General features: G+C 43.3%; 9 protein-coding genes across 9 annotated transcripts; 6 read left to right on the top strand and 3 right to left on the bottom strand.

Moving 5' to 3' along the window:
* The first annotated feature begins 17,659 nt into the window (after positions 1-17,659).
* LOC132999528 (von Willebrand factor A domain-containing protein 1-like) lies at positions 17,660-21,058 on the top strand. Its single transcript, XM_061069219.1, has 5 exons — positions 17,660-17,684; positions 18,624-19,163; positions 19,543-19,821; positions 20,269-20,544; positions 20,781-21,058. The coding sequence occupies exons 1-5, from the start codon at positions 17,660-17,662 to the stop codon at positions 21,056-21,058; spliced, it is 1,398 nt and encodes a 465-aa protein (XP_060925202.1).
* A 3,555-nt stretch (positions 21,059-24,613) lies between these two features.
* Positions 24,614-26,585, top strand: LOC132999527 (olfactory receptor class A-like protein 4). The gene is made up of 4 exons (XM_061069218.1): positions 24,614-24,889; positions 25,115-25,378; positions 25,926-26,171; positions 26,373-26,585. Exons 1-4 carry the CDS (start codon positions 24,614-24,616, stop codon positions 26,583-26,585), a joined length of 999 nt encoding a protein of 332 aa, XP_060925201.1.
* Positions 26,586-27,623: 1,038 nt separating this feature from the next.
* LOC132999526 (olfactory receptor class A-like protein 4) lies at positions 27,624-28,788 on the bottom strand. Its single transcript, XM_061069217.1, has 2 exons — positions 28,699-28,788; positions 27,624-28,613 (listed from the first exon to the last, which is right to left on the bottom strand). The coding sequence occupies exons 1-2, from the start codon at positions 28,783-28,785 to the stop codon at positions 27,624-27,626; spliced, it is 1,077 nt and encodes a 358-aa protein (XP_060925200.1). The 5' UTR covers positions 28,786-28,788.
* A 2,668-nt stretch (positions 28,789-31,456) lies between these two features.
* fndc10 (fibronectin type III domain containing 10) lies at positions 31,457-32,353 on the top strand. The gene is made up of 2 exons (XM_061069216.1): positions 31,457-31,848; positions 31,969-32,353. Exons 1-2 carry the CDS (start codon positions 31,457-31,459, stop codon positions 32,351-32,353), a joined length of 777 nt encoding a protein of 258 aa, XP_060925199.1.
* Positions 32,354-35,057: 2,704 nt separating this feature from the next.
* ssu72 (SSU72 homolog, RNA polymerase II CTD phosphatase) lies at positions 35,058-39,904 on the top strand. The gene is made up of 5 exons (XM_061069939.1): positions 35,058-35,333; positions 36,188-36,331; positions 38,004-38,143; positions 38,290-38,408; positions 38,758-39,904. Exons 1-5 carry the CDS (start codon positions 35,254-35,256, stop codon positions 38,857-38,859), a joined length of 585 nt encoding a protein of 194 aa, XP_060925922.1. The 5' UTR covers positions 35,058-35,253; the 3' UTR covers positions 38,860-39,904.
* A 1,762-nt stretch (positions 39,905-41,666) lies between these two features.
* Positions 41,667-49,040, bottom strand: atad3 (ATPase family AAA domain containing 3). The gene is made up of 16 exons (XM_061069459.1): positions 48,748-49,040; positions 48,130-48,206; positions 47,151-47,252; positions 46,990-47,049; positions 46,835-46,904; positions 46,580-46,745; positions 46,050-46,119; positions 45,450-45,605; positions 45,301-45,357; positions 45,088-45,213; positions 44,881-45,005; positions 44,742-44,793; positions 44,545-44,615; positions 44,267-44,434; positions 43,804-43,912; positions 41,667-43,693 (listed from the first exon to the last, which is right to left on the bottom strand). The coding sequence occupies exons 1-16, from the start codon at positions 48,926-48,928 to the stop codon at positions 41,975-41,977; spliced, it is 3,309 nt and encodes a 1,102-aa protein (XP_060925442.1). The 5' UTR covers positions 48,929-49,040; the 3' UTR covers positions 41,667-41,974.
* A 1,726-nt stretch (positions 49,041-50,766) lies between these two features.
* On the bottom strand, positions 50,767-56,341 carry mrpl20 (mitochondrial ribosomal protein L20). Its single transcript, XM_061069781.1, has 4 exons — positions 56,083-56,341; positions 55,461-55,571; positions 52,057-52,134; positions 50,767-51,945 (listed from the first exon to the last, which is right to left on the bottom strand). The coding sequence occupies exons 1-4, from the start codon at positions 56,167-56,169 to the stop codon at positions 51,772-51,774; spliced, it is 450 nt and encodes a 149-aa protein (XP_060925764.1). The 5' UTR covers positions 56,170-56,341; the 3' UTR covers positions 50,767-51,771.
* A 110-nt stretch (positions 56,342-56,451) lies between these two features.
* sdhb (succinate dehydrogenase complex, subunit B, iron sulfur (Ip)) lies at positions 56,452-61,332 on the top strand. Its single transcript, XM_061069462.1, has 8 exons — positions 56,452-56,562; positions 57,536-57,669; positions 58,485-58,570; positions 59,088-59,224; positions 59,635-59,751; positions 59,849-59,950; positions 60,059-60,181; positions 60,812-61,332. Exons 1-8 carry the CDS (start codon positions 56,491-56,493, stop codon positions 60,890-60,892), a joined length of 852 nt encoding a protein of 283 aa, XP_060925445.1. The 5' UTR covers positions 56,452-56,490; the 3' UTR covers positions 60,893-61,332.
* Positions 61,333-64,687: 3,355 nt separating this feature from the next.
* On the top strand, positions 64,688-68,504 carry mfap2 (microfibril associated protein 2). Its single transcript, XM_061070615.1, has 8 exons — positions 64,688-64,732; positions 66,215-66,262; positions 66,718-66,744; positions 66,855-66,935; positions 67,046-67,087; positions 67,173-67,260; positions 68,237-68,310; positions 68,401-68,504. The coding sequence occupies exons 1-8, from the start codon at positions 64,702-64,704 to the stop codon at positions 68,502-68,504; spliced, it is 495 nt and encodes a 164-aa protein (XP_060926598.1). The 5' UTR covers positions 64,688-64,701.
* Positions 68,505-68,898: the final 394 nt, after the last annotated feature.

Here is a 68,898-nt window from a genome sequence, read left to right as displayed (position 1 = left end):
AGAGGGGCCCCCATCAGCTTCAGACAGAGAGCCACCAGCCTCGGGGAGCAGCACCACTCAGACTGGAGCAGCCGGTCATGCTTGCGACTCAGGAAGAGAGGGGCCCCCAGCAGCTTCAGACACAGAGCCACATGCCTCTGGGAGCAGCACCACTCAGACTGGAGCAGACGGTCATGCTTGCGACACAGGAAGAGTGTGGCCCCCATCAGCTTCAGACAGAGAGCCACATGCCTCTGGGAGCATCACCACTCAGACTGGAGAAGCCGATCATGCCTGCACCTGGATTTCTTACTGCAAATACCAACCCTTCTTTTCTTCAATATTATAATGACCAAGCTAAGGAAAAAGTTGTCCCACAGCAGCCGTGGACACAGAGCCACATGCCTCTGGGAGCAGCACCACTCAGACTGGAGAAGCCGATCATGCCTGCACCTGGATTTCTTACTGCAAATACCAACCCTTCTTTTCTTCAATATTATAATGCCCAAGCTAAGGAAAAAGTTGTCCCCCAGCAGCGTTGGACACAGTGCTACATGCCTCTGGGAGCAGCACCGCTCAGCATGCAGCAGCCAGTCAGGCCTGCGACTCAGGAAGAGAGGGGCCCCCTGCAGCATCAGACCGAGAGCCACATGCCTCTGGGAGCAGCACCACTCAGACTGGAGCAGCAAGTTGTGCTTGAGCCTGGATTTCTTACTGCAAAAACCAATGCTTTTCTTCAATATTACAATGCCCAAGCTAGGGAAAAAGTTGTCCCCCCGCTGCCTTGGACAGGGCGCTACATGCCTCTGGGAGCAGCACCGCTCAGCCTAGAGCAGCCTGTCATGCCTACACCTGAGGAAGAGTGTGGCCCCCAGCAGCATCAGACAGAGAGCCACATTCCTCTGGGATCAGCACCTCTCAGACTGGAGCAGCCTGTCATGCCTGTGCCTCAGGAAGAGTGTGGCCCCCAGCAGCATCAGACAGAGAGCCAAATGCCTCTGGGAGCAGCACCACGCCGACTGGAGCAGCCAGTCATTCCTGCAACTGAGGAAGAGTGTGGCCCCCAGCAGCATCAGACAGAGAGCCAGATGCCTCTGAGAGCAGCACCACGCAGACTGGAGCAGCTAGTCATGCCTGCAACTGAGGAAGAGTGTGGCCCCCAGCAGCATCAGACAGAGAGCCACATGCCTCTGAGAGCAGCACCACGCCGACTGGAGCAGCCATTCATGGCTGCAACTGAGGAAGAGTGTGGCCCCCAGCAGCATCAGACAGAGAGCCAGATGCCTCTGAGAGCTGCACCACGCCGACTGGAGCAGCCATTCATGCCTGCAACTGAGGAAGAGTGTGGCCCCCAGCAGCATCAGACAGAGAGCCACATGCCTCTGGGAGCAGCACCACTCAGCATGCAGCAGCTAGTCATGCATGCAACTAAGGAAGAGTGTGGCCCCCAGCAGCATCAGACAGAGAGCCACATGCCTTTGGGAGCTGCACCACTCAGCATGCAGCAGCTAGTCATGCATGCAACTAAGGAAGAGTGTGGCCCCCAGCAGCCTCAGACAGAGAGCCACATGCCTCTGGGAGCAGCACCAAGCAGCATGGAGCAGCCAGTCATGCCGGCGACTGGATTTCTTACTGCAAATATTAACCCTTATTATCTTCAATCTTATGGTGCCCCAGTTAAGGAAAAATTTGTCCCCCATCATCCTTGGACAATGCACAATATGCCGCTAGGAGCAGCATCACTCAGACTGGAGCAGCCAGTCATGCCTGCGTCTGGATTTCTTAATTCAAAAAATAACCATTCTTTTCTTCAATCTCATGATGCCCCAGCTAAGGAAAAATGTGTCCCCCAGCAGCCTTGGCCAGAGCGCTACATGCCTCAAGGAGCATCATCTCTCAGCCTGCAGCAGCCAGTCATGCCTACACCTGGATTTCATTGTGCACAAACCGGCATTCCTATTCTTCCTCCCTATCATGTCAAAGCTGAGGAAAGGTTTTGTCCCCAGCAGTCCCAGACAGGGCACTACATGTCTCAAGGAGGAGCACCATTTAGCCTGCAGCCGCCAGTCATGCCTGCACCTGGACCTGCTCTTCCCAGGTACCAGTCACCAAGTGCCTATCCACCAAACTACTGCCAAGCAGCTTCTTTCAGCCACGGCCAGGTAAGGTTAGATATTGATACTTGTGCATACCTTAAGCGTGGCACCAGTAAAGGGTGTGCCTTTGGACCAGTGGTTCTCAAACTTTTTCTGTCATGCCCCACTTTGGGTCTAAAATATTTTTCATGTCCCACCCGCTCCCCAGCCCCAACAAAATGGGCCAAGTTTAACATGTGTATTTACTAGGGCTGTCAATAGATTAAAAAAAATTAACTAATTAATCTCACATTTTGAAATTCATTAATCGCGATTAATCGTGATTAAAAGTTTGTTTTTCTTCTAAAGACTAAATCTAATGAATTAACGTGTAATCACTTCAGACAGCCTGTATTTTACACAATGCTGTGTTTTCAAAGAGACTCAGGACTATAACCCCTACCTATAAAGTGGCAGCCAGGTCGTTAAATATCATGTATGATAAATTGTGTAAAAAAAATATTTAAAAACAACAGCTGAAAATATTCCCAATGTCCTTGGAAACAATAACACTGCTTCTTTCTTCAGTGAAACATCCAGATTAGTAAAAGGTAAAAAAAAAAAGGTGTATTTGAGACACCATTACGAATACGTATTCTCCACATCGGTTTGAGTGAAGAATACGTAATTTACCCTCCACACCCGACATTGAACGGAGCGAACAGCGGAGAAGTTCTTGAAGATGGATGACATTAAATTAATAATTGAAGTGGAGAAGTTAAGTGAGCTGTATGATCCTCAGCACATATGAGGCAAAAATACAAACGTTGGGACGCTGTTGCAGTTAATGTTGGAGCAACAAGTAAGTATATGCTTGAAAAAAATGATTAAATGCGGTTTTTACTGCAGGCTGATAACAGCAAAAGTATGTGATATTATTGGCGCTGCGCGGCGCTTCAGCAGCGCAGAGTAGGACTACACACACGAACATGCGCACAAATACACACATAGTTCGAGGAAGATTAAAAAAATGCACATGAGAGGACGGAAAGGGTGGAGTTGCCTGTGTGACGGTCTCTGTTTGCACTGCTGCTTTCTTCACTCACTTCACTTGACTCAGGCTTAGTGAAACAGTTTAACTTTATTTTCTGTAACATATAACGGGACACAGTCACAGTTATCTACAAAAGAAAAGTTGCATATTACTAAACAAGTTTCATACACTAAAATAACCATTAGAAACTAACTAAAACACTAACAGACAGAGCGACACAACTCACTCAGACCGGGGGAATCTGCTTCTGAGATAATAAAGGGTGCGCTGCTTAACTAATCCCTAGAAGTTCCTGCTGTAGGCCTTCAAAATAAGACAGACACGGCAAAATAAAAGAAATACAGTTCAGCCAGCGCTGAGCCAGGGTGGCAGCGAGCGGACCCTTGTTTCGCTGGATCCGTTTGATAACCTCCAAGGCAGAATTCCACGGGTGGCAACATCTTGAACTAGCAACTCTTCCTGCTGTCCTTGTGCAGTTTGCTGTGCTTTCAGACGGGACTAATCATTTGACGGGCTGTGTTTGAAGGGCGACGCTGGCAGCTTGCTCGAGGAGCTGAATTTTCTTCCGCACACCGGATGTAAACAAAGCTGCGTTAACTGCGTTAAAATATTTTATCGCATTAATCTAGGTCACAATAATCTCATAGATTAACGCTTTAACTTTGACAGCCCTAGTATTTACATAACATACACATGAACATTAAATCCACATTACTTTCAGGAATTTCTGACAAAAAGTTGTTTGAAAAATCATTTTTCTATCTACATTTTGTGACATTTGTCGCTTATTTAAAAAAATAGTGCCATAACTTTGCTTAAATTCAATATAATTGAAGTACTTTTGGTGACATTTATCACTACATTCTTCCATCAGTCTGTACTTTTTCAATAATAGAGAAACAATTAATATCACTTTGTTACAAAGATTAAGATACATTTATTTGTCCCAAACACATGCACAGACATGCACAAGCACACTCATGCAAGGAGGGAAATTTAACCTCTGCTTTTAACCCATCTGGTGCAGGACACACAGAGCAGTGAGCAGCCATGTACGGCGCCACAGGAGCAGATGTTGGGGGAGTAAGGTGCCTTGCTCAGGGGCACTAGACAGGGTAGGGAGAATTCTCTTGGATTTTTGGGCAGATCAATCCAGGTTCGTCTTTTTGTTGTTTCTCCGTGGAGTCGAACCAGAGACGAACCAGAGACCTCTTCTGCCCATAGTCCAAGTTTCTGCCACTAGTCCACCCCCTCTCCCGATGATAAAGCTCAACCAAAAAGAACACATGCATGTGACTGGGGTGTAATGTTTCTCAGTGTCTTCTTAATTTGCTTGGTTTCATAGAATTTTCAGACATTAAATACAGACACACTGATATACACTGGTCTCTCATGTCCTACCACATTGACTGTGAACCCAAGAGCAAGACAGCTTTCATCGTACTTTCTTTTCAACTTGGTTTTTGAACACTGTCTCTTGTGTGTCCCTGACCGCCTGCTTCACGTGAACAAGCTCTGATCTCCTGTGTGTGTCTCTGAGCGAGTGAGCGGGGCGGGAGCCGGAGCCCCGGGGCCTATGTGTGCGCTGCCAGGGAGCCACTGCAGAAGGGCTGAAGAGCCGCCCGCGGCTTCAGAGCCTCGGGTTGCCAACTCCTGGCTCCGGCGAAAGAGCGATTTGTTTACTGCTCCGCCGTTAGAGAGTTGCAGACGTCAAAACATTAGTTTGGCTATAATATTAGTTCCGCCTCACATTTCCTCCTACCGATCGCGCGCCCCACCTGTTATGCCTCCGTTCCCCACAGGTGGGGCGCGCCACACAGTTTGAGAATCACTGCTTTGGACATTCAATAAATTTGTTTATCAGAAAAAAATATTGAATATTAATATAAAAAATTGTAATATTAAATAATAACTTTACTTGATTAAAGTTACATGGGGCACCACCTTCAAAGGAAGGGAAAGATAGCCAATTTATTGATTGTCTCATGAAAGTACTAAGTACAAATTTGGATCTCTGATCAATAATTAAATGCAAAATTACCATATAACCAAAATTACCATATAAATAGTTGGCAAAGTTGAAGGATGTGGAGTTCCTCGAGTATTTGTGTGTGTGTGTGTGTGTATGAGAGTGAGGGAGTGTGCTTTCAAAATACGGCAACACAAAGTTTCCCTGGCTGGGTGAGCTGGAGAGCCACACTTCTCCTCACAGAGAGTTGAATAGAAAAGAGCAGGAGGAGAGGGGGAACTGGGGGCCCAGAGTTACCAAAGTGGTTGAAAGTTGTGTTCAGGTTGAAGCACCCTGGGAGACTGAGCTCTAGAGGCTCTCCTTTTTCTCCAGAACAAAGAAACATGTAGTCTGCATTTGACTAAACATGTAGGCCAAACTGTTGTTCACAAATACCAGGTCCCAACATTAATCACTTATTAACTAATTATTCGGCGTGTAACGATTCATTTTAACAGCGATTCGATTCGAATCACGATTCATGGTTGCTGATTCGATTCAAGGACGATTTTGGTTAATTTAGAACGATTCGATTCGATTCAGTGACTTGAAATCGATTCAGTAACTTTACTGGACAGTGCAGGCAAAGTCTCCGAGATCCCTGTTGTTTCTTGTAAGGAAATCTTGTTTAAATTAATTATGGATATTATAAACAAACAAACAACAATTAATGGCAAATGTATTAACCTTTTATTTGAATCAAGTGCAACCATTTTCAATGTAAACATTACACAATAAAGTGCAACCACCTGCTACTTCTGCTGTTGTTTTCAACATAAAAATACACAGTATCAACAATAAAGTGCAACATAAAGAGTACAATAGTAATATCAAAAATAAAGTGCAACCAACATTCTTCAGGTTCTATTAACAGTAGGTTTACCTGCTACTTCTGCTGTTGTTTTCAACATAAAGAGTACAATAGTTATACCAAAAATAAAGTGCAACCAACATTCTTCAGGTTGAATTAACAGTGGGTTTACCTGCTACTTCTGCTGTTGCAGAGGTTTTCAACATAAAAATAGTACAATAATAAAGTGCAACCAACTTCTTTTCAGGTTAAATGAGCAGTGGTTGAACCTGCTACTACTCTGATTTTAATAAACAAACAGCCGTGCACTAATATTTAACAAAAGATCAGGTGTAACCAACTACTCTTCAATGACTACAGATTTTTTTTTTTAAATATCAGCTGATCCACATGATCTGGTCGCAGAACACTTCTCTGTGCATTTAATATATCCCCAGCAGTACTAAAAACTCGCTCTGCTGGCACACTGGTGCCTGGGATACAGAGGTACCGTTTAGCAAGTGTTGAAAGTAGTGGTAGCTCAAAGGCAATGCATCTTTTGCTCGGTACCTTATCACTTCTGCTCTGGCTGTCTCACTTGTGGATTTTCTTTCTGTTTGGGTGAAGGAATTGCCAAACAGTGCATCTAAGGCCTTCTTCTTACATGGAGGCGACTCATTTGAAGCTGCAATATGATAAGAAATATATTTCAAAATATAGTCATGTTTTTCATTCTCATTAAACAACAACAATATTTTGTTGGTATTACATGAAACACACATGTGGTCTCTTCCTGGGATCCTGACAGCTTTGGGCTTGAGCCTCCCTCACCTTCCTCCTCATTTCCCATTGCTGGTATCTATGGAAGTAAGAATGTGTGAACGGTTAAAATTTCTGCTCTGTAAGATTGCACACAGAAATTTAGAGAGAGGTTAAAGAACAGATGAGAGTTGAGAGATGACAAATGAAAGGGGAGAAGTGAACAAACCTGTTGTGCCTCAAGAACCAGTTTTGCATAGACCTGTTCTCTGTCCTCTTTTTCCAGGTAGGGCAGTTCTTTGAATCGCGGGTCCAACGCTGATGCTGTTTAAAGAACAGGAGTATTGCATTGCATTATTAAATTAAGTTGACCTGACATTGCAAGACCACCTGCTCATACACAAAATAATCAAGAGATTAAACTTTAGTATGTTTTAAAAAAAAAGAAATGGCACAGCAATGAGGTAAAGCCACCATGAACTAAGAATTGTATTGCAGATATCTTGTTTACCTTTCCATATGAAAAAAAATCAACTCAACTTAAAACTCAAAGGTTTGGCATTTTACAAATTAATACAGTCTAATAACCAAGGTTGATTTTAATTAAGAATCCAAATTAATTACCTATGTTGAGAGCATCTCGGGTGCCTTTGTAGCGTGTGGAGAGGTCGTTGGCCATCACCCTCTTAATCTCTGCAACCAGGGTTGAGTCGTCTTCGCATGGCTGTAGGTGTTTCAGCAGTTTTGCTCGAAGCGGAGCAATTACAGAGAGAGTTGGCTGTTCTTCTTCACACATCACAGTGGTTGCCATTTTGACAGGACCCATCAACTGAACAATGTCCTCCATGTTGGCAATATCACTCTCACTCAGCGTGCCTACATCTGTGCCCCCTTTTCGCAGATCCTTGGACATCAGAGTTGCTATTATAGCGGTCTGTTGTTCCAAAAATCGTTCAAGCATATCTAATGAACTGTTCCATCTGGTTATGATGTCTTGAGTCAGATTATGGTGGGGTTATTCCATCGGCTTTTGTTTTTCCCGTAGGACGTGACATGCAATAGGGCTGCGGTGAAAATATCCAACTATTTTTCGCACTTTCCCCAACAACCTGGAAGCACGGTCCACCCCCAAACCCTTCTGTGAAGCCAGGTTGAGCGTATGTGGAAAGCAGGTAATGTGCAGACTGAACTGGGCATCTGCACCGGCCACAATCATGTTCCTGGCGTTATCAGTGACGATGGCAGGATTATTGTCTGAGATTTTCCACTCTGTACAGGCTTCACGCAGTAACGCGCCGATATTTTTACCAGTATGGGCTTCGTTTAAAACTCTGGTTTGCAGAACAAATGTCTTCATATTCGACTCCGGATCAATGTGATGAGAGGTTATTGTCACATACCCTTGATTTGAGCATGACGTCCAGCCATCCGTCGTCATCGCCACACGTTCAGCTTGAGAAAGCGATACTTCACATCATTCTTAGTACTTTCGTACAGTTCAGGGATGATCTTTTCGGAGAAGTGTGGTCGGCTCGGTATCTGGTACCGTGGCTCCAATGTTTGGATCAATTCACAGAACCCCGGATTTTCAACAACACTGTAGGGTCGCATGTCTTTACAGATAAACTTGGCAATTGTGACTGTGATGTTTTTCGCCCGCGCTGAGTTTCGGCCAAGTTTCTGACAAAACATGCTGTCGAGGCCTGAGGTTTCTGCAGAGCTGGAGTTACCTTCTGCTGCTGCTGCAGCGGTAACGCTGCTGGGGGTGCCTGGACTGTCGGCGTTTTGTTTAATCCCATGGTGCCTTAGTAGATGGGTGGAAAGATTCGTCGTGTTTCCGTGTTTTTTTATTTGGCTTCTACATATCCTACAGACAGCGACCGACCTATTTAGAACACCTCCGTGTTTGCAAAAGCCAAAATGTTTCCACACACTGGATCTATAAGTTGGCTTAAAAATTTCTTGCTCGCCGTCTCCTCCGCCATCCGCCATGCTGTGTTGTGTTGTTGTTCTGAGTTTCGCGCGGCTGCCGGTGCGTACTGATGACGTCACAGACAGGCAGACTGAATCGAGTAACGTTTAACGTGTCTAAAGTGCTAAAAACAAACAAACACACATCCATACCGTTTTTGTGCTTAAATCCAATGTGCAGTTTCCAAGTATCGATTATGTACCATTTCAATCGATTTTTAATTGATATATGTCGTCCGTAATGCCGATTTGCTGAGCACAGATCGATTCAGTTGGATCGCAGGAATATAAATCGATTCATCGATTTAGTGGATGAATCGTTACACCCCTACTAATTATTCATGGGGACTAAGAGTAGTGATCCTGACTGAGTTCTGGGATTTGCCACAGAGCAACTATGACAGATTATCAATCTTTTGTTTGTCCTTGTTGGGATTACAATATTAGCATTGGGACAGGGATTATTAAATCTGGGTAGGTATAAGTATGTACAGGCTGTGTTTTTAGTCCACAGCAGCTCATTCAAGCAGTTACTGAAACTTTATATTTGTGTCTCTAGGTCAACAGCGGGCCAGTTGTGGGTCGCCCTCAAGGCCTGCGTGGGACAAACCTGGTTCCTGTTGGATGCATGTATGTATCTCACACATAAATGCCAACAAACACACAACTGTGAGCCTCTATGTGTATCTTCAAACCCACTTATTCTGTCATTTAATGTGTCTGCCTGATCGTGTCTCTATAGAAATGGAGAGGTCGTTTATGGGGTTTCACCCTTTTCAGCTCCTCCTGTCGCTTCTACTGTCGCTTCTAATGTCCCTGCAGTTAACGCCCTTGTCTCAAGGTAAGTCCGCCTGCTTCATCATCTCTGGCTGACCACAACAAAGCCAGACTCAAAATTGAATCACAGTAACCTCATATGTCTTATAATTATTATGATGTATCTTGATCCTCGTCAAATTTTTGGGTTTGTTTCTTTCCTCAGAGTTTCACACAGCAGAAATTCATGCTCTCCCTCTGTTTTACTGTTTTCCCTTAGAAAGAAAAGGTGTTGCACAAAGCCACACGATGAGAGCAGGCCCTATGTCAAGAAGCCCCCAAACGCTTTCATGCTATTCCGCATGGAACAGAGGTCAAATGTTGTAGTAGAGATCAAAAACTCAGACTGTGCGGCTGTCAACAGACAAATTGGATACAGAGTAGGTGTTTTTGCGCTGCATGTTTGAAACTCTTGGTACCACACACACTTCCCCAAACTTCAAGTTTGATAAACGAATTAAAACTTTTCTGTCATCGAGCACTTTTGAAAACAACTCTTCTAAAATGTGAAATGGTTCCTCTAACTATGTCTTCACTTCACGTGGAACTGTGTGCACCTATGCTCTTGTTTGTGTTGTTGTGTGTCCACAGTGGAAGTCTCTTACCAAAGACGAGCAGGCAAAATATTATGAAGATGCAGAGAAGGAGAAGCACCTCCACACTCAGGCCTTCCCTGATTGGTCAGCCGGGGACAATTACGTACGTACTGTGTACTATGCTCACATACAACTCATTAATGTTCATATAATGTTACACTCATAGATGCAACACAGTCACTGCAGTCTGACACTTTTGTCTTTTGTTTACAGGCCAAAAAGAGGAAAAGGATACGGAGGAAGCATCCAGATAGGATTTAAGATCCTGCAATGTGAACTCTCCAGGGAGTGATAATCTGAAGACTTTGAGAATCTGAAGCCTTTGAGAATCTGAAGACTTTGAGAATCTGAAGCCTTTGAGAATCTGAAGCCTTTGAGAATCTGAAGACTTTGAGAAACTGAAGACTTTGAGAATCTGAAGCTTTTGAGAATCTGAAGACTTTGAGAATCTGAAGACTTTGAGAATCTGAAGACTTTGAGAATCTGAAGCCTTTGAGAAACTGAAGACTTTGAGAATCTGAAGCTTTTGAGAATCTGAAGACTTTGAGAATCTGAAGCCTTTGAGAATCCTAAGACTTTGAGAATCTGAAGACTTTGAGAATCTGAAGCCTTTGAGAAACTGAAGACTTTGAGAATCTGAAGCTTTTGAGAATCTGAAGACTTTGAGAATCTGAAGCCTTTGAGAATCTGAAGACTTTGAGAATCTGAAGACTTTGAGAATCTGAAGACTTTGAGAATTTGAAGACTTTCAGAATCTGTAGCCTTTGAGAAACTGAGGACTTTGAGAATCTGAAGACTTTGAGAATCTGAAGACTTTGAGATGTGCACCTTTTGAAGGGAACATCTACAGAAACGAGCCATACGCACAATGCATCACTTTATTACCATTTGATCAATAAATGGTTAAATCACGACAAAGTGTTCCTGACTTTAACACTGCATCCACACATGCTTGTTGGTTAGGGCTCTGTGAACTAGTTAAACCGACTTGTGTCTGTCACATGCTTGAGCCTACAGCCGGTTAGCTTAGCTTAGCGCTCTCCTACAGCACACAGGGAAACAGATATTTCAATGCACATGCCAGCCTGGCAACCAGCAGAGAATAGAGGATGGTACAGCTTCTAGCCGAGAAGTAGACCAGGTCATAACTCCTTGTAAAAAGTTTCCTTGTTTTCCAGTATTTATACTAAGCCAATTCAGCTGTTACATCACATTTACAATACAGATGTGAAAATAGAATCAATCTTCTCCCACTCAATGTCAGTAGGAAAGACATTAAGAATATTTCCCAAAAATGTCAAGCTGTTAACCTGAGATAGACTGTAAAACAAAACAAATCATAGACTGTGTATAAGGACGGGTGATGTGACAGCTAAAAGCAAAGCAAAAGTGACTCTATCACCCCCTGGTGGCTTGCTGCAGTATAGGTCAAATTCCCTGCCTACTTTATGTTATAGGCGGGACATGGACAAGTCATTTTAGTGTGTTCTTATCAAACTGATGTTTCCGAAAACTTTGACTGTAGTTAGTTATCAGATTTAGGAAACTTCATGATGGACAACTGAGACTTACTCTCTGGTCAAGCATACGTGTCAACAGGACTTCACTCCCCCGGCCTCATCACTCGATCTCCATGTGCATGTGCTATATAGCGTTTGTGACAGATTGTTCCACTTTTCTTTTTACAGAAAAAACTGGGGATTAATTCATACAGTGTTTGTATCCTCAACATAATCTTAGAAATAACAGTAAACTGTTTATTGTTTATGTTAAATTCTTCTCCAGGCCCAGTGCATAACTGTATCATAACTGTATTTTTGAGTTCAAGAGGAGCTTTGGCCTTAAAGCTAACTTTGACCCAGAGAGGGTTGAGATCCTTACAGATAGCCACAGCTAATTCAAAGAAAAATTGTTCACCTATTAGCCAAGTTAGAGATCCAAAAAAAGGAATGGGATGAAAAGGAAAAAGGATGCCATGAGGAATGTCTGAAACTTTTTTATTAATTTGTGGTTTCATTTTTCATTCGGAAATGTGTAAAAAGCAACAGGCAGTTTATACGTAAAAAAAGAACCCGTGTTGATTTTGATCTGACAGAGATAGTCTTCCATCTGTCTGTTTGATGTCAGCGCACATTGATAGTGCATATTTTTCATTCATCTGTACAGCTCTGCAGTGTGGCATATGGCCTTTGCACAGCTTGAAACCAATTACATGACAGATGACATGCTCAAATCTCTCTCTCTCTCTCCCTCTCTCTCTCATACAAAGACACACACACACAAACAGTGCACATTCCCATGCACGTCTCAGAGGAATGTAAACATGGAGCAATTCCTTCTCATTTCCATCAACGGTTATAATCCAACCATGTGTCTCAAGATGATCATGGCTGAAATAGTTCATGGTTTTAATGTTACTATGATATTTATAGAAAATACAAATCAAACTCATCTCTAGACAATTCAGTTTGTTGTGTCACTTTGGTAAAAGGATTACGCTAAAAATAGAAATATTAAATGATTCAGGAGGTTCTGTTCAATTTATATAATATTATCATATATGAATCAATAACATGTAATCAATCTTTAATTAATTCACACCAATTATGCCATTGTCACAGCACCCGTTATGTGTATATATATGGGTTATTTTGGCTTCATTTCTGGATAGGAGGATGTGAAGATGGGGTCCATCTTTATGTACAGTCTGTGCTGTGTGTGTGTGTTTACAGATTTCTACAGCATTTTCATTTTATTGAGGTTTCCTCTCACTGCGGACACCTCCTCATCTGATTGCACTTTTTCTTGCTCATGTCCTCCCTCCCTCTTTATTTTCTTACAGCTTAATTTGCTGCCTCCATATGAAAGTTTAATGATCATTGACCATTGCTGCATAAAACTAATGGGTGTGTTCTGCAGAAGCTGGCTCTGGGGACGTGGAACGTCACCTCGCTGTGGGGAAAGGAACCTGAGCTTGTGAGGGAGGTGGAGCGCTACCAGTTAGATCTGGTGGGGCTTACCTCCACGCACAGTCTCGGCTCTGGTACCGTACTCCTGGATAAGGGTTGGACTCTATTCTTCTCCGGAGTTGCCAAGGGCGTGAGGCGCCGGGCGGGTGTGGGGATACTCATAAATCCCCGGCTGAGCGCCGCGGTGTTGGAGTTTACCCCGGTAGACGAGAGGGTCGCCTCCCTGCGCCTAAGGGTTGTAGGGGGGAAAACTCTGACTGTTGTTTGTGCGTATGCACCAAACAGCAGCTCAGAGTACTCGGCCTTCTTGGAGACCCTGAATGGAGTCCTGCATGGGGTTCCAGTAGGGGACTCCGTAGTTCTGCTGGGTGACTTCAACGCCCACGTGGGCAACGATGGAGATACCTGGAGAGGCGTGGTGGGGAGGAACGGCCTCCCTGATCTGAACCTGAGCGGTCGTTTGTTATTGGACTTCTGTGCTAGTCATGGATTATCCATAACAAACACCATGTTCGAACATAAGGGTGCTCATAAGTGTACCTGGTACCAGAGTACCCTAGGCCGAAGATCAATGATCGATTTTGTGATCGTGTCATCTGATCTGAGGCCGCATGTTTTGGACACTCGGGTAAAGAGAGGGGCGGAACTGTCAACCGACCACCATCTGGTTGTGAGTTGGATCAGGGAATAGGGGAAATTTCCGGATAGACCTGGTAAGCCCAAACGAGTAGTGCGGGTGAACTGGGAACGTCTGGAGGAGGCCCCCGTCCTAGGTATCTTCAACTCACACCTCCGGCGGAGTTTTTCTGGCATTCCTGTGGAGGTTGGGGACATTGAGCCGGAGTGGGCGGTGTTCAAAGCCTCCATTGCTGAAGCTGCGGCGGCTAGCTGTGGCCTCAGGGTCTTAGGTTCCTCAAGGGGCGGTAACCCTCGGACACCGTGGTGGACACCGGTGGTCAGGGAAGCCGTCCGATTGAAGAAGGAGGCCTTCCGGGATATGATATCCTGGAGGACTCCTGACTCGGTTGCAGGGTACCGACAGGCCCGAAGGCCTGCAGCTGCTGCCGTGTCGGAGGCTAAGCAGCGGGTGTGGGAGAAGTTCGGAGAGGTCATGGAGAAGGACTTTCGGTCGGCACCAAAGTGTTTCTGGAAGACTATCCGGCACCTCAGGAGGGGGAAACGGGGAACCATCCAAGCTGTGTACCTCAAGGGGCGGTAACCCTCGGACACCGTGGTGGACACCGGTGGTCAGGGAAGCCGTCGGATTGAAGAAGGAGGCCTTCCGGGATATGATATCCTGGAGGACTCCTGACTCGGTTGCAGGGTACCGACAGGCCCGAAGGCCTGCAGCTGCTGCCGTGTCGGAGGCTAAGCAGCGGGTGTGGGAGAAGTTCGGAGAGGTCATGGAGAAGGACTTTCGGTCGGCACCAAAGTGTTTCTGGAAGACTATCCGGCACCTCAGGAGGGGGAAACGGGGAACCATCCAAGCTGTGTACAGTAAGGACGGGACTCTGTTGACCTCAACTGAGGAGGTCGTCGGACGTTGGAAGGAACACTTTGAGGAACTCCTGAATCCGAATAACACGCCCTCTATGTTGGAGGCAGAGCTCGAGGTTGATGGTGTTTCGTCGTCAATTTCCCTGGTGGAGGTCACTGAGGTAGTCAAACATCTCCGCAGTGGCAAAGCCCCAGGGATTGATGAGATCCAGCCAGAAATGCTAAAGGCTCTGGGTGTTGAGGGGCTGTCATGGTTGACACGCCTATTCAACATCGCGTGGGAGTCGGGTACAGTGCCAAAGGAGTGGCAAACCGGGGTGGTGGTTCCCCTGTTCAAAAAGGGGGACCAGAGAGTGTGTACCAATTATCGGGGTATCACACTTCTCAGCCTCCCTGGTAAAGTCTACTCCAAGGTGCTGGAAAGGAGGGTTCGGCCGATCGTCGAACCTCAGATTGAAGAGGAACTACGGACCAGCTCTTCACTCTCGCAAGGATCCTGGAGGGGGCCTGGGAGTATGCCCATCCGGTCCACTTGTGTTTTGTGGATCTGGAGAAGGCGTATGACCGGGTCCCCCGGGAGAAACTGTGGGAGGTGCTGCGGGAGTATGGGGTAAGGGGGTCTCTCCTCAGGGCCATCCAATCCCTGTACGCCCAAAGCGAGAGCTGTGTTCGGGTCCTCGGCAGCCAGTCAGTTTCGTTCTCAGTGGGTGCTGGTCTCCGCCAGGGCTGCGCCTTGTCACCAATCCTGTTTGTGATATACATGGACAGGATATCGAGGCGTAGTCGTGGTGGGGAGGGGTTGCAGTTCGGTGGTCTGAGGATCTCGTCACTGCTTTTTGCGGATGATGTGGTCCTCATTGGATCATCGGCTTGTGACCTTCAGCACTCACTGGATCGGCTGGCGGCCGAGTGTGAAGCGGCTGGGATGAGGATCAGCACCACTAAATCTGAGGCCATGACTCTTAGCAGGAAACCGATGGATTGCTTACTCCGGGTAGGAAATGAGTCCTTAGCCCAAGTGAAGGAGTTCAAGTACCTCGGGGTCTTGTTCGCGAGTGAGGGTACTATGGAGCGTGAGATTGGCCGGAGAATCGGAGCAGCGGGGGCGGTATTGCGTTCGCTTTACCGCACCGTTGTAACGAAAAGAGAGCTGAGCCGCAAGGCAAAGCTCTCGATCTACCGGTCGATCTTCGTTCCTATCCTCACCTATGGTCATGAGGGCTGGGTGATGACCGAAAGGACGAGATCGCGGGTACAAGCGGCCGAGATGAGTTTTCTCAGAAGGGTGGCTGGCGTCTCCCTTAGAGATAGGGTGAGAAGCTCAGTCATCCGTGAGGGACTCGGATTAGAGCCGCTGCTCCTTTACTTAGAAAGGAGTCAGCTGAGGTGGTTCAGGCACCTGGTAAGGATGCCCACTGGGCGCCTCCCTTGGGAGGTGTTTCAGGCACGTCCAGTGGGGAGGAGACCTCGGGGAAGACCCAGGACTAGGTGGAGAGATTATATCTCAACACTGGCCTGGGAACGCCTCGGGATCCCCCCGTCAGAGCTGGTCAATGTGGCCCGGGAAAGGGAAGTCTGGGGCCCCCTGCTTGAGCTGCTCCCCCCGCGACCCGACCCCGGATAAGCGGATGAAGATGAGATGAGATGAGATGTTTGAATCATTTACGTATAATAGGTTATGCTATTAGACATATATTTTCATGAACCTCAGGTGCCACATGTTGATACGCATGTGTAGAGAGCAGGCCAATTTAGTAACACTCGAGCAGAAACAGATGAGTGAGTGACCAGATGCACATATCTGATTGTGCGGGATGCTCGTAGGTAGAATTGATTCTTTCCATTGAAGGTTATTCCAGTAAGACGACTTTTAGTCCACAAAACTGCTTCTGAGAAATAATAATGGGTGAGATGGAGAAACCAGTATGTGCTCACTTAGGTGGAGAGATACCAAGATGTGGGATCTGCTTTCTCTTCCTGCACTGCATCTTTTCTAATTTTTTTACAGATTTATCTTCAGTGTAAATCTCCCTCTGGTTTCATATGATAAATCGACTCCTGTGACCAATTTCCTCCTCACTGTCATAAATCCTCCCCTTCTAGCTCCAAGTTTTCTCTGTGTAATATGTTTTTTACACATTCTGATACAGTGGGAGCCGTGCAGTGGCTTGTTCTCAGTTTGTTTGTGTTATTCATTGAATAACACAGTTCATACACCTGCTACGGCCTCTCATTCTTTATATTAATGCTTCCCCAAGAGCACTAACTGCTTGTGCAACATTAGTGTGATTGGTCTTACCTTAGATATCATAAAGCAGTGCTGCCCTTTTTATATGCCTGAGATAATACTGTGGTCACAACAGGATGATTCATCACTGTCCACTGTATCTTGTATAACTGAGCAGGCAGCAGAGGAAACTAATAAGTTCCAATGGTTTAACCTTTCCCCGAACACTTGTCTGCTGCTGTAGTGGAAATGGTATAAAAGTCTGTACTTTGGTCCAATGTTTAACAAGGTGGAAATCAACTCCTTGAAATTGTTATATTTTAAATTGTGTTGGTAATGTATAATATACAAGGTTTCACTATTGGTGAGAAACCCAAAGAGAATTTTCACTTGAGTCTGCCATTGGTGTGCGTTCTTAATGAGAAAAATGTGTTCCCGACTGGGAAAATTCACGTGAATGCCATCTCAAGTTGGAGCAACAACTAAGAAAGTTGATAAATATGTCCATCTCTCAAAAGCATCTTAACACTACTGTTTAACCATTACTGATGTTTTTATGATTAACATGTATGCATATATTTTAAAGCATATGTATGCCTGTCACACCTGATCCTTCTTCACTAATATGTAAATATTGTAAAGATGTGTCAAGGTGTTGGTTTGACTCCCTAAACAAAAAAAAACACAACACATTTAATTACAGTGTCCACGTTTTTCCACAATCCAACTTCAAAACACATGTTGTGTTCAAAACTCTGTACATAGGACCTTCCTCCAGAGTAGGAATATAAGGGAGTTAATCAAGAATATGCTGATAAGATAATTATTGTGAGATGCCGTGGTTGGGCTGCTAATGAGAGCCGACAGGTTAGTGCCGGTAGCAAAGGATATGGAGGCAGTGTGCCTGTTGTGACAGAGATGGCTAAGGTTGAGACAGGCAGTGGTGTGCTGGCTGAGCGCTGCAAGCAGATGGAGGTAGCAGATGATTGGTTGAACAACGTTCTGGCAAAGTCTTGAGTGCTTGATCCGGTCCATATATACTGCCGGGTGCGGAGATTTGATTGATCATTGCATCTCAGGTGTGAAGGATTGCTGGCTGGGGAATCAGGAGACCCGAGGCCGCACGCCCAGTCAGGCAGGAGACTGCCAACAGGCTGAGCACTCAAAAACAGAACCAGAAACCCACACAGAACCAGACCAGGTGCTGGAGACCCCTAATAGAGCAGAAAGGAGAGGGAATATTGGCCTTGCATTCAGGCTTGATCACCCCCTGGAGGATGGCTGCAGTATAGGTCACATAATCCACCTCCTCCATGTTGGTGGATGGGACATGGTCAAACAAAAAAGTCAAGAACAAATAGTTTGTCTCTTTCATTTAAGGTAGCTCTAATCACACTGATGTTTGTTCAAGTGTTAATTTTTTTTTAGTAAGTTTGATTTGATGCTATAAAAAGAAGGGGATCATGATTGACAGCTGAGACGGACATGCGTTTGCGGTTGAGGGACTATGTGAGTGGGATTTCAAAAGCGTGGCCACACACCACAGTCAATACTGTGCAGACTCTGACTACAAATTACGTCACCTGAATAGCTACACCTGAATATTTTTAGCTTCATCTTTTTACAATGGGAGGAAGTGGAGGCACGTCGTTCATCTTTGTCAACAGTCTATGGTCTCCACTCTAAATGAGTGGTGCTTCATAACTGGTGGATGTGGAAATCATCCATTCTTTCTACTTGGCTTCACCACAGCAGTTTATAAGATCATTAAAAAGTGGATTTAAAAAGTTAGGCAATATTTTAAAAAAGTATCTGTAGTTCACCTGTTAATGTTCTGATGGCTTTGACATATTAAAGTGACCTGTTTCCCTCCTGTTGACAGTGTTGAACTGCTGTGAAGGGGATATTCTCCTCCTGCTGGATTCTTCAGGAAGTTTAGCACACTACGAATTCTCACACCTGCTGCGTTTCACTGCCGACCTGCTTCGGCCCTTCTCATTGGGTCCTGGACATGTGAAAGTCGGGCTGCTGCAAGTGGGCACAAGCCCAAAACTGGTGTTCGACCTGAACGCCCACGACAGTCAGGAAAGTCTGCAGAAGGCCCTGGAACATGTCCACCATCTGCAGGGAGACACCAACAATGTGGCAGCACTCAGGGTGGCCCAGCGGCTCCTGACAGAGACAGAGGAGAGCCTGCCAAAGATACTGCTGTGGCTGACTGATGGAGCGCAGCCTGGAGACGTGGTCGAGCCTATGACGGAGCTGAAGGAGAGGGGAGTTTCTGTGCTGATCGTGTCCACAGTACATGGCAACTACCAGGTGTTAAAGCATGCAGTGACACCTCCTCTGGAGTCCCACCTGTACTTTGTGGACTTCGACAACATCAACATCATCACAGAAGATCTGAGGAAGGCCATCATCAGTAAGTGTGTGTGTGTGTGTGTGTGTGTTCCTGTATTTATATATTTGTGAGGACGTTGCAATGGGCTGTGTGAGGGATAAGACTTGGTTTTAGGGTTAGGGTTAGTAATTAGGTAAGGGTTAGGCCTAGTTATAGAGTTTGAATTGTTAAGGTTAGGGTAAGAGGGCTTTCGAATGTATAATGTCAATGAGTCACTTAGAAGTACAACTTGTGTGTGTTTGAAGCATTACAATAGTTCCATGCCAGGTGTTGGAAAAATATTTGAAAAACTGAAAAAAGTGGATTTCCACTCAAGAATGATTTGCTCCAGTTGGTCCAATTTTCTATATATTTCTATATATTTGCACCCCCCCTCTCTGTCTTCTCGTCTTATCTATAGAAATCATTCGCGCAGAACGACTGCATGTGGTTCACTTGACCTCCCACAGTGCTGTGCTGCAGTGGCGTCCCATTCTGACAGCAGACGGAGGTCATTATGAGCTCTGGTATAACTCAACGTTGGAAACGGACCCCGAGACCAGACGTACCATCTCAGGTGCCTCCAGCCGGGTGGAGCTGACAAACCTCCAGCCTGATACCACCTACACAGCGTCCCTCCGACCAGAGTCCAATCAGAGGCTGTTTGACACACTCTCTGTGACCTTCAACACACTTCCTGGTAAGATTTACAGGGAATTTGGCCTTAATGCTGTTGATGTTTTGTCCCTGCTTTCCCCAGAATATGGACTTTGCTCATGGAATTGTAGACATTCGAATTTACATTGTGGATAATGGAAAACTGGAGACAAATCAATTCAACTGGCTGAGCAGTTGATGTTGTTGGTTTTCTCCTAAACAGATATTTGTGCCATTAAAGATATATTTACTACAACATGAGGCCACGCAGCTGCAAATTCAGTTTGTAATAACACACAACCCTGGACCAGTGCAGCTGCAAAGCAGTCGGATTGGTTTCTGCAGTGTGATCATTAGTTTTAATTTAGGTGTGCAAACAGGCAACTTCCAGCACCAGATTCCATCTCATCTAAATTCATTAAAGTTCATCTAAATGTGATGCTGGCAGCCGTGACCTCACCAGTGTCCCTTCTCCCGGCGCCTGATGCAGATGTTTTAAGCCCGTCAGTGGTCTCCGTGTCAGACTCCAGCCCTCATCAGATCCGCGTGAGCTGGGGACCTCTGCAGCCGGCCCGCGTCCAAAGATACACGGTGGAGTACGGAGCTATTCCGAGTGGTCAAGTCCAGACTGTGACGTTTCATAGCCAGAAGAATTCTACTTTACTCACAGGCCTGGACCAGGGCACTCAATACCTGGTAACAGTCAGCGCTCTGCATGTGGATGGAAAAGAAAGAGCCATGTCAGTGAGGGCATGCACACAGGAGGGTATGTTTTCAGTTGTAGCATGATTTTATCTGTGAACAAAAAATATGTTTGTTTCTTTCAGTCGTTTTTGCTTGAAAGCATCACATTTGTTCTGTCTATCTCTCTTTTGTGAAAGTTGACCTTTTAAAGTTGCCGTTTCAGATTTCCGTTTCTAAATCATTCCTACTTTCTTTCGAAGCGTATCCGTTTCCCTTGTCTTAACAGCTGAAAACGTCTCCTTGTTTTCTTTCCTGCAGCAGCTCCGCCTGCTCTGGCCGACCTACAGCTGACCCCTGTGCAGTCTCAGGAGGTGCAGGTAGAGTGGAAGGCCCATCAGGAAGGCTTGAAAGGCTACTGGCTCAAGTGGGAGAGAAAAAACTCCCAGGTGTCCTCCGTCTCCTCCGTCTACCTGTCTCCCAGCTCTAGTTCCACGCGGCTCACCCACCTTTCCCCGGGCAGCCAAGTGTGTGTGTCTCCGGTCTACAGCTCGGGCCTGGGTGACGGGTTGTGCTGCACTGCACTGCACACAGGTTAAATATAAGCCCTGTATTATCATTAGCTTTTTTTCTTATACTTAATTTCCATTTGTACATTGTAGGATTAGTTCACTGGAGGTAGTTTCATTTCCTGTTTCTCTGATAGACTTCTAGCCAGTGGGGTTAACAACCAGAGACTGCAGCTAAAAACATGGATGAAATCATGTATTTTAAGGCAAGGCTTTATCCCATCACTCCGGCCCTGTGCCTTCACAATGTGTGAATACAGAGCATAATTGATTCTTTCTTTGTCCTGCAAAGAAAAACATCTCCAACCGCGTCCAGACACAGTTAATTTGTTCAGTAAGTCAGGAGCATCCACAGCTGCAGAGTCTGAAGATAGACAGCAATTACCGTCCACATAAGGAACTATTATTACTCACAGTAAGTATTTATTATCATTACTATTATAATGTCAACCTTCTCTTAAAATGAACTGTTACATTATTGTAGCTGTCTTGTTGTTTACCTTCCTATCCGCCCCGTGTGGAATCAAAATCTAAATTAGTAGCATTACCTGTTGCTTAAACCGAGACTTCTCTCATCTGACAAGGGACAATAGTTTATATAGATAGAAATAAAGATCAACATGAGAAATTAAGGTATTTAAGTCACCATAACCATGAGAAGTCCCTGTGAGTTGTAGACTTAAACCTATAAAATACAAGACCTTTTTACAACATTGTGTTAACAAATCGAATACATTTCTACATTAGAAGATTTAAACATATTTAATTGATTAACATTAGCCTGTAGCTTTGAATACCAAGCTGCAGGGCTAGGACCATGTTAGCACAACACTCGTTCAGACAGAGAATCCTTCGTCCTGATGAATGCAGTGTTGATTTGAGAAAAGAATAAGAGTATGTGTAACAAAGTTGTGTCCATGGACTGCAGACAACAAACCATGGTGTATGGACCAACAGAGTAATGTCACACTGGTTTGTGTTATCCTATAAAGACCAAATTTCAGCTTGTTATTTTCCGCCTGTGGCCTCTTGAGTGACTTTTGATATTATTGGTTATTTATCCATCCATTATCTATCTTGTAAGAGTCATGTGGGGGAGCTGGAGCCAATCCCAGCTGACATTGGGAGAGAGGCGGGGTAAAGAGGTTTCCAGTGTATCACAGGACCAACATACAGAGACAAACAACCATTCAAACTCACATTCACACCTACGAGAAATTTAGAGTCTCCAATTAATCTAGCCCCATTATGGATGTCTTGAACGCACACACAGGGAGAACATGCAACTCCACACAGAAAGACCCCGAGAACCAGGATTTAATCCAACCTGTGAGGCGACAGTGCTAACCATTGTACCCCTGTGACACTATTGTTGACTATGGTAGTTTGAAATATTCTCATTTTGAAGCTGATCATGAATAACTCAGGAAAGATGTTTTTTTTTGCCAGGAAGGACTAGTTTCATTCGTCATTACTGTGATTTTCAGCAGCTATTTAAGCAAATAAGTCAGAGATAGATGAATTTCAATTTGACAGTCAGTTATAAAATGCAGGGAAGGGGTGATGTTTGTAAAGGCTGGGAATAATTTAGTGTCTTTTATGAAATCAGCTCTTGAGATCAGAGTAAGTTAATATCTGTAGTCATGTCATGTTTCTGTGCAGCACAGAACACAGAGTGAACATGTATTAAGATTTTTTTTTTTGCTTCGTATAAATCTTTATGTGCTTGTGAATTTCTGATCAGGATTGTATCTTAAAAATGTGTATCAAAGCCAATCAAATGAGGACCAAAAGAAGTTTAAATAAAGATATATTTGCACTGGGATTGTTTCCAATGTTTTTTTGTTATTAAAAGGGAACGTATAGCTCTGTTTTAAAAAGGGTTCCTCGTTTCTGTATTTGGATGTTTATACGGCCATCTAGTGGCCATAGACTGTAAACAAACACGGAAGCCTCATGACTTGTCATTTGTCAACTTGTCATACGACATAAGTGGCTCATGTAGGATAATTACAGGTTAGGCTCAATTATATTTTCTTTCGTAATTACACCTGAACCCATTTTCGAAACATTATTTCAGTTAAACAGTGGACAGGGATATTAACTATGAACACTAAAATGACCTAATCAAATATTATGGATTGGACTGAAAGTGATTGGCCATTGAAAAATGTTTTGTTTAAGTGAGTGTGTGTATGTGTGTGTGTGTGTGTGTGTGTCTGTGTGCGTGCGTGCGTGCGTGCGTGCGTGCGTGCGTGTTTGTGTGTGTGTGTGTGAGTGTGTGTGTGTGTGTGTGTGTGTGTGTGTGTGTGTGTGTGTGTGTGTGTTAAATGTCAGCTGAAAAGGATAAGAAAACCTTGCTGAGCTAATTTTAAAGACACTTAACTGCCAAATGTCAATGTCAATTTTAATTATATAGCACAAATGTCTTAATTGTAAGATCTTTGAAAGAGATATATAGCTTGTGGTGTATACTGTAAGTTTGTCAGATATACATTGTGCTATTAAGAGAGTAGTCCACAAAGTAGAAGGTCCGTGGTTCGATCCCTGACTCCTCAAGTCTGCATTCCAAATTGTCGTTGGGCAAGATTCTGAACCCCAAATTTCCCCTGAAGGCTGTGCTGACACTGCATGGTTTGAGTGGTGTGTGATAGAAAAAATTCTGTGTATAAAAGCATTGTTTGAAAACACGTTGCTACTACTTAATAGCTCACGAGGGGAGACTTGAGATATGAGTGGAAGACCTGTCGCTGCCCAGGCAACGATCAAACCTCTGGACCCCTCAGACACTTCTAATGGGGGCTCTGCTTAATCTGTAGTGGGTCAATTTGATTGGTGTACTTTGTACCTGCTGTGACAGTGGGGAGCTTGTTTTTACAGTTGATGTCAGTGTCCAATTCGACTGTTGTTGTTTCTGAGTGCAAAATGAGAAGAATGATTCACTGTTACTAATTTACATATGCCTGTGGATCCATCCATTATCTTTACCAGTTATACTTTGAGGGTCATGGGGGGAGCGGGAGCCAATCCTAGCTGTCAACTAGGAACCCTCCTGCTGTAGTGCAATTATACTAACCACTGCACCACCATGCCGCCACATTTACTGGTATTATTAGCAGTATCTGTCTTGTTATTATTTTTTCTTATTATAATGAAAACTCATCCACATGCATTTGCCTACATGATAATAAATAAAAAGGCTTCAATACGTCCCCCAGGATGATGGCATAATGACTGAAGTTGCACAGAAAGCACATTTCAGTCAGGGAAGCTGATTAATCTCTTGTGTTTCATTAACTTGCACCCTGAAATCCCAGAGGTATTAAATAGTGTTGCCTTGTGGCTTTCTGAGAACCTAACCTGCTTGGCACTCCCAGAGAAAAGGGGTGTAATAAATCACAAACCCTGCGAAGATCGAGCAGAGCACTGACCCGAACTCAGGAAGATGTTGGTAGCATGTTGAAGGTCAAAGACTGAGGTTTATTCTTCTGACATGAATCAAAACTGAAGATGGAGAATGCTTAGAGGTTTTACATCAGCCCTTCAAGCCGCTTCACAGACGAGGTTGTTCAATCAGTTGTTGCAATGGAAGGCTCAGAACATCCAGATGAAGACACAGGGCTTGTGGGGATGGGACTTCGCGTGGCTGTGTCCCCTGTACAAAATGCCTTTTACATCATCCTGGTGATGCTGGGAATCCTGGGTAATGGCACTGTGGTTGTGGTGATCAGTAAGAGCGTGATTATGGACCACGGCGGAGGACGCAACTCGGACATCATCATCATTAACATGGCGCTGTCTAACCTGATGGTGTCTTTGATGAGGAACACGCTGCTTGTTATCTCAGACGTGGGACTCGAGGTATGTTGTCTTCAAAATCATCCACTGAGTTACCCATAGTTCATATGGGGATTTTTTTCGCACCAGCTACCACACTGGTCATCTATGCCGTAGTGTACTAGAGGTAGTAGTGAGATATTTATTATTTAACAATTAGATGTCAGCTAGGTTAATGTAACACATTTATTTTCTATCCTCCAGTAAATAAGTAATAATCAATAAAATATACTGTTTTCTTTACCCCAGCTGTACTCATCCAAAGAGTGGTGTCAGTTCCTGATGGGTGTCTGGGTGTGGCTGCGATCGGTCAACGTGTGGTCAACGCTCTATCTCAGTGCATTCCACTTCCAGACTTTGAGGCGCGTGGCTCCCAACATGGGCAGCCTTCACGGGGCCCGGAGTCCTCCTACCACCCTGCTGCTGAGTATGGCCCTCATCTGGCTCCTCAACTTCATCTACTCCATTCCTGCTCATATATTTTCCACGAATGGGAATGAGAACACCACAGAGGTGATTCCAGCGAAATTTACGTCATCCAGACCTTTAATCAAGTACATTATATATACTACAGGTTGTTCTTTCATAAATTTAAATTTTACATTACTTCTTTCCTTTTCCACACAGACTTTGTTTCTGTTCATTCCAGCCTGTGGAAATCTTTTGCTTTTAACCTGCTTGTGTTGTGTAACAGTGAATATCAAGTCTGTATTTATTAATTATAAATTTGGTAGATCATGTCAGACCAAAAGAATAATCTGCATTACCAAAAGCAGGAAAAAGTTGCTTTCAAAATATATATATATATATATATATATATATAAAAAGAAAATATATATATAATTTTTTTTTTTTCTTTTTTTTCTTTGATAATACTTGGCATGGTTATTAGTTATTAAGAGATCAAACTACAAAATCTTGGATACCAGAATAAAAACACACAGTAGATAATGTACTGTTCTATCAACACTACAAATTAAATTAAAAAGTCAATAATAACAGAACCATTTGCTATTTGTTAACAAAATTGTTGGTTCCTCTATGTTCCTCCTCCTCTCAGACTCTGATGCTGGTGAGCAGCACGACGCGCCCCCTGCTGGGCTGTGTGTGGAACTTTCCCTCCACCTACAGTGGCCTGGCCTATGCCACCACCTCTGTAGTGATCCATGAGGCCTTTCCCATCATCCTGATGGCTATCACCAACATAGGCTCCCTCTACACCCTCTACACCCATGGCAGGATGCGCAGCTCAGTGCAGGACGGTCCGGTCATCAAACGAGTGCCAGCTGAGAGGCGAGCGGCAAAGGTGAGGAAGAGGAGGGTGTCACTGAAGATCTCATGTAGCCATGTAGATAAGCAGTAACAAGTTTTGATTTACAGCAGATTTGTGCTATTATTCATAGATCTGACAAACAGATTTCTCTACTGTTTGGCTCAAACTGACCATATTTCATCATATCTCTGTTGGTTCACACTGCCCCAATTCTTTGCCTTGTGTGATTTTCAGGTGATTCTCGCTCTCATTATGCTCTTCATTGCTTCTTGGGGAACCAGCATTATCTCCGTCAACTATTTCAACTACAACCCGGGCTCTTCGGCTAATTACCTCCTGATCATTGCTCGTTTTGCCAACATTATCTTCATCGCCATGTCACCTGCTATTCTGGCTGTCGGCCACAGGAAACTGCGGTCCACCGTCAAGTCCTTGCTCTCCTACTGACAGAGCTGCCGGCTGACAGGTCACTCTGCTGCAGCACTGGAGGTGAAGCTCACACAATACTGATAATATCTCTACCATCATCTCAATAGTTAATAGTTCTGAGGTTCATGGTCATTGGTGTGAATGCTTATTTATCTCTGTAAACCTTTGTGTCTAAGTTGTGTGAGTGTGTTTGACTCAGAATAGAAAGGCAAAGTATTAACACCCCAACAGGCCTAAAGGATTCATGTTACGTGACTCAGTAAGTAGACACGGTTGATAGTACTATTATTTTTATTATACAGTCCAAACAAATGGTCCTACGAAAATTTAAAATCTGTCCAAACTGATGCAGATTAAGCTGCAACATGTTTCCTTTAGGTTCCCAGACAAAATGTTTATACTATGCTTTATAGGTTCAGTGTAAAAAAAATTGTCAACATGATGGCTTCTGACTACATATTTCATATTTTCATACCTTGTTTGAATCAACATAAAATAATATCATAACTGTTTAAATAAACTTATTGTGAGACAGTAGCCTCTGATTCACCATTTGACATCTGGATTTCTGGATCTGTTTGTTTGAACCTTGCAAAAGATTTTAGTTACAAAACGCTGCTTAAAAGTGAAACATGTAATGAAAGAACAATGTACAATATATGGTAAATTTATGCTATTGGACCAACATTTCAAGGATCAAAATGTCTCTCATTTTTCCCTTTTTATTTATTTTTTACTTTGATGTGTTGGATATTGGAGACTGATTGGACTGGTTCGATAATTTTTAAATCATTATACACTTTTCAAAATATAATGGAGACAATGTTTGTGATGTTGATTTATAAAAATTATCTTGAATTCACAGCACATACCATCTTCAAAGAAACAACAAAGACCAGTGAAATGTCTGCTTGCATTGAAATATGTCAAAATAAGCTAAATAAATACATGACAACAATTTTGTCCAGGTAACATGCGAGTGAATAGAAACAGTTTAAAATTGTTTTTCTTGTCACACTCTGCATCACTTGCCTGTTTTCAGCTTCTCGTCCACATTTATGATTTTCTCTCATTTTGAACAACAAAAACAGTTGACTTTCCCTTTTTTCCTTCAGTCTTTGGAGATGTACTTCCCTGTTCAGCGACCTCACGGTGACGTTTCAGAACTTTGGACCACCCCTGTATCATGCTCATGATTCTTCTCCTCAGCTTGCCATGTCCCAGCGCCACCACCATTGGACTGAAGCCCACAAATAACGAGGCGGAGAAGTGGGCCACGGTCAGCAGCCCCTCTGCGTGGTGTCCCCCGTCGTGGTTGTAGTACGTCACCGCGGCGACCTGCAGCGTCCAGCAGACCACGAAGAGCGACACCAGAGACATGATGACATGAGCTGCCTTTCGCTCAGTGGACACGTGTTTGTCCAGTTCCCCATGATTTCCTCCCCCCTCTCCACCTGAGGTGACGGCTCTGATGTGTTTGGCCAGAGCCTGAAGTGTGGCCAGATTGGTGAACATCATCAGCACCAACGGCAACACCTCATTTAGAGCCAGTGAGGTGGAGGCAAAGGCTGAGCCCTGCTGCTGAGATGGGAACTCCCAGATGCAGCCCAGCAGAGGCCTGGTGGTGCAGCTGATCACCATCAGCTCCACGGTGGCGTTGCCGTGAATGTGGGTGGTGTATACCAGGGCCGGAATAGAAAAGACCAGGTTAACCCCCCACACCAGGCCCAGAACGAACCACACCCTCCGCCTCTCCCTCTGATGTGCGAGAGGTCCGAAGGCTACGTGCTGTCGCCTCAGGGTGGTGCAGTGGAAGACACTGAGCGCCAGAGTCACCCAGCAGCCCACGGCTCGCCACCACACCCACAGCAGCATGAAGACTCGGCACCAGCCTGGAGACAGAGACACATTCAGGCCCAGGTCTGACACGAAGATGGGCACCGTGCGGAAGAGTGAGGTCAGCAGGTTGGCCAACGACAGGTGCACCAAGATGGTGTCAGAAGAAGGGAGTCTCCGAGCCGGACTCTCACTGGCTGACTGAAACACCTGAGAGTGAAAAGGACAGACTGAGAAAAAAAACAAGAAAAATATTCAACTCACAAGTGCAATACAAGCCTGTGCATCCTCTCACCACATGGATGACCAAGATGTTTCCCAGGATGCCAGAAAAAACCAAGAGCCCAAACAAAATAGCATCTACAGTGAGGACCTCTGACATGGCATCATCCTCTGCATGGCGACATCGCTTTTCTTATTGTAGAGTGAGTGGGAGAGAGTAGAAGGGAAACATTGAGGCTTCATTTATACTACTGCTCCAGGGGATTCTCCTCTTCGTGTCTTATACGTTCACGCACAGATGAACAAGCAAGTTCATCACGCAGAAGGTTTCATCTTTGCTGAACAGGTTCAGGGTCAATTTAGTTCAACATGCTGATGCTTTTGCTGAACATGCAGAGGCGGGCGTTTTCCACGTTTGCTTTCCACATCACCGACCAGCTGCAAACGCAAAGCTGTTTCATGACCCCGACAATCACGTAAAAAGCTGTGGGTCACTGTTATTTGTTGGGATTACAATATTCATGCTCATCGTCACTTAACTTTGCTGCAGAAAAGCATGTGGTGGTGGCCCAGTGATCCTCTGGGTTTGTTTTTTTTCAGCTCATTTATTTTTCAGTTTATCCTGTTTAGGTCCCTGCAGCTTGGCTAAAGGACAACATGTTAAATCACATAAACCAAAAAACTACCGATCTTACAGATTGAACTAATAATCTGATGTGAGCTCTCAGGAACCGGTGGTGCTGAGCCAGTCATTGATGCAGCACTTTCTCTCTCTCTCTCTCTCTCTCTCTCTCTCTCTCTCTCTCTCTCTCTCTCTCTCTCTCTCTCTCTCTCTCTCTCTCTCTCTCTCTCTCTCTTATTAGTCAGCCATTCATCCTCTCCCTTGGTAATAATTGTTTGTTGGCTTGCCAGGTTTCTCTCTTGGGAGGAGGCAATCATTATTCACAATAATCTCACATAAGCACTGCTTAATTAATTGTGCTGTGGAGGACAGTGATGCATCTTGATCGTATATTAATTCTAGATCTTTTTCCTCGTTGCGTGAGATTATTTATATCAGTAGATTCTTTCTTTATTTTTAAGAAACCATCAACATGTAAAACCAAAAACTTGGTTGAAGGCATCACTGTATTCATGATGATATCAAATAAAGAAAAATCTAGTATAATTTAAGTTTTGTAAAGGGGCTCCTTTAAATTAAGACCTCTGATGCACTGTGTCAGAATGCTTCATGACCAGGGGATGGACACAATGACACTTGTACGACATCATTTACATATAACACAAAAAGACCAGCATTTATTTCTACATTTATGAAGCTTTATCATTACATTTTTGTGGAGACTGTATCAGAGAGGTCTTGGTGCAACTGATGTCCAATGTGTGAGGCTGGATTTTGCATCTAAAAACCTTATTTAATTACATCTGCATCGACTCAAAGATTTTAACTGGGAAATAAAATCTAAGTAAAGTAGAAAAATTAAAAGATGTGAGAAAAAATAGATGTTACTTATTTGTTGGTGGAAACTAACAGTTTTAATTCATTGGTAAAGTAATGTTAAGTCAGTGTTGGCGGTTGAGCCACACGGGTCATCTCTCATATTTTGTCACAAAGGTTTTTTCTGGGAATGAAGTAGCAAAGAAGATATAATAAGATACATTACATGTTGGTTAGGTTGGTATCCATGAGGAAACGAACAGTTCTTATTCATTGGAAGGTAGTATTTATTCAGTGTCAGTGTTGTTACCACACAGGTCGTCTCTACAGAAAACGTTTGGTCAGGGAAGACAAATCTAAATAAAGTAGTAGAAAGATAAGATAAATAAGATGTTGTTCTACAAAAAATAGGGAAAACTGATAATTCAGCACAAAATATTTATTAATATTGCTTTCATATTTTGACATCATTTCAAACACTCTTGGCTAGGAACTGGTAATTTCACAGGATTACAGGAGAAGGTGGCAGATGGTTTAACAGCAGCTCTGATGTGATGTGAGGGACGTGCACAGGATGCAGGGAAGTTTCCATCCATCGCTGCTGTCAGGACTGAGATACACTTGAAACATCGTGAGTGTGTGTGTGTGTGTGTGTGTGTGCGTGTGTGTGTGTGTGTGTGCGTGCGTGTGTGTGTGTGTGTGTGTGTGTGTGTGTGTGTGTGTGTGTGTGTGTGTGTGTGCGTGCGTGTGCGTGGGATGATGACTCACAAACCCACTGTTCAGAATTACAAATATGTGGTGCACGCTCCCAGGGGATCTGCGGCGCGCGCTCGTGGACGCGCACTCTCACACGGAGGCTTTTACGTCAAACCAGGCAGGAAGAAGAAGAAAAACTAGAAGAAGAAGAAGAAGTAGAAGAAGAAGAAAGCGGACCTGGTGGCACCATAGGTGGATGTAAGGGCATCCGCGTCCTGTCATCCCACCGAGACAAGTAAGTGCTTCTCCTGGATGTGTGGAGGTGATGCTGAGGAGACTTCCCCCCGCACTCTCCATCCTCATGCAAGGTCACAGCGGGATGTCTGGCTGACTGCACGGACGCGTGATCCACTGTTATTTCTGTCGCAGATGCACGCCCCCCCCCCCCCACTCCGCTCTTCTCGCGGATTCCGTCGAGCGCACCGAGGCTGAGCTGATCCTATGGCAGACGTCGGTCCGCCCTGTGCCACCGTGAGAGGAGAATCATCCGAGCAGAGGGAGTGAAATGAAAAGCCAACAGCCATCCCTGCTCGCCCTGTCGGCTCTGCTGCTCTGCACATTACAGCAAACGGCCGGCTCCAGCAGATCATCATCCCCATCCCCATCTGAGGTGAGGGGCAGGGGCAATGTGGGGGGGATGCTTCAACACTGGCTGAGACAGAGCAACATCACCTCCAACTATGGCAATCACAGCCAGAAAAGTAGGCCGCCGTCATCACCACCAAAGCTCGAAGGGGTAAAGGGCCACGTGAATAGCTTCTCCCTCAACACCAGCAGAGGCAATGCTACTACTGTGATATCTGAGAGGTCTGGCGGGGGTCCAGGCTGGAGCCCAGAGGAAGGGGTGTCATCACACTGTGCCTACCAAGTGGTCGAGGGAGGCATCGGGGGGCAGCTGTGCTTCCGAGACACGCTGCTCGGGTACAAGTGTCGCAAGGCAGACTGCAGGACAGTGGTGTCTTTGGGGAATCTGGTGGCAAATATCCTTCTCAACGGCAGCGTACTGTTACAGTGGAGCCATGAGGGAGAGTCTCTGACCACTGAGGGAGGGATGAAGAGAGAGGAGGCTGCAGCTGGTCAGAAGAGCAGTGGGGGTCCAGGGACCAATTCAACAAAGGAGGGGAGTCTACCATCAAGCACTGTTTTCAGTGGCCGACGCCACAGGCAAGGAGGCTATGAGTTGAGCTGCTGGTGGAATGGAAGCTACACTCAGTTTGAGTGTGCCGGTGTCCATCTTGGATCCGGCTGCAGGGACTTCCTCCTGACCGAGCTTCATGAGAACATGCCCTACCGGCTCTGCCTGAGATCCCTGGCCCAGTCCGATCCAGCTCAGAGCAGCGACCAGCGGCACTGTGTGGAGTTTACCCTGCCACCGTCTGGGATGCAGGACATTGTCATCGCCATGACAACTGTGGGGGGAGCCATTTGTGTGATGCTGGTCATCATTTGCTTGCTGGTGGCATATATAACAGAAAACATCATGAGCCCCATGACACAGCACACATACTCCTACCGCACTCATTCGCGTCACTGATGCACTGCTTAATGAATAAAACGTCATGCATTTAACATCCACTACCAGGTGTAAACTCACAGTCATACACTCACTTTCCTAAATAGTTGTTTCCCAAACAAATATGTACATCCTGTTGTGACTGAACTGAAGCACAATCTACTGTGGCTCTGCAAATAACATGCCTTGACAACCTCTGCGAGGATGCACTGAACCAAAAGTACCGATAACTTACATTTAGTAAATGCGGTAGTGTACTGTGTTGTGTTTTTGTTCAAGGTTGTGTGTGATTGAGTGTGTCAGTCTGTGCACTGACAGCATTTATACAGCAATACAATTGATGAAATGGCATCAGAAGCAGCTGTTCTGCTAAAACGTTGAGCCTGTGAAAGTGTCCAGACTGTTCCTGTCCTTGCTGGGTCACAGAAAAATAAGACTTTAAAGAAGTGCATCTTTCCACAGGACTAATTCATCCCCCCCCCATCTTGTTTTGCTTTCAACGCAATGTGTTTGAACCATTTTGTGAAGGGCAATACAATCTGCTGTACAGTCTCCAGATACTTAGCCAAACATCTTGAGTTAGAGAGCTTTTATGTCCTGCTGTCAGTAAATAAAACACCATGAGGTCATTTGTAATACTTTGCAGCTGTCTTTATTTCCTTGTGTTTATGTGCATGTGTTTGTTTTTTACATCCAAGGGGAATTTACAAGAAATAGAAACAGGCAATAGAAACACACGTGTAAACATGAAACCTTACAGAGCTGTCACCAAACAGGAAAATGGCTGGTTTGTATGAATAAATCCTTTATCTTCTTTATCAACGTATATATATAATCAGGTTATGTTCATGTTTTAAAGCAGTGTCATGCTCCAATTTTAGCTTCATCACCATTATGCAAGGTTAGAGCATTATGTCGCAATGCCCCAAACCTATAAACCACAGGAATGCATTAGACTAATGTACAAATCTACAAGATGGAAAATATTCTGGAGACGCTCTGGTTTCAAAATTGGCATATTAGTATATGTTTTCTGATTGATGAGCTTCTTTGCTCAATTGAGATGACTACCCAATTTTTGAAGTTAACAATAAAGCGCAAAAAGGACACATAGTAAACACCTTATAGGGTCCTCACACCACAGGTAGACCCACATGATAGGATTCTATTTTGGATTATTTCTGACTGCATGAATTTACATGTTAATAAGGTAAACATTCCTTTTAAGTTGTTTTACATGTGAACACTTCAGAGGGAACCTCAACCACAGGTAGGCCAAGATCACAGGATTCAATTTTGTTGTTCCTGGCAACAGACATTTGAATATATATATATATATATAAGGTAATCACTCTTTTAAAGTTCTATTACGCGTAGGCACTTCATAGGGAACCTCCACCACAGGAAGGCCAATATGACAAGACTCTATTAAATGTTCCACACTGCATTTTAGAGTGTAGGACAAAATGGTGAATATCCATGTACGTTTGAAGGTCTTCTGCACAATGTAAGTTAGCAACTACCAGTATGTCAGCAGGTGTCAGCAGCCACCTGCGGATGTTAGGGGACATAACTCCAGTTGTGCACCTCAGCATCATTAAGTGTGTTGGCCTTGTAATCAACGCTACAGGCCGAACTTTAGGGTATTAAGTTAAATCTGACTGCATATTACTGAGGTAAACATTGTTGGGATTTTAGCTTGTCTGTGTGCCTGAGTCTGTTGAGATGTTTATGCAACTGCACTCTAAACAATAAAAGAAAGGAGGATGGGGGCAGGAGCAGTTTGGGTCAGATATAAGGCCTTCAGACAAATTACTTTTAATAACCGCTGCTGCTTGGTGTTAATCATGAATCTTTTTCTTGTTCTCATTTTTAACTTTTTATATTAAAGCATAACTCCCTTGGCTTCATTCGACATCACACAGAGTTCAAGGAGCTGTCCCTTCTGGGGAACAGTGACTAAACTATTATCAGTGACTATTATTATTATATATTCTGTTGCTGCCATTATTACTATATACTGCTATTATATTGGCATAATTATTATCATATATAAATATTTATTATGTAATATTATATACTATATATACTGTACTATTTGTATATACTGTCTAACAATAACATTACCATCATATCATCAGTACTATTACCATCATCTTGCCACTGCACCTTATCTACCTATTTATCTTGTGTTTCTGTTTTTATTCTTTCTACCTCAATATTTTTTATTTTATTGTATTGTATTTTATTGTATTCAAATATACCGGCTGCTATTTCCCTTCGGGGATGAATAAAGTAATCTATCTATCTATCTATCTATCTATCTATCTATCTATCTATCTATCTATCTATCTATCTATCTATCTTTCTATCTATCTATCTATCTATCTATCTATCTATCTATCTATCTATCTATCTATCTATCTATCTATCTATCTATCTATCTATCTATCTATCTATCTATCTAAACATTCTTAAAACCTAATTGTAAAGTGCAAGCAATGTGAGCAAGTGTTATTTAGACCTGGGACTCAAGACAATCCAAGTGCACGCTGGGAGATCCCCTGGTTGTTATCATGGCAGTTTGTTTATACAACGTTTATTTGCAACAAATGTCGTATTCGTCACATTTACTTTGAACCTTTGATTTCAGCTTGTGTGACGCTCCGCCCCCTCCTCCCCCACGTGACACCCTCCCATAAAGCCGTTTCCGTGTGACGCGACTCCGCCATTTTGACTTCCTCCTTGTGAGAAAAGACGAGCGCGTCGCCGGGTGGTCGTTGTTGTTGTCGAGCCGCGTCGTTGTGTCACCGTGTCGCGGGGGTCTCCACCACACTTTCCTCGCGGGGCTCGAACTCCCCCCCCCCGCTCGTTAGCTTCCAGGAAGCCGCGTGTCGAGTCGCGTCCGCCGGGGAGTCGCGATGCCGAGCCACCCGCTGCGTGTGGCGGTGGTGTGCTCGAGCAACCAGAACCGCAGTATGGAAGCGCACAATATCCTCAGGTAAAGACCGGGCGAGAGGACGACCACACGGGGGGGAAGGCAGCCCGAGCGAAGGGGTCGTCCCTGGATGTCCGGGCCGCTCCCGAGCCTCGCAGACCCGGGGACAGACGGCCCCTCCGCCGGGCCTCGGTCCAACAATGGCTCCCTCCTCTCAGAGGCACCGGGGCCGCGGCGCTGCTCTCCCGCGGCCGATCACTGCTCCAGCTCAGCTTAGATAAACTCTGCCACCACACGTCATCATGTGTCGTCTTCTAAAAGCTGGCTCCGCGGTTTAGTTAAACTATTTGTAGGCCCCACATGTTGTGTGGAGCGCCCCCTTGGAGGAAGCATACCGGAAGGGAGGAACTGCAGCTGCACACAGGGGCTCAGTCATGTAGGAGTTTAGATTGGAGGTTAAATCCTGTTTTAAACTACTGGTTGTTGAGTCTGGACGCTGCACACTGGTTCCCACCGGACATGTGATGGCAACAGGACTGGAAACAAAAGAAAGAGGAGGATCAGACCTGTGGACCAGTGTAGCTTGTTGGGGACATGTCCCCCCCCCTCGTCATTAGCTGAAATAATAAACATCACATCCCCCTTTTTACAGTTTGTCTATTCTCCTGAACAGGGTTTAATCAGATTGTGCCACAGGAGAGAGCTGGACGCGCTGCCCCCCCCACACACTTCACTGTGCAGTGATTCATTGTGTGACGCACACACAATCGGCCTGTTCCACTTCCTCACTCAGCTCAGCTCTCAGGAGACGCCAGGGAGATTGTGTAGGATGTGTTGTTGTCACTGATGATTCCTGAAATGTTATGTAATTTATTCTCTTGTCCTTCCCCCCCCCCCCCCCCCCTCTCTCTTTGCAGCAAACGTGGATTTGACGTGCGCTCATTCGGCACAGGGTCTCATGTGAAGCTACCCGGTCCTGCCCCGGATAAACCAAATGTGTACGACTTCAAAACGACATATGAACAGATGTACAACGACTTGGTCCGGAAGGACAAGGAACTGTATCCCCTTCTCACTCACCTTTTCCTCACACACACAGACGCACACGTACACGTGGACCATGCAGATGGGAGAGCACTGGTGGATTAATCAGGGATTTTAACAAGTGTGACATATGTACAGTGTGTTTTGTTATGAAACCTGTAAAATACAGAAAACAAAGGAAGCAGTGCAGCAGTAAGTCATTTGGTGAAGATCATTAGGGTTTTGCCCTAATGATCTTCACTGTTTCTTGCTAATGCAGTTTCCCTATATGCTCCACAATTTTGCAGGTTGAATTAATTAAGCAAGTTAGATTTTTGTTGTAATCAGCTTCATCTGGCTCACTTACTTTTATGGTCAATTGCACTTAATGTAGTTTCTGTAAATACTCTAAATCTTGGTTATATTAAGAAAACAATCACAAGGGAAACTCCATTATCAAAGAAAACGGTAGCTTCAAGTAAATATTAAGTGGGGGGGAAACTCTACCCCTAAGGTTATTTATCAGAAGTACATTAACAAAAAGCAGATAATTATATCTACCACTGTTTGGGTTTCTGTTAAACCTGGAATGTAGTCATTACTTCTGTTTATAAGATTGTAGGACCCAAAGGTAAGTAAAAAATAAATTAAAAAAAAATTTAAGATTTAAGAAAAGACTACCAATTACAATCGCTTGCATTATTCATGAAGAGTAATACCTGCTGCACTTTATTTGTACATGCATTAATATCTCTGAAGCTTTCATCCAAATTACTGCAGTTATTCCTCCTGTTAAGTCCTGGCTGGTCCTCAATTTGATCTTAGGTGACATTCAAATGATTAATGTCAACATCATCCACAGTTGAATTTTAAGTCTGCTTATTTATTCATGGAGTATTTCCAAAAATCCTCTTGACTGATCCTACTGAATTAATTATTTAGTGATCCAGGTTTAAAAGAGAGGCAAAATATCTCACCAAATGTTGACTTACTGCTGTGCTACTGATCATTATGTTACTGTTTTGCAGTTGCAGATATCTCCATGTGTGTTGTTTGAGAGGTCAAATGTGTAATCCTAAGAATCAAATCTGGAAGAGCTGTGACATCACAATGCATTATGCTTAAAAGGTGTTCATACTACCTCTTATAAAACTCCTATAATCCCTGTACATATGCATGGGTTTCTTACTGATGTATCATCACGACAGAAATTGTACTTTTTGGCTAAGATGGCCATGTAGTGACAGTGCAGTTCAGAATGTTTTTGTATTTTTTTTTTAAACAAATGGCAGCCTGCCAGTGTCTGAATGGTTTGTTGATAAAATCAAATATTACAACTCTGTTGAATTCATTTATGGCAGCCTGTAAAGGTTTCACATTTTACTGACATTGCCCTGAAGTGTAATTTCTTCATCCAGTGTTTTTTTTAATCAGCCGACAATTTATAGTAATATTTTTTTGTACCACTAGAGGGTGCTGCAATTTGACTATTGCAAGCACTGGTGATATTCCAGTGTGTATTTACCACCTCTGTGCTTCCACTGAGACATAACCTAAAGTGCAAGGGAAAAAATACAGCCCCATTCAGAAAAATATGTCCTTTTATGACTTCCCTCTCCACAGGGTGTTGGTTGTTGTGATGAATATTGTTTTACCTTGAAGTGTGTCTGTGGCTCCCTGCTTGTGTTCCTTGACCGCCTCACTCTTCAGATACACACAGAACGGCATCCTGCACATGCTGGACCGCAACAAGCGCATCAAGTCGAAGCCGGAGCGGTTTCAAAACTGCAAGGATAAGTTTGACCTGGTCATCACCTGTGAAGAGAGAGTGTACGACCAAGTGCTGGAGGGTGAGGATTCTCATACATGTCTACTACAGGAATCCATGTGGTAACCCTGGGACACCTGCAAAGATCTTGCATTTGCTGCTTTTTACAGGCCACAGCACGGAGTCTTATGGTTTCAAAAGCACGTTTTTACTCTAATTTCTCCTCAGATCTGAGCTCAAGAGAGCAGGAGACGCTGCAGCCTGTACACGTCATCAATGTAGACATTCAGGATAACCACGAGGAAGCCACGCTGGGCGCCTTCCTCATCTGTGAGCTGTGTCAATGTGTGAGTCTCCTACCAGGGTTTTCAAATGCTTTTGCAGCGACACAGCAGCGGTGAAGTGGAGCTGAGTCGCCACAAAATGTTGTAGTTAACATATGTAAAGGGAGTGACTGGTTAAAAATAAGATACACTAATTAAAGTATGCAGTTAGTTACGAGGATGTATAAATTAAATTGTCTTTTAAGCCTAACAGAAATGAGTCAGTAGTGACCTAATGAAAATGCTGCCAAGGCTAAATAAAGGTGCTATAGATTAATAAATGTGTAATAATAAATGATTGATTAAGTTCCTTGGCGCTAATGAGCACTGTGTGCATGCAGGCTGTCTGTAATTTGTTTTTCCCCCCCTGTAGATCCAGCACACTGACGACATGGAGAATGAAATCGACGAGCTCCTTCAAGAGCTTGAGGAGAAGAGCAACAGACCTTTTCTTCACTCCGTCTGCTTCTACTGATGCACAACCGAAACCCGCAATAAACTCAGACAACAAGCAATCAAACCACAGAGTATGGACATGCATACTCCCTGCTCCTCAGTCATCTGTTACTCAGTACATAGATAACGTGTGCCTACACAGCACTCCCACACATGGAGCTTTGGTCAGGGCCTAACAAATGGCTGCGCCTGGACATGTTGGTAATGTTGGGTTTTTCCTTAATGCAGCGTACAGACTCGCTGCTCTCGCTCTGCCTTTATTCCTTCAGAACAAGGTCAGACCAAGGTCCTCCCTCCATCCCAGTCCAATGAAATCACTGTCATGTCTCCTCAGGGAGAGCCATAACACCCCCTACCCCTGCACCACAGCCCCTGCCGGTCAAACAACTGCTTTAGGAGTTTCTTTGATTTGTGTTCACTGCAGCATGTTGATGCTGACTTTTTAATTTCTCTAGATATATCATTGTAATTGATTTGATCATAAATGTCAGACTTTTTTCTCTGACCAGGTGCAGTGTAAATGTGTCTCTTGGGGTCAAACATGGAGGAGTATGAAGTGAATGCATTGTTTGTGCGACTGTGTGGTAGATTAGTTAGGATTAAGTTAAAGGTGGGTGGGCTAATAAAGGATAACCAAACCTAGGCCTCTCTGAGGCTCTTCTCTTATGTGTTTCCAATATAATGTGTTGATTCATATTTAAACTTGGATATCTTTATCTTTCAGGGTGTAGTTTTCTTTTTTTTGTAAATGTTAAACTGAAGCATTGTAATTATCTGCAAACTGCGAGCTCCGCTCAGAGTGCCTAACTTTTCTGTATGTACAGATGAATCTACTAAAGAGAACAAACAAGAAACATGCAGCGACTCTTTATTTGATCTGACATGTGGATCATGTGTTCACTTGTATATTAGCATGTTACTTGAATTAATATTGAAGCCCAGACCATCTGCCCCTTTTGTTTGATTTATTTCGTTTCTGCTCTGTCTTTTGGTTGACTGAAAATGTGTAAAAGATTGAGGTGTGCTAAATAAAGCTTACCTGGTATGGGTAGTTCACAAGTGAATGCATCTGTGTATCTATCCCATTTTCACTGACGGTTCAATTAGCATGCATCTTGAGCAATGTACTTAATAACATTAGTTCTGATGTATTGATAATTCATTAGAATGATTTTAAAAGGTTGCATCATGTCATCTTAAACAATGAAATGTTTAAGATCCACTTTACAAGACCTTATATAAGAAATGTATATATTTTGCCCAGTTTTAGCTTTTTTAAACATATATAATATCAGCAGTAATGTCTGGTTTCAGACCCAAATATAAATCAGGAAACCGTAGTTTAATTAGAATATTCTTCATGACAACATAAAGCTACAATGGAAGTGATACAGTATTGATGCAAACAATGACTCGTTCAGTTCATTGTCAACAATTAGCAGTGGGTCGTTCCACACACCGGGCAGGACCGTGGACAGTGATCGGTCCCCGGTGCAAACCCAGGACATCCTGGTCCACGTGGTGGCGCTCACTCTTCACTGATGAAGGTAAGAGACATAATGGAAACGCTCCTCGTTGGTTCGGTCAGTCCGGGATGTCAGGAGCTCTCCCGGCGCACAGGAAGACTTCATACGGTAAGTGCGCGAAGAGGACCGTGTGTGTGTGTTTGCACTCTTGTACAGATATCTTTGTGAGGACCACTTTAAATAGACTGCAAAGTGAGGAAATTTTGAAGGTCCTCATTTCTTCAATGGGCTGTTTGAGGGTTGTAATTAGGTTAGGGTTAGGCATCTAGTTTGGATAGTAAGGTTTAGGGTAAGGGGCTAGGGAATGCATAATGCTAATGAGTGTCCTCACTAAGATAGAAGTACAAACATATTTGTGTACCTGCAGAAAGTATATATTAAGGGGAAGTGTAGGTTTTCTGAAGAGAGGCTGTTTGCAGTTATTGTACAGTGTATACTAAATTATATTTAAGGTATGCTCTTCATTGAATCAAGTTTTTAATCAAATTCACCTTTTTTGTTAAAAATATGTTTGTGGTTTATGAGAGCACAGGCAGCCTATTTTTAACAAAGGACAGTTTCATGCCTTTGATTTTCTTTGTAGAAGCAGCTCCTTTAATCCTTTTAGCCATTTATGTGAAATATTAAAACCAGACTTTTTTCACTTTAGCAAGCGAACCCAAGTATTACTAATCATAATTAAGTCCAGATACATAATGTGATTTGTAACACCCCTGAGTGCACCTCTGCTGTTATGTATTTTGTCTCGACGTTTATTTACCACATATTTAAAGATCGACAATGTAACTGAAATGACAGATCACTCTAAATATTACACCACCCAGACAACGACCTGGTAGGGTTAGACTAATACACACCATGTTACTTTTGATTTCAAATGTCACTTTCTGAGATAAATTGTCATTAGTATGACTAAGTGCAGCCAATATGTTTTCAGGTTGTCTGTTCATCCATCCCATTTTTGTAAATATCTCAAATCTCACAAGACATTTAAGTCGAATTTGGTACTGATGTTAACTTGGACTACTACGAAGTTATTCGATTTTCGTGGTCAGAGTTCAAAGGTGAAGGTCACAGTGACCGAATAAAACAATTTGGGGCTTTTTAAATGTGATATCTCAAGTTCGTATTTAGGGAATTTCTTTAAATTTTTACCAGTTGTGCCTTGGACTCACAAATGAACTAATTTCAGTGGTCAAGGTCACAGAGATCTCATCAGTCTGAAAAAATAGTGTTTAGACTAAAACATTTCATTCAACTTATAAACATCTTCATTAACAAACTGTTCATAAGACACACATCAGATCATCTTTGTCTCTTTATAAAAACAAACACCCATTTAATCAGTTCAAGATACACAACATTTATATACTGTTCATACACTCTGGTTTCTATGTAAAGTACACTTTTTCATTCTTATTAGAATCAAAGAGTCTCAGTTATTGTTTGTGTGTTGAAATGTTAATTGATTATTCCCCCTACCTACAAGCCCATGAACTCCTCTTCTGTCATGAATGACTGTCCAGCAGGCTTTTGCAGATAAACTGACACACTAGTTAAAGGGACAGGACACTAATCTCTCATATCCAGGCCGCATCAGTGTACAAATCAAACTGGAGTTCCATCCTTAGGAGGAGTGGATTCAGTCTTGCCTTCTGGTTTCACCTTGCCCTCGCCGTCAGTGACGCTAGCAGGCTCGGCTAAACTCTCAGCTGCTTTCACAGATTCTGCTTTGGCAGCATCTTGACTGTCCTGTCCAGCTAGGAGGGCATTTTTGTCCTCTGCTGATTGGTCGATGTCTGAAGAAGATGGTGTACTGTCAACTTCTTGCTTTGCATTCACCTCTGAGGCGGGAGCAGCAACCTGTTCGACTTCTGAAGGAGGAGATATACTGTCAACTTCTGGCTTTGTGCTCATGTCCAGGGCTGGATCGACCACCTGTTCGACTTCTGCAGGAGGAGGTACACTGTCAACCTCTGGCTTTGTGCTCATTTCCAGAGCTGGAGCGATCACCTGCTCGACTTCTGGAGCAGGTATGGTGTCAACCTCTGGCTTTGCACTGGTTTCCAGCGCTGGATCAATCACCTGTTCGACTTCTAGAGCAGGTGTAGCGTCAACCTCTGGCTTTGCACTGATTTCCAGGGCTGGAGCGATCACCTGCTCGATTTCTGGAGCAGGTATAGTGTCAACCTCTGGCTTTGCACTGATTTCCAGGGCTGGAGCGATCACCTGCTCGATTTCTGGAGCAGGTATAGTGTCAACCTCTGGCTTTGCACTGGTTTCCAGAGCTGGATCAATCACCTGTTCGACTTCTGGAGCAGGTATGGGGTCAACCTCTGGCTTTGCACTGATTTCCAGAGCTGGAGCGATCACCTGCTCGATTTCTGGAGGAGGAAGTGTAGCGTCAACCTCTGGCTTTGCACTGATTTCCAGGGCTGGAGCGATCACCTGTTCGACTTCTGGAGCAGGTATGGTGTCAACCTCTGGCTTTGCACTGATTTCCAGAGCTGGAGCGATCACCTGCTCGATTTCTGGAGGAGGAAGTGTAGCGTCAACCTCTGGCTTTGCACTGATTTCCAGAGCTGGATCAATCACCTGTTCGACTTCTGGAGCAGGTATGGTGTCAACCTCTGGCTTTGCACTGATTTCCAGAGCTGGAGCGATCACCTGCTCGATTTCTGGAGGAGGAAGTGTAGCGTCAACCTCTGGCTTGGCGCTCAATTCCAGAGCTGGATCGATCACCTGTTCGACTTCTGGAGCAGGTATGGTGTCAACCTCTGGCTTTGCACTGATTTCCAGAGCTGGAGCGATCACCTGCTCGATTTCTGAAGGAGGAGGTATCATCTCAACCTCAGGCCTTGCGCTCATTTCCACAGCTGGATCGATCACCTGTTCGATTTCTGAAGGAGGAGGCATCATCTCAACCTCAGGCCTTGCACTCATTTCCACAGCTGGATCGATCACCTGTTCGATTTCTGAAGGAGGAGGCATGATCTCAACCTCTGGCTTTGCGCTCATTGCGAGGGCTGGAGCGATCACCTGGGTGATGTCTGAAAGAGGAGCTATAGCGTCAACCTCTGGCATTGCGCTCATCTCCAGGACTGGAGCGACCACCTGCTGGGCCTCAGGTGCCTCACTGCGGGGCAGATTGAAGCCCATTTTGCCTACAGCGGTTGTCGCCCCAGCTGAGAAAGGCGTAAGGGTCTTGGCATCATCCTCTCCAAGCAGCCAGTCCATCTTCTGAATGTGTTGCTTGACAGCATCGTCGACACGAGCGTCGATCATAGCCTCGGTCAGGACACCGTCTTCAGAAGAATATGCTGCCGCCTATGAAATAATAAAGCGAAACACGTTTTTTACAAATCCGTCTAAATTAAATAAAAAATCTGAGGAAAATTTGAATAGCAGCTGGGTGGTCATGTCTTCAGGGAACTTACCTGCCAGGCCACACCCAGCTTGGAGATCTCCCTTCCTGACATGCCACCTGTCCTCTTCGCAATCTCGGAACATTTGATTCCATAGTCGAACTGTGCCAGCTTCATCCTCCTGTACAAACACAAGAACAGCAGAAAGATGAAGAAAAACCGGATGTGTTTTTGCACCTTATTTAATTTCCTCCTGGCCGGTGTGTGTCACTCCACCCACCAAATCATACATTGTTGTTCGTGAAAGCACTGTTATGGACAAAGTCACTTACATTGAGTCCAATCTGCGTCTGCTACAGAGCGCTGGTTACTTTTATTTATTCAAAATGGCTGTTTCCTGGGCCCTTAACAATATACATGCCAAGTATGAAGCCGATAAAATGAATGGTTCTCGAGCTATGCGTTCAACATTCAGACAGTCAGAGATTTCTGGTATTGGTAGATAATTATGCTGTAGTGTTGGGATTGTACTCACTGTCTCCCTACAGTGGCGGGTTCCAGCACATATTTGTCAAAGTACAACCGCACCAGCCTCTCCCTCTCCTCAGGGCCCGGCAGAGCAAAATTAACAATTTCATCTATACGGTCGTTTATGGCCCAGTCAAACTGCTCTGGCTGGTTACTGGCCAACACCAGCATAAACCTGCAGGAAGCACACAGACATGAACCAGATTAGCAACGTGCTGCAAAGTATAGGAAATTGTTTGTGTTTAGTTGAAAACACCAGATGACAGAGTGTAAATAAACACTTACTTATTGCTCTGTTCTCCAGTGCGATACAAGAAGGCATTCAAAGTGGCTCTGAGGTCTTCACTGATCTTCTCCTGCAAAATGTAAGAATGAAGAATGCTTGTGATGCAAGTGATGATAAATAATGCAGGCATTACAAATTACAAACTTTGAACAGAAACTATTAAGGTTTCTGATAAATAAAATAGATGCACACTTACTGTGGATCTCTTGCGTAGGAAGGCATCAGCTTCATCAACAAACAGCAGCAGCCTGTAAGAGAATATCACTAAAATCATTCCACTGTTGAAACTTAAACAGCACATCATCAGATTATCGTAATATAAAGAAGAAATATACCCGCGTCGACTTGTGCTTGCCCAGTCGAAGACTTTATGCATGGCGGTCACACCATCACGACCCATGGGTGCTACATCGCCACCAGTCATAATTGCATAGTCCATCCCAGAATGCATTGCCAGCTTCTACTCAACACAAAGAAAAACCTCAGTCAGTCAAAGCTTCACTGTTTACGTTGTCTACATCATCAGTGGACATCAGGCGTACCTTTGCAAACAGCGTTTTGCCAGTGCCTGGCGGGCCGTACATGAGGATGTTCCTGTAGAGGCCGTTATTCTGCCTAGTGTTTCTTGTTGCTATGGCGATGTCACGCACCCGCTCCTCAAGGGAAGGCTAAGAAAAGAGGAAAATGCATTTGTCAGATGTTATTAAACATTAAATTGGGTTAAATCTTTTGTAAAGACTTTGATATCCACTTACACTTAGCACAACTCCTTCAAGTGCATCCTGAGGTTTGCTCCTTAGTCGTTTAGTTGTCTGAGAAGTGAAGGAGGCACAGGAAAATGATTATTAACATATCATAATCTGCAGCCAGAAAAAGTAAAGAGGTTCAATTAATAATCAGGTACCGTGACTGGATGCTTGATTGCCTCTCCCACAGTTAATCGGGACGTCTCTCGCACCAGCGACGGCTTCCCAAGCCTCGCCTCGATGAAGCGTCCTGCCACTCCTGTCGCGTTTCGGGCTGAATACACGCCAACAGCTAGAAGGGTCAATCCTGCCACCTGGTTATGTGACAGAACAGTTAATACAGTTTTCAAAACATTGGTCAATGCAAGGATCGAGAAAAATGCATCATTCAAACATTTTAATGGGGATTCATGAACTCTCTATTGCGTGTGCTCATTGATAATATAAATAGATTATTTAAGGATGGCTATGGTGATATGAAGGAAACTTCTAGCTTTGATCATTCCTACGATCAACAGTTTTTCTTCTCAAAGGCGGAATATGCGAGTACTTATGTGTGAAGTGTTTGTCCAAGCAGTAGAAACACAATGTTTGAGCCATAAGAACAGGCACACTTAAATCAGTAGTGTTTTTATATTGAGCTACTTTAAACCCCATACCAACCCATATTTTGAGGAAGAAACTGTTTCAAAGAACTCATTTTGCTGCCCAGTCTGTCTTTCAATGACATTCAGTGTGGATGGAACCAGATATCTCACCGTGGCTACGACTTTGTCCCCGTCTGAAATAAAGGCTCTGAATCCTTCTCCAAACACAGCACCAGCGGTTCTAAAAAGCAAATACTCTTATTAGCTGCCAGGTTGTCTTTACATATAAAACTGACTATTTCTGTGCTATATACTAGTGGGATGGTGACTGCAACTGTATAATACACTTCAAACATCTTCTAGATACATGATTCAGGACACTAGGAGCCATCAATAAAGTATATTGTATTATTGTAAACACTAGAGCCCAAACAGTATGGATATTTGGGGGGCGATACCAATATTAGAGTAAAAGATTTCTGATGCCATTATACACACACAAACACATATGTTTTTGTTAAATGGCAAAGGTTTCTAACATGTCAATCCTTATGATAAAGAAATCCCATTTTGTAAGGAGTTAGTTTTAATATCGGCAATCGTACATTCTGATACAATGTTTCTGTAATGACCAATATTATCAACCAACAGATAAATGGATCAGGCTCTGATAAACAGTGTAGTGTAAAAATGTGTCTCACTTGATGGACTCCAGCACCGTCTGTCTGTGTTCTGCAGCCCTCAGACGGATCTGCTCACGGATGATATCAGCGTTCTCTCTTTCCACGCGGGCCCGAGCTTTGGATTCGGCTTCTATACGCAGGAGCTCGTTCTTGTGCCTCAGCTCCATCTCGTGCTCGATTGTCGCTGTAAAAAAAACCCACCACAACAAATACATAAACCTCAGCAGCTTCCAGGAGACCCTGTGATCAGTGTAACAGTGGTAACATCCATACCTTTCCTCATGGACTCCTGCTTATGTACAGACTCCTCCTGTTTGCGGAGGTTCTCATCATTCAGAATTTGCTGTTAAATATAAAAACAAGAAATCATTAGTAACTACAGCTCATTTTAAAGTATTTCACACTCAATATGAAGGCGATTTTGTGACCTGTTGCCTGAGTTGTTCCTCATATCTCTGTCTGGCCAGTTTGTCTTGGTACTGAGCTCTCTGTGGAGGGACAGAAAACAATCAACTGTAAACTCCAATTGTTCTGATTCACTGCTGCAAAAAAACATCAAAAATAAGGAAAAAGGTATTTCTGGTCATACCGCTTGATGCTGCTTGGTCTCCTCATTCAGAGTCTTCCTCCTCTCCTCACCCTGGACTCGTATCTGTTCGCCTTTGAGCTGCTCGACCGCTGCTTCGTACTCCTGTTACAGTGGCACAAAAACAATGAGAAATCACAATACACAACACTTCATTGTATTGTGTTCATTGTAAGACTATGGTTGTTTGGTTCATACTGGGGAAATTCTCAGAAAGTTACACACATGGGGCTGGGAGTCATTTTCAGACATAAACTCTGGAAAAATGGGTCCTGACATTCTCAAATTTGCCTTTCACATATGCATAGTGCAGCAGTTGGCAGTCCGATTCCAACATTTAGGCGAGGGGTGGCATCTGGGTAGAGCATGAAGGAGGCTTGACGAGTAAATTCCCATGTTGAAATCACGTGTTTTAGTGGACAGCGCATATACATATACTTATCAATAAAAACCTTCATCCAGAGATATTTCTATTCGTTTTGTGTTTTCAGTTGTGCATCTGTCCCGCGTTAGAAACGTCATCAACATGACAACTCACTCGCTGGACATTTCACTTAATTTGACACGGAATTACCTCTTATTCATACATGATTTCAATTTGCACCACATGACCAATCTTTACATCTATATGTAAAAGCTACATTCATATAAATACTTATAACTTTAACTAGCATAATCATGTCTGAATTCCATCTACATGTAAGTATAAAGTTCTAACAGACTTTTTAAGAAGGGCCTTTTGATTTTCTCAGTGTTAAACTTTCAGAACATAACGGAGAAACGTCATTTCTTTCACTCAATCTGAAGCACAGATTTAAATAGAAATATGGGAGGTATGAACCCTCAGTGTTGCTCTCAGACTTGTTTCAAGACCTGTTTGCATGGTTTGAGAACTAGGATGTAAATTGACAAGTTCAATGAACTCTACTATCTCACTGCCCTGCAGCAGAACGAGAGTGGAGCAGGTACAAAGTGTCCCTACCTTCATTTTGCTCTGGTGTTCCATCTGGGTGCTCTGCTCCTGCATGCGAGCCAACTCCAGAGCTTCTTTGGCATGTCCTGGGGTAGAGGAGAGAGGAGCGGACAACACACAGCTGAATGATCTGGTGTCTGTGTAGAAATACATTTTCTCAGTTGGATCTGCAGGATCCAACCATGGAGTCCTGACAGGAATCCTCTTATCCTGTACCTGACTAGTTTACATTCCCTTTGAACCTGATTGGTAAACTGCTTCGAATGAAATATTAAATACATTGCACAAAATAAAAACTGGTGCATGTGTGTATGCAGTTGGGTGTTACAAGCAAAGTCTGCAAGGTGATGACCTTTGAACCCAGTCTGTTGTTTGCTTGTTTGAATGAAGCAGTGGGCAGCAAGTGCCTGTTCTCAGGAGCCACCAGAACAAATCAAATGAATGGTGAAAGATGAAACTAAACACATGTGTATAGCTGCTGTTTTAAATCGCGATGCTGGGCCCTTATTGAATGAGTGAAGCGACCTCCACCGCGGAGCAGAGGAGCTGGTCGCTGCTGCCGCTGCTTCACCGCTGTCACTGTGCAGTAATGTTATTAAAATCCGGCTCCTCCTGCTAAACACTTACGGGATTTGTCGAGCTCCTTGGCCGCGTTGGCAGCTCGCTCCAGCCCGGTGGGATCGAAGTTGCTCCATTTGTCCTTGGGTTTATCTCCTCCGCCGCCGCTGGAGCCTCCGGCCGGCGGCGGCGGGGGGGTCTGGGCCGGGGCTTCGGGCTGGCCCCGGTTCAGGCCGAACAGCCACGACATGTCCGCAGAGGAGGGAGAGAGCTCCGAGTGTCCCCGGGACTGTGGACAGAGACAGGGACAGACACAGGGACAGAGAGGAGGAGGCGGCTGCTGCTTCACCGATGTCCCTGCACTTCCTCCACACGTGTGTCACGCCGCTCTAATCTGCGCATGTCCACCAGAGGGCGCACGGTTTCTCTAAAATAACAGCAGCCTTGATTGGCTGGTGGCGAGTATTCCCTCCTCTCATTGGCTAGGTCGCTCGCTACCGTGTTCGGGAAAGGTCAACTGTAGTTCCGCCCACAGTTGGTACGGCAGCCGGAGAGGCTCAGAATAGCGACACCGCACATAGAATGGGACAGTATGTTCCTTCTGTTGCATCAGGCTGGGTGAGGTTTGGTAATTTAGAGGTCATGTGTCTTTTCAGTCAGTGAGTTTGATCACCAGAGAGAAAAGTACAACCAGCACAGATCCTTAAAAACCACACGCACCAAACTCTCTGTGCACTCCTGATTAAATTAATTTAAAGCAATGGTCACCAACCTTTTCAAGTCCAAGATCACTTTTTAATTCAAAACGTAAACTGAGACCTACCACCCGAATATCTCACAGAATGTTTGCAATTTCTGTTAAAGGCTCAATGTACTGCAATGCAACTGTATATATTCAATGCACAATATTCACATTAGTATCAATTCATAATTACAGCATCTGTTAAATGCCCAATATTCAGCCTCTCAGTTCAACAATATGTTCTGCAGGGAAGCTGCTATTGTAGCACAGTGTTTTTACATCGGCTTTGCCTTGAAAATGGCCACAAATCTGACTACTACCTCGTATAAAAGTTGTCCTGTTGACATAAATACAAGTACTACACAGTAAGAAGCTGTGCAGCTTCTGCTCCTGCAAATACTTCACAATAAAAACTAAACATTTTACACAAATAAACGGATCTATTTTGAAACGCATACAGAAAGTGTTGCAACCATATATGTTTGTTATATAAATCCATTCGGTAAATATTGAAACTCAGTTGAAATATCATTTTCTCTCTTTATTCTGCTGTGAAACACAATGTTTATCTGTCTATGTCACAAACGTTTTTCTATCACTTCCTGAAACCTTTTCAAACTAAAAGCACTCCAGCATTAATACGTTAATAAATGAATTTGTTTTAACTGGACTTTGATTGTTATTGACAGACCAGACGATGCATGTCTTTATACTGTAGTACATAATCCTACTTGTATTGAAGGATATGCATTCATATTATGCCTATTTTTATATTTCTGTGTTAATATTGTTCCTATATTTATACTTCCTTGTGTGTACATTGTTCCTTTTCATATATTTCTTGATTTTATGTTGTTCTTAGTTTTGTATTTCCTGGCATTAACATTGCATTTTTAACAGGGGCCTCCGATCTAAGCAATAATATATACAAGTATATAATACACGACAGTATAGTCTGACGTTTAACAAGCACCTTTAAAACGTTGCTGGTGCACAAGACTGACTATTGTGCTAATATGCACATATAATTAGTATTAATATTAGACAAGAATAATAATAGTGATAATGAAGCATGTCTAGACATAATTTTGGTTTGAATGGGACTGTGTTAGACAGGAAGATTGTGTAGACCTGAAACTTGGGTGCTTGGCTTCTCAAACGCCACAGGATAATATAATTTAAGTAATTTTATCCTTGTGGTCAACAGTTTACTTTGTCATGCCAATAAAAGAAGAATAATTGTAGGGATAAATCAGCCAAAGCAACTACAAATAACAGGTAGAGAAAAATGCCTCCTAAACTCCCATCCTTAAAATAGCTGTCTTTTCAATGAAGAGAATCAAGAATAAATATCAAAATGTTTAATGATCTAAACATTATGAGAACAATCTTTACCAAAACAAAGGGTAAAACACATATTTACACAGACAAAAGTCATCACATGATAACGCTTGAGGTCACTCTTTTCTTCCCAACCTCCAAAAAACTCACAATCCAACAGCATCAAATCATAATTTAACAAAGGTTGCATGTGGTGAACACAAGAAACGTTGTGGACATTGATAATCACATCCTGCATCTTGACACTGGAGGAAAACAGATTAGGAGCATTGCTATAGTAGGTTGGACCGATGCCAGTGAATGAAGCAGGTGTGTACAGACAAACAGTTGCTATGCTGTTTAATTTCAGTTCTTGGATTGTGATGATGCTCGACTGAAGAACAGTGCAGAACTGAAGTGTGATGAACTGAGTGTATGTCTGGCCAAGCAAACCATTGTAAGCACTGTCACACAATGAATAATGAATAGGAGAGGCTTTAACAGAAGTCTTATACAGGGGACCACAGTGTGTAAAGTAACGGTCCTGGAAGGTCTAAGACCAAGGCACTTCAACAGTAATCATCTGCCCTGCCAAAGTGTCCTTCAATAGGATATAACATCATTTTCTACTTCAGGGATTTGGATCTGTTGGCCAATCTTTTTCAGACAGAAGGAAGAGGGGCTAGTAACAGGGAAAATTTTCTTTTATATACTGTGGACCAGTTTGGTGCTGATCTATGTGAGACACACCGGCAAGAAACACTGATCAGGCAGTGATAACAAAGTGTCAGCCAGTGGACTCCTCACAAAGAGCCCCAGGCAAACCATGTACCTAATGGTGGTCAGACCCTGATCGCAACTTGGGTCTTTTCTGTGGGTTGTTAAACATGGGACAACCCTGGTATACTGATCAACAAGAGTGAAAGCAAAGAGGCGAGTGCATGTCTGTTCATCCTCAAGATCATCAACAATCCAAGGTGCTGCTCTTCAAACCACACAGCAACTGGAAATACATAACTGTAGCAAGCTGTTTATTGTAATAAGACAATTCTGGAGAAGACACCAGGAGGCTCGTTGCCGTCGCCCAGCGCCGCATGGAAGCCTTCCTGTCGCCGAGCCTGTGCCAGCTTAGCGAGCGAGAGGAATGACCGAGGTTCTGTGATGGCCAGATCACTGATAACATGTCGGTTCAGCTGAACGCTGGTCTGTGTGGAAGAAGAGAGGAAATGTGTTACAAACAAATACACTGAAACGTCAAAGCTGAAAAAGATCTTTCAGAGTGCTGTTACAACTTTGTAATAGGTGACTCAACCAACCTTTGTAAGGTTGTGCATGAGGGCAGGGTACTTCATGCCGTGCTCGCGTGAAGCTGCTGCAATGCGGGAAATCCACAGCTGAAGAAATGACAGCACACATTAGAATGATAACCTTGTGCATCACAGATGACACAATATTTGTATATATAGTAGGGTCAGGAACGTCAATTCCGTGACCATTCTCTGGCAAATATGTTTTGACGACTGATTTGACATCTATACAACATCTATAAAAAATTTAGCCCCCATGTCCCTCGCAAAAATGTCGGCATTTTTCGCTAGAGGGCCCAATCCAAAATGGCAGCCGGCACTATCTTGTAAAGGTTACTTTTTTACCAGAGCACCTAGAATAATGTATGAATACAATTTTTGGGGTAAATTGACCATAAGGATTGTGATTCTGACATAATTTTGCCATTTAGACATCATCTTGACCCCGAAATCGAAGATGGCCACCATCGGGTAGAGCGAAAACGTAATTATTGATACACAAATTAACTTTTAACCAGAGCACCTAAAATAATGTATGAGGACACTTTTTGTGGTAAATTGACGATAAAGATGGTGATTCTGACATCATTTTGACATTAAGACATCCTGTTGACCCCAAAATCCAAGATGGCCACCATCCGGGAGAGCAAAAATCTAAAGTGTTATACACAAATCAGCCCCCAGGTCTCCAGGAGATGGGTGATGTATGTTCTTTATACATTACTTATTATAGAAGGACAAAAACAAAGAATATCAGAAATAAGTTTTATTTAATAACTGTAACTTAAGAAAGGAACAAAAAACACTTGAAACATGCAAATAAGAAATCATTGCACCCCAATCATTTTACCTTTTGGTCATTAAAAAAATACATAAAATTGTTAATTACAGGATGCTTTCATGTTGTTAAATGCTACACATTATTCTAACAATGTAACTGGTGAATAATAAGGACATTGATATATAAGATTAGTCCAAATCAGAGCATTCTGCCTAACTAGAATCTAAATCACCACTATCCGATGAATCCCATCGCCTACTCTGCACATCATCATTTTTCTTCTCATCACAATCATACTCGCTCTCATCTTCCTCGCTGTCTTCAACTGGCCTTGATGCAGGTAAATGAGTTGGAAGAGCAGGTTGTGTGTAGCGGACAGGGCGACAATGACCATCCAGCAACTCCCATCCATGTCCGATTGGCAAGGGGTGGTGCTTCAGGGAGGGATAGCGTACAAGATATGCCAAGTAGTTGGCACAGAGGCAAGTGTTGACTGCAGAGGCCTCAGCCATGGTGCTACTCTTGTGGTCACCATAGATGACATGTCTTGTGAACTTGAATAGCTCCTGTAACACCTCCTCAGCAGAACCAATGACAATAGGTCCACTAAAGCATGAGTTCTGCATCGGTTACTGGGTTGACAAGTTAGTACAGTGGGAGCCAACAGAGTAAACAATCTCTGCATCAACAGTTTGTGCAATGTCAGTCAGGTAGCTGCATATCAATTTTTGTAGACGCTCCTTGTTACAAACACTACAAAGCAGCGTGTTAAATGCTCTGGCAGAGGGAAATGAATCATCCAATTTCATGTAGGTGTTGGGGATATGTAGCTTACCCTGTGCCCGCATTTCTCAGTAACTTTCGAAAAATCTAAGCGAGAAAACACCGAAAAATGTACATTTACATAAGAGCAGTGCTGCGAGAGTCAGGCTATAGTAGACCTGTTGTCATTACGCCAACACTTGCCTCCGTGCCAACTACTTGGCATATCTAGTACGCCATCCCTCCCTGAAGCACCACCCCTTGCCAATCGGACATGGATGGGAGTTGCTGGATGGTCATTGTCGCCCTGTCTGCTACACACAAACTGCTCTTCCAACTCATCTACCTGCATCAAGGCCAGTTGAAGACAGCGAGGAAGATGAGATCGAGTATGATTGTGATAGTGGTGATTTAGATTCTAGTGATGCAGAATGCTCAGATTTGGACTAATCTAATATATCAATGTCCTTATTATTCACCAGTTACATTGTTAGAATAATGTGTAGCATTTAACAACATGAAAGCATCCTGTAATTTACTATTGTATGTCTTTTTTTAATGACCAAAAGGTAAAATTATTGGGGTACAATAATTTGTTATTGGCATGTTTCAAGTGTTTTTCGTTCCTTTCTTAAGTTACAGTTATTAAATAAAACTTATTTCTGATATTCTTTGTTTTTGTCCATCCATAATAAGTAATGTATAAAGGCCATAGATCAACCATCTCCTGGAGACCTGGGGGCTGATTTGTGAATAAAACTTTACATTTTTGCTCTCCCGGATGGTGGCCATCTTGGATTTAGGGTTCAACAGGATGTCTAAATGTCAAAATGATGTCAGAATGACAATCTTTATGATCAATTTACCACAAAAAGTGTCCTCATACATTATTCTAGGTGCTCTGGTTAAAAAGTTAATTTTTGTATCAAAAATTATGTTTTTCGCTCTACCAGATGGTGGCCATCTTGGATTTCGGGGTCAAGATGATGTCTAAATGTTAAAATTATGTCCCAATCACAATCCTTATGGTCAATTTGCCACAAAAAGTGTATTCATACATTATTCTAGGTGCTCTGGTAAAAAAGTAACCTTTACAAGATAGTGCCGGCTGCCATTTTGGATTAGGCCCTCTAGCGAAAAATGCCGACATTTTTGCGAGGGACATGGGGGCTAAATTTTTTATAAATGTTGTATAGATGTCAAATCAGTCGTCAAAACATATTTGCCAGAGAATGGTCACGGAATTGAGGTTTCTGACCCTACTAATACATTGGTGTTTTTGCAAGATCTCAAGTAACTCCCTGTACCGTTTACAATGAATACACATTCTGCTCGCTGAAGACGTGATATAGTGGTAAGAAACCAAACTGAGATTGGAAGGACACTTGACTTGAAGTAAGTGACAATATTTAAATAAGTGTTCTTTGTCATCTTGTGCTAAATGGATCTCACTTTTAAAGTAGTTTTTAAAGTGTCTGTGAGCCCGACAATCAACTTCGACTTGAAAAGAGGTTATTTATGTTATTCATGTTTTCAGCCTAAATGCCTGCTGTGATCCACGTGTGAACACGGCTCCAGGAGGATATCAGAGGATATTTAGGCTTAAACGATGTAAACCCCTGAAACTCCAAGTGTTTTGTGCAATCAAACACTTCACCCACCGCTCCATCGGCACAGAGATGGTAAATGATGAATGGATAATGAGTGGGTTTTCATTTATGGGTGAACTATCCTTTTTAAGAAAGGTAGCGGAAGGAACATGAATTTAAGATGTTGGGTCCTGCAGCAATAGTCTGGACCACGCAGCTGTTGGAAGTATAGGAGAGGTTAGAAGACACGTGTTTAAAGGACAAACTTTACAAAACCTCACCGTCCTCATGCTGCGTTTCTTCAGCCTCCGGGCTTTGGTGGCGTAGACGAAAGCTCTCCGGACGGCCTTCACTGCCAGGGTGTAGCAGCGGTTCTTCCTGCCCCGGAAGTGCTGGAGGAACAACCGACAGGAGGGTCACTATCAATCAATCAATCAAATTTTATTTGTAAAGCCCATATTCACAAATCACAATTCGTCTCATAGGGCTTTAACATGGTGTGTCATCCTCTGCCCTTAACCTTCAGCAAGAGTAAGGAAACTACTAAGAACCCTTTTGACAGGTTAAAAATACGTAGAAACCTCAGAGAGCCACATATGAGGGATCCCCTCTAGATGTCAAGTGTAGGAAAACATCGTCAAGATAAAGGTTTTAGCATCATTGATGAGGGCACCGGATCTACCGGGGACATGTCTCCCACAATACAGTCACCACACCGGGGACATGTCTCCCACATTACAGTCACCACACCGGGGTGACGGTGAGCGGACCCATCTCTGAACAGCACAGGGACTCACTAGTTTCCTGAGTCACGACAACACACATTACAACACGATGACATAAGTCACAACAACGTGGGAGGAGGTTCGCTGCAGCTGCTCCAGGAGATAGTCGCGACCTTACCCTTGCGTGTTTGAGAACTTCTTGAACCTTCCAGTATCGGTCGGGCCCGCGGCTCCTGATCCAACAAGGCAGCGTGAGGAACACCATGTTTGTTTCCCGAGGGGATTCAACAGCAGGAAAACACGGGGTCTCAGTGACCTCGAGCCGGTTTCACCTGGAAGGAGATGAGGGGAGCTGGTTCACTTCCACATGCGACTGACGCAGATACACTGGGTGCGCTCGTTTTTTTAACCCAGGACACGGTGTCTGAAGGATTGTCGTGGACTTTGTATGGAGGAGGGTTTTGACTCTGCACCGCCCGGCTGATCTGTGGGGAGAGAAAACAAGCGCCACGGCAACAGCAGTGACGCGGCCGCGGTGGATGCTGGGATAGCAGGCTGTGTCAGAGGAGGTCAGACAAGCTCCAAAATGGCCGCTGTTTGTTTCACGTCCTTGAGCCGCTGCGGCTTCGTGGCGTCTCGTTCCCCCGCAGGACTGCTGGTGAGTTACACCAAGTGTCCGGTTCATACTGTGCTGTCCGGGTCACACTACGGAACTGTCGCTTCCCTCACAGGAAGCCTTCTGGCAGCAGAGGGCTCCGTCTATAGCCTGGAGTCGGTGCTAACGCTAGCCCGCCCTGTAAGCTGCGGTCACACTGACTCCGCTGAAACGTCAAAATATCTGATGTTGTTGCTTTTCGGTTCGAGTGCTTAGCATCGAATGTAAACTGCTTTTAACTCGAAAGTGTTTAACCTAAAAGTGTTTACCTTAAAACCTTTAGCTGAAACCATTCAAGCTAATTAAAAACAGCAGCCTGATGGAAGGGATTGTTTTCTAACGCCACTGTGTAGTAACAGCGTAACGTTCAGCAGTTCTTCATCATAATTCAAATATCTGATTATTGACAGTTCTATGTCTATGAAAGGAAAAAGCATTTCAGAGCAGAACTCCGAAAAACAATCCAACAACAAAACCAAAACAAGCCACATAACAAAAAGTGCTCTATAGTAAAATCTACAGTCTTATACTGTGTATAACACAGATCCAAGACAATATAAAGGTACACAGAGGAAAGATACTATTGTCATGACAATAGTATACAAACAATATTCAAGAGAAAATAATAAAATAATTTATTCTCAATGTTAGAGGTACCCAGTGCCCTAATGCTTTTACTGATGTGATATATCCTCTTTTCTTAGTTGTTGATACAATCCTTGCTTCTCATAATCTTTTTTGTGTCGGACACATAATTGGGTGACATACGAAACACATTTACACTTTGATCTTATTTTTATTCCAATTGGAAGCAATTTATGGAAAACAGCAGGTGAACAAAGATTAAACCCTGAAGGAAACATCTCTAAGACAATTTCTAACTTTTTGTTGTCTCGCTACTATGCATGTATGTGTATTTAATGTAAATAGACCAGCATAATAATCATATGTTGTCTCCCCTTGTCCCTGTTGTCAGGCGGTGCGGTACGCCCAAACAGCAGCGGCTCCAGCAGCTCAGCCCAGAATAAAGAAGTTCCAGGTGTACAGATGGGACCCAGACACTCCAGGGGACAAACCCCGCATGCAGACCTACGAGATAGACCTCAACACGTAGGTGTTCCAGCTTTTCTCTCTGAGTGAGGAGGAGGAGGAGGAAGGCCAGTTTGTGCTGCATTTTGTCACTGCAACTTTCAAACTGTTGGCATTTATTATCTACTTGAATACGCATGTAACTAGAAATGCACTCAGAAGAAAGCATACCTCTGCCAAGGCCCTAAAATCCTATTAAAATCAACCAAGCTGAACCAGATTTCACACACTCACAGATTCCCTAAATGTGACTGATTATTTTCATCAAGATCCACGAAATATTCTCTGGTAAAACCTTGAAAAATGTCACAATTTTAAAGAAAGTAAAAACTAATTCCGGAATATGCCCCCTGATCTGTATCTGTACCAACCTTACTTTAATTGATAGGTTCTTCCCCGACCCATACCACATCCTTTCACCAAGTTCTGAAAATCTGATCAGTTGTTTTTGTCTAATCTTGCTTAAAAACAAACAAACCTACCAACAGACACACACTCAGGGTGACAACATAACCTCCTTGGCAGAGGTAATGGTAAATTTGTGATTCTGGTCATGTTTACTTGCACTAATGGTGGCTTGGTGCAAAGGGCATTGCTCATTTAATCCAAGTACATGTAATCAGAGGGCATAATTATTGACCTATGAACAGCCTGCAGGTGGATTAAACTCAGGTGGATTAAACTCAGGTGGATTAAACTCGTGTATATCTGGCAGCTTGTCATGTTTCCTGCCCTCCTCCTTCACCTGTTCCTCTAATCAGCTTGAGAAGACTCAACTCGCTTGTGTCAAAACAAGTTGCAGCATTGACTCCCTGCCTGGTTGTTCTCATCTACAGTTGTGGTCCAATGATTCTCGATGCACTGATCAAGATCAAGAATGAGATGGACTCCACTCTGACCTTTCGCCGCTCCTGCAGAGAAGGTCAGGAGGCTGGAGTATGCCAACAGAATTTATTATCAACTAAAAAATTAATTTAATGCAAACGCTTAAACATTCAAATGTACAGAAGCATTCGTTACAATTGCCCTTTAAAATATTATGTTCATTAAAAGTCCCGTGTGGAAAATTTTGACATCTAGTGGTGAAGTTGCATGTTGCAGCTGAATAACTCCTCACCTCACCCTCTCCTTCCGAACATGAAAGAGAACCTGTGGCAGCCTTCAGTTGTCATTAAAACTCTTAAGGTTTTTAGTTTGCCCGGTCACGGCTTATGTAAAAACAATGGCGGCCTCTGTACAGAGGACCCGCTCCTAATGTAAATATAAAGTATTTAAATATAAAGGCCTCATTCATGGGGTAAAGGAAACAAAATTTCTTCGAACAGAAAATATCTACTACACTTTAGTAATAAAATGCTTAAGTAAAGTGATAGAGAGTTTGTTTTGTCTTGTTCTGTACCATAAATGATACTGAACATGTTTTATACATCTTTCTGCAGGTATCTGTGGGTCTTGTGCAATGAACATTAATGGAGGAAATACACTTGCTTGTCTCAACAAGATTGACGCTAACGTTAACAAGCCAACCAAGATTTACCCTCTGCCACATATGTATGTGGTCAAAGACCTGGTACCCGTAAGTAAATCTCTAAATAAAGAATCCACGACCGAGTTCTGGGAGCAGATGTTACTCCAGTTGTTCCATTTGTGTATAAAACACGTTTCCCTCCTTAACTTAATTTAGGATTTATTAAAGTCATAACATTAATGATTTTAAGTCTTTATTCATTGTCTGTATATTAATTGAATGCATATGTTTATGTGACTGCTGCTGTTAAAATAAACTCAGCCTCATTTGATTTATAGCTTATATAAGGTAATGTCATATTTGTACCAACTGGACAAATGTCTTTTCTTTTTGAATATCACAGTGATAACAGGTTAACCCTCATGAACATGGATGAATTCCTTTAACACAATCGACCTATTTTTTCAAATTTATTTCTTTTAATTAACTTTTATTCTGACTTTTGTTCGTGTTGGCAGGATATGAGTAACTTCTACGCACAGTACAAGGCCATTGAACCCTACCTGAAGAAGAAGGACGAGTCAATGGAGGGGAAAGAGCAGTACCTGCAGAGTGTGGAGGACCGACAGAAACTGGTACACAGCCGGTTTTATTTTGGTAACGCATTGCAGGCTTTACAGTGCTCAAAGTCCCATGACAATGAATATCCCTTCTTGGTTCTCTCCTGTGTAGGACGGCCTGTATGAGTGCATCCTGTGTGCCTGCTGCAGCACAAGCTGCCCAAGCTACTGGTGGAATGGTGACAAATACCTTGGACCTGCTGTGCTGATGCAGGTGTGTGTGCGCAGGTTAAACACATCAACATTAAGTAGTATTGATCTGAGTCAATTTAATATAAAGCCATGTGTCAGAATGTGTAGTCATATATCCTGTTGCTCTCAGGCATATCGTTGGATGATTGATTCACGAGACGAGTTCACAGAGGAGCGTCTGTCCAAGCTGCAGGATCCTTTCTCCCTCTACCGCTGCCACACTATCATGAACTGCACCAAGACCTGCCCCAAGGTGACCTGTCAACACTATTGTGCACATCGCAGTTCATACCATAACACAAGTATATCTTGTTGTCCCTAATTGCCTTTACATTTCCATCAGTTGCATCTTTCAAGCGTGGTGCAAGGAGAGAACTATAAACCAGAAAGAAAGAACCAACAAGACAGGGTTTTAGTAAAAGACACATCCTTCATTCTCAGTATCCATGAGTATCATGTGAAAAACTAATAAATTCTGTATTTACAGATATGTTTAGCCACAGATTGTGGACCTTATTGCGTTAATATGTTAACCAGCAGCAAAGTAATTTCTTTCATTTGCATCTGCATTTATTGATATCTCTTTACGAAAATCCTAATATAATAATCCAGGTGCTTTAAAAAATTTTAATGTCTCATAACAAAATAGATTTTCTACCTGAAGCACAAAGATTTTCAACATGATATATGTTTATATTTTTATATAAATAACCCTGATTTAAAAAATTAAAATGTTTGTTGCTATATAAACACAGCTAGGTCACTGGCTGATTCTGTCCTGTATCTTGTGCCATTAAAACATAGACGACACCCTGCAACATCTTCATCAAATATCCCAATGATTCTCACTGGTCTCTTTTCACCCGTCTCCTCTTCCTCACAGGGGTTGAACCCAGGAAAAGCGATTGCTGAGATTAAGAAGATGATGGCCACATACAAGCAGAAGGCTGCGGCTGTCGTTTGAAACCTCCACTTCAGCGTCCTTTTCTATAACTTTTCCCTCCATGATATAAATTGTATATTAATTAAGATTGCTTAAATGGTCTGAAAGGCCAGTGCACCAGTGAGCTCAACCACCAACACCACACCCTGGGTCAACTAATAGAAATGTGTGTGTGTGTGGTTGGAGGACTTGGTGTTAAAAACGCACATGTACAGTATGAATGCAGATGAGTGAGTGTGTATTAGTCTGTACCACATCATTGGTATTTATCTCCAGTTCCACTGTGTGTTTGTTTGTGCTCTTGAGAGAAACGATGCTACATAGCTAAGTAAACATTTTTGTGTATCTTTCTTTTATGGCTTATTGCTTCTCAGGGTAGCAGCCCAGTGATTAAGTTCTTTCAGATCTTCCAACTCACCAACAACAGTCTTTGTTTTGATGAAATAAATAGTCGAAATGCCTGTCTTCTGTTTTCATTGGTTATTACTTGTCCTCATTAATGTCTCTTCTACTATTCAACTGCCTCAGTTGCAGTCATTGGCTGACTGTCCACTAGAGGTCATTACTGTGCAGAGGCCAAACCCAAAATGGGTTCAACAGAGACCTGTCACAAAGGCAGACGTTTGTGATGACGAGTGTGTGAGTGATACATGTCTGTGTCAGTGTTTATGTATTGTCTTTATTTTGTTTTACTTTTTAGCGTCCGTTCGTGCCATTCTTCTGAACATGATATCTACGGAACACCTCGACACAATCCTTTCACATTTGGCTTAAACATTCACTTAGACTCGAGGATTAACTGATAAGAATTTGTTGCCTGGAGGTCAAAGATCAAGATCACGGTGATGTCACGTTCCTATGCATGCGTTGAATCAGGACTCTCCATAGGGAATTTTATTACATATGGCACAATCATTCATTTGAACTTAAAGGGGTCAAAGGTCAAGGTCACTATGATCTCTCGAAACTTGTTTTGTATTTGTGAATGTGATATCTCAGGAACACCTCAAGGAAGTTCTTTCAAATTTGGCACAAGTGTTCACTTGGACTCGCAGATTTTGTTGGTCAAAGGTCAAAGAGCAAGGTCACGGAGGCCTCACAAAACATGTTTTTGGCCTCTTGAATGTGATATCTCAAGTCTGCCTTAAGGGGATTTCCCTAAATTCTGACCAGTTGTCAAAGATTAACTGAAAGGTTCAGCTCATAGGGACCTTAAATGAATACCGAACAAAGGTAATATAGACAGAAATTGCACTTGTTGGTGGAGGCATACAACCGCAGTAGGATATTTCTACTTTAATTATAATTTTTTTACCAAATTCCGTTTTCTTTAATCTTGTTGGTCATTTGCTTTGAGAAATTGATCAGTTGCCTTTCTGAAAAAGACCTAAACTATATAAATTTTAAAACTATGTGTAACACCATAGTTTATTAGTTGTGTTCTTTTGGCACAACACAGAGCTTTCAGATTAAAAATCTCTTCTATTTTGCTGCACACTAACTGGTTCATTTAGAAAGCCTTACTCTGCACTACAGGATTAGTGTTAGTGTTAGCTTGGGCTCAGGTCATAAACTGCAGTTTCTGTTAACTAGCTAGTAAAATCACAGTTTAGATGAGTAGAGAAAAATAGAAAAAAACACATGCTTATATATATAGAAATGTATTAATAATGAATCATGAGATAGATATAACTGACTGCTAATCGCAGCCGATAAAGTTTATTTTGTTCGAAAGAGACACAGTGGGTTGATATGTATTTCACAGCTGATGACATTTGATAGGATTCAAGTGGTTTTCATGTCTGGCGTTGATTCAATACTGAAGTTCAATTCTGAATTTGTTTTTCACATGTTCATAACTTTTTTATATAATGGTGACATATGGGATTTATATCACTCAGACTCAGACTATGGCAACAGTATATATGGCAATAATCCAGCCAGTATCTTTTATCTATCATTTGACCAGTTCATCAGTATGTTTTCCTTCTCCTGACCTGTAACATTACAAAGTGTAACCCTGATCTTGGTGGGTCTGGGGGTCGGATAACGGGGGCTGGAGGCTGGATGGGGAGGAGACTACAGATGTGGGGTGGTACAATGTGGCTGAAGGTCCTCCTGCTCTCACAGGACACATGAGAGCAGAGCAAAGTCGGAGCAAACTGAACCAGAGTAAGGTAAGAAAACCACGTCTTAAATTTGCAGGATTTTTGTTTTCAATTGGACACACTTTGTTATTTTTACAGCATGCATGTGTGTGCAGGGGTTGACTTGTGCTGAGAGTTAGGAGGGGAAAATAAATCAGGGGATATATGAGGAATGCATGCAGCCCGATCAGTGTTGGAGAGACGCAGAAGCATCCCAGCTGTTAATCAGTCCTCAGAATGAAGAGCGACTAATAGAGGGGCATTTGTGTGCATGGTAATGGCTGTGGAGGGCTGACATGTGGTCCTGTGTTTTCACTGGAGAGAAGACGGAGGAGGGACTTCACAACACAGCCTGTAGCAATGGCACTACAATGGAGAGGGGGTGCCAAGAGGGAAAAAAAAATCAGCTGCTGCTAGAGGCTGGGGGTCAATGAGGGCACATGGAAAGATGGTTTTAAATGTGTGCTCGTTTTTTATTCATAGTTGTATTAAATCAAAAGGTGTAAAATAAATGACAGCAGTGGATCATGTTGCTGTCCTCAGAAACTCTTAGTAATGTGTGAGTGTGAACGTGGGGGGGAGATGGGGTCCCTAGCTGGGAAGGGAAGGAGTCATTGGGGAGAGGGGGGGCTAATCGCTCCCAGATGTGTGCTGTGAAAACATATGGTTTCTGATAGCCACTGTGATGCACAAGAAGAATGTGTGTGTGTGTTTGTGTGCATTTGTGTTGCAGTATTACACACAGACACGCACACACACACAGATTTATTGTTACACATGTAGAACTTGTGCAAACAATGTTTCCATCACGGTTGCCTCTCAGTGCGGCCTCACAGAGCAGAAGTCCCCAGTGTAGGATGTGTAGAAGGCACATGTTGTGTGCATGAGTTGGCCTACACTGCTGCAGCGGAGGAGGAGCATTCATACTTTCCACAATGCAGGAAAAGCAGTTTTGTCATTTCGGCAGGAAGCAGGAGTTAATGGTCTTTTCTGTTTGCAACACTGTGACTCACTGAATCCCATCGACAGCTTTAGAATGAGAGATATAGGTCTGGTTGTGAATGATGTCTTGATGTTGTCAGTGTTTAATGTTTCTGTCCACATGTCATTTTGAGTCAACCTGAGAGGCCCTCACTGCTTGGTTGAGTGAAGACGAAAGAGTAAGGGGCTGAGGAGGAGGGAGGGAGGGTTCGGGGAAATGACCAGTGAGGGCGACAGAAGGAAAACGAAGGATGTGGAGGCAGACGTAGGGAGGGAAGGAGGGGTGAACTCGGCGGGCGGGGTGGGGTTGAGGGGTTCTCTGTTTCTTTTCCTGGAATGCAGCCTCCAGACCGTCTGCTGCAAAGAGGGAAAAGTAGGAAAACAGAGGGGTTGTTCTAAGGAAGATGAACGTGCCACATTCTTGCTGTCAGACTTTTCTCCCCCTCTCTCTTGCCATGGCTGTTTTTTTTTTGTTGTATTTTTTTTTTGGTTTTATTTTTGGGGTTTGGGGGGGTGGGATGTTAAGGGAAGAACAGTGGGGGGGCTGAAAGGGGATGGAGGGCAGGGGGAAAGAGGGGAGAGACCAGAGGCCCATCCAGCACTGTACAGCACTTGATTCCCCTCATGTCGCTCTGCCCTGATCATTCCATCTTCTCCTCATCTCCCTGCAGTGTTGAAGTCAGTCTACCTCCCGAAGTCACCATGAGAGTCCTCCTGCTAATCTGCATGCCAGGTAACTGCACTGCCGTCCTCTGTCAGCTCGGAAAACCTGGCCTTAAATCTTGCTTCATGCTCCAAAATGTGACACTGTCAAACATGATGATTTGAGAAGCAGTCTAGATGCTTTCTTTCCCACTGTGGGATGAGAGGCGTCTGTACAATACATTTTGGCATTGGCTTAAAATAAACTCTGGAAATATCGAGCAAGGCTCTGTCAACAGGAAAACAAATCCCACCTACAACAGAAAAGCACAGAGCATCATCTTTTTCACTCTGCATCAAACCAGCGAGAACACGACAAACAGGATTTAAATAATGCAATCATCTCTCGTGCAATAATTGATTCTAATTTTTGTAAAAAATAGTTCACTTCAAGTAAAGAAACGGTTAAGAAAATTGGTTTTAAGGGATATAAGATAGTAAAAACTATTCAAATAGAAGTAAGAGTAGGTGTGTTGCAAATTAGCTGAAATACAAAATTATTAAAAGATATGATGAAAGCTGATTTAAAGTGCAAATGGTCTGGAAATACACACTCCGAAGTTAAGAGATTTAACGGCAACACTATATAACTTTTGAAAGGAACAGCTCTCCCACATTTGCACATCTAGTGGTGAGTCTGGCACGCCCCCTAACAAAGCCAGGATAAGCGATATTTCCTACATCAGAGTGGGCCAATCAGAACAGCCTGGGCTTTACTGGGAGGGTGGGCCCGAAAAACCATGCATTTACTGACAGAGACTGAAAAGAGGAGCTGCAGCAATAGACAGTGTGAAGAAAGTGATGTCATTTTATAACATTAGAGCATGTCAGCCTTTTCAAGTAATACCACAAACAAACAAAATGATCCTGAATATGAGCATAACATGTCTCCTCTAAAGCACTGAGGTGACTTTGTGTCACTTTTACTCACAGTGGACGTGAGAGGACAATGCTGAAGACTGTAAAGTTGTGTAACAGTAACACACACTTTAAAGCTTTTGTAATTATTGTAGGGTGGCTAAGGAGGTAGAGCGGGTCATCCACTAACCAGACGGTCTAAGGGTCGATCCCTGTCTCAATTCCGCATGCCAAGATACTGAACCCCAAGTGGCCCCTGACATCTGTGCCAGCAGTTTATGAATTTTCTATGTTAGAGAAAAGTGCTGAACATACATGTACTGTATGAATATGTGTGGATGTTAAAACATTAATGTTAAGAGCTTAAAGTGATTGTAAAGTGATATATTATAAATTATATATATAAATACAGACAATTTAAGTATCGTAGTTTTTACCTTAAAAGGACGTAAGTACAATGTTTCAAACTTAAGAAATTGAGATTTTGAAATCAAAAGTGAGAGCAGATAACAGATATTTTTTTTAAAAAGTAGTAATGCACAACAGTGTTTCTTAGTGACAGTATCTAGAATACTCTTAATCACTGACTTTGTACCTTGCATTGCACTCATTGCTTAATTTTTGTGATGACTGTATTTGTTTGCAACCTCAACAGTTCTGCTGCTCGCCCAGGCTCAGTACCAGGAACCATATCCTTTTTTGGGTGAGTTCATTCAGAGAATATGGGCCTGGATTGTTCCAGCACAGCATCGGTTTATATCAGAGTTCACCACATCTGGTCCTGATCTCTCCCTGTCCTCTGATATGTCACTTAGCCTTGAGGAGCTCTTTCTCTCCCTCTCTCTCTCTCTCTTTCTCTCATCTTGTTGTTATTTACCACCAGCATAGCAACCGTTTTTCCAGTGTAATCAGCTCTCTAACCACTCAGTATGTTATTGTTTGTAAACATCTTGCATATGAAGTCATGGATTAGGACCCCACAAGCTGCCTGTGTTCTTCTCCAGATTCTGGCAGGTGGTTCATTTTATGTGGAGCGCTGCTTTCTTGTGTGTGTGTTTGTGTATTTGAGGGGGAATGAGGGGGTGGAGACGGTAATTGGTTTCACAGTGTTGATCTCATGAAACATTCTTCTCTCCTACTTATGTCACGGCTTCACAGAGGACTATGGGCCAGATTACTTTCCAGGTAAAACATTTTTAAACACATAGAGATGTTCACTTTAGGTCTTTAGATTTTACGTTCACGTTTAAATGTTAATTTCTTGGTTGAAAGAGATTGCTCCATTTTTGTTTCAGAGAGTCCAAATCCCGACCCTCCTCCCGGAACCTACCAGCAGCAGGTCAGCTTGGATACTCTGGTGCGTCCAGAAAAATCAGGTACGTGTGTTAAATTCTCCTGTAAGAGTCACAAGTCACAAGTCACGTCAGTGTGTTTAAAAAGGTTGTCAGTGACTCATTTCAAATCTCCTTTGTTATGTGAACGTCAGAGTCCGAGACGGAGACGGAGCCCACGGAGCCAGGACCTCTTGGTGAGAACGCTGCAGAAACGAGGACAGATCATCAGTTGTTTACTTTGAGTGGATAAATAATTTTTTCTGTGTATCTGATTTCCAGATTGCAGAGAGGAGCAGTATCCCTGCACCCGACTCTACTCTGTTCACAAGCCATGCAAGCAGTGCCTCAACAGCCTCTGCTTCTACAGGTATGCATTAGATTTTCATGTGTTTTAAATGAGCAGTACGCCTCAAATAAACATTGAGCCATTTTTTCTCAGTCGTCTTTAAAGTTTGTTGGACAAACAAACACTTCTCCTAAACTAGACTATTACATCTGCTCCAACAAGAAAAGTGTCTGTCAGATGTTTACAGGCTCGTTCCTTGGGCCATACCCAACCATCCTACTAATTTGCATTAAAGTCGGTTCAGTAGTTTCTGCGTAATCCTGCAAACAGGCAAAACAGCAATTAAAATACTGATGGTGTGAGTCTTTGAAATCAGGTCACAAATAAACATAAAAAAAGTTCCAATAGGTATAGTTTCCTTTCTAAAGAATCCCGGGTATCTTTTTAAACAGTTAGGTAATATAGCTTTTCGCAAACCTTACTTCCAAAAGGAATAAAAAAAGTACATTTCACTGGGGACTGCAGCAACTTCAGGAAACAAAGAGTCGCTGAGAGGCTGAGGTCGGGCGTCAATAGTTTGAATGACGGACTAACCCAAAGATTACTGAGAAAAATGTGTTAAAATAAAATGGTGGTCAGCTTATTGCAACATGGACAAACTCGTAAATTGAAGCAATCACAGGGATCAAAAGAAAAGTAGCAGAGCAGTTTTTACAGCAGTATGTGGTTGCAACTGAAAATAAATCATAGTGCCAAGGTTTATAATGGTGAAGAAATATGTCACTTAGTGCAACACTGTGGTTCATTGGTCCATGTTTATGGGTTCATGGATGACATTGGTGGTTTATCGCACAGATTATACTTCAATGAGATTTGTCAACAGTAAAACATTTAGAGATATTTCCTGTTATAAGCAGGGTTTTGATTTATGTGAAGATGACTGTGTATTTTAGGGCGAACTGCTCCTTTCACGTCCCTGGTTCTTCAGTGCTCCACTAAAACTGTATTTAAAGACCCTTTATGTGTATAAGAGGAATAAACATGTGTTTTCATTCAGTTTGAGACGAGTGTACGTCATCAACAAGGAGGTCTGCGTGAGGACTGTGTGCGCCCATGAAGAGCTGCTCAGAGGTGGGTTCAGTGTATTGTGTCTCTCTGTTTGTGTGCCAGTCCAGAGACCCTTGTCGTGTTAACCATTGACTCCTCTGCGTGTGCGTGTAGCGGACATGTGTCGTGACCAGTTCTCTCGCTGTGGCGTGGCGGCGCAGAGCGGACAGTGTGCATCACTAGGAGGAACCTGTGGAAAGAGCTGTGGTGGCTGCTGATGGAGAACTGAGATCAGGGACACACCACCCGCCCAGATACTGCCGCTTGTCTACAACTCGTCCACACCCTCTGACTTTGTCCTCCTCCTGCTTCTTCTTCCTCCTCTTCCTCACCTCTCCCTCTGACTCTTCCATACAAGACCTTTCCTCTGTCTCTCTTTGTTTCTCCACATTTATGTCTACCCAGTAGAGCCTGTGTGTATGATTAAATATACTCCAAAAGACATTGATGACATTACTGATGACTGGTGCTATACAAACATCACACTGGTGCTATAAAGAGTTAACCTTTAGAGATGCACATAAAACTGCAGAACATTGTTTTTTTTCTTCAATTTGTTTGCCATATTGTATCACATTAATCTCATGCTTTGTGTTTGTTGATATGTTACTG

Source organism: Limanda limanda, chromosome 4 (genome assembly GCF_963576545.1).
Source record: "Limanda limanda chromosome 4, fLimLim1.1, whole genome shotgun sequence".
Taxonomy (NCBI): Eukaryota; Metazoa; Chordata; class Actinopteri; order Pleuronectiformes; family Pleuronectidae; genus Limanda; species Limanda limanda.
This window is presented reverse-complemented; position numbering and strand designations above follow the sequence as displayed.

Bases quoted from the DNA above. Each gene is read 5' to 3' on its own strand.
- LOC132999528 (XM_061069219.1), top strand. From the start codon at position 17,660: ATGGCTAAGGTTGAGACAGGCAGTG. The intron at 17,685-18,623 runs GTGTGCTGGCTG...TCCTGTTGACAG, and splicing joins TAAGGTTGAGACAGGCAGTG to TGTTGAACTGCTGTGAAGGG. The intron at 19,822-20,268 runs GTAAGATTTACA...CGCCTGATGCAG, and splicing joins GACCTTCAACACACTTCCTG to ATGTTTTAAGCCCGTCAGTG.
- LOC132999527 (XM_061069218.1), top strand. From the start codon at position 24,614: ATGGAAGGCTCAGAACATCCAGATGAAGACACAGGGCTTGTGGGGATG. The intron at 24,890-25,114 runs GTATGTTGTCTT...TCTTTACCCCAG, and splicing joins TCTCAGACGTGGGACTCGAG to CTGTACTCATCCAAAGAGTG. The intron at 26,172-26,372 runs GTGAGGAAGAGG...TGTGATTTTCAG, and splicing joins CTGAGAGGCGAGCGGCAAAG to GTGATTCTCGCTCTCATTAT.
- LOC132999526 (XM_061069217.1), bottom strand. From the start codon at position 28,785: ATGTCAGAGGTCCTCACTGTAGATGCTATTTTGTTTGGGCTCTTGGTT. The intron at 28,614-28,698 runs GTGAGAGGATGC...TTTCACTCTCAG, and splicing joins ACATCTTGGTCATCCATGTG to GTGTTTCAGTCAGCCAGTGA.
- fndc10 (XM_061069216.1), top strand. From the start codon at position 31,457: ATGCTTCAACACTGGCTGAGACAGAGCAACATCACCTCCAACTATGGC. The intron at 31,849-31,968 runs GTCTCTGACCAC...CACTGTTTTCAG, and splicing joins CAGTGGAGCCATGAGGGAGA to TGGCCGACGCCACAGGCAAG.
- ssu72 (XM_061069939.1), top strand. From the start codon at position 35,254: ATGCCGAGCCACCCGCTGCGTGTGGCGGTGGTGTGCTCGAGCAACCAG. The intron at 38,144-38,289 runs GTGAGGATTCTC...ATTTCTCCTCAG, and splicing joins GTACGACCAAGTGCTGGAGG to ATCTGAGCTCAAGAGAGCAG. The intron at 38,409-38,757 runs GTGAGTCTCCTA...CCCCCCCTGTAG, and splicing joins TCTGTGAGCTGTGTCAATGT to ATCCAGCACACTGACGACAT.
- atad3 (XM_061069459.1), bottom strand. From the start codon at position 48,928: ATGTCGTGGCTGTTCGGCCTGAACCGGGGCCAGCCCGAAGCCCCGGCC. The intron at 46,746-46,834 runs GTATGGATGTTA...TTTTTTTTACAG, and splicing joins GCAGGAGTCCATGAGGAAAG to CGACAATCGAGCACGAGATG. The intron at 43,694-43,803 runs GTAAGTTCCCTG...ATTATTTCATAG, and splicing joins AGCTGGGTGTGGCCTGGCAG to GCGGCAGCATATTCTTCTGA.
- mrpl20 (XM_061069781.1), bottom strand. From the start codon at position 56,169: ATGGTGTTCCTCACGCTGCCTTGTTGGATCAGGAGCCGCGGGCCCGAC. The intron at 55,572-56,082 runs GTAAGGTCGCGA...TTGTTCCTCCAG, and splicing joins AAGTTCTCAAACACGCAAGG to CACTTCCGGGGCAGGAAGAA. The intron at 51,946-52,056 runs GTTGGTTGAGTC...TCTTCCACACAG, and splicing joins TCATGCACAACCTTACAAAG to ACCAGCGTTCAGCTGAACCG.
- sdhb (XM_061069462.1), top strand. From the start codon at position 56,491: ATGGCCGCTGTTTGTTTCACGTCCTTGAGCCGCTGCGGCTTCGTGGCG. The intron at 59,752-59,848 runs GTACACAGCCGG...TCTCCTGTGTAG, and splicing joins TGGAGGACCGACAGAAACTG to GACGGCCTGTATGAGTGCAT. The intron at 60,182-60,811 runs GTGACCTGTCAA...TCTTCCTCACAG, and splicing joins GCACCAAGACCTGCCCCAAG to GGGTTGAACCCAGGAAAAGC.
- mfap2 (XM_061070615.1), top strand. From the start codon at position 64,702: ATGAGAGTCCTCCTGCTAATCTGCATGCCAG. The intron at 66,263-66,717 runs GTGAGTTCATTC...ACGGCTTCACAG, and splicing joins GGAACCATATCCTTTTTTGG to AGGACTATGGGCCAGATTAC. The intron at 68,311-68,400 runs GTGGGTTCAGTG...GTGTGCGTGTAG, and splicing joins CCATGAAGAGCTGCTCAGAG to CGGACATGTGTCGTGACCAG.